The sequence below is a fragment of the Salmo salar genome, chromosome 19, assembly GCF_965601325.2.
Source record: "Salmo salar chromosome 19, fSalSal1, whole genome shotgun sequence".
Classification (NCBI taxonomy): domain Eukaryota; kingdom Metazoa; phylum Chordata; class Actinopteri; order Salmoniformes; family Salmonidae; genus Salmo; species Salmo salar.
This window is the reverse complement of record NC_138309.1, coordinates 11,401,174-11,462,121: the sequence shown is the minus strand read 5'-3', so window position 1 is coordinate 11,462,121 and position 60,948 is coordinate 11,401,174. Positions and strand designations below refer to the sequence as shown.

Here is a 60,948-nt window from a genome sequence, read left to right as displayed (position 1 = left end):
CAGGCCAAAGAGTTCAATCTTGGTTTCATCAGACCAAAGAATCTTGTTTCTCACCGAGGAGTGGCTTCCATCTGGCCATTCTACCATAAAGGCCTGATTGGTGGAGTGCTGCAGAGATAGTTGTCCTTCTGCAAGGTTCTCCCATTTCCACAGAGGAACTCTAGAGCTCTGTCATATTGACCATCGGGTTCTTGGTCACCTCCCTGACCAAGGCCCTTAGCCCCCGATTCCTCAGTTTGGCCGGGCGGCCAGGTCTAGGAAGAGTCTTGGTGGTTCCAAACTTCTTCCATTTAAGAATAATGGAGAGCACTGTGTTTTTGGGGACTTCAATGCTGCAGACATGTTTTGGTACCCTTCCCCAGATCTGTGCCTTGACACAATCCTGTCTCGGAGCTCTACGGACAATTCCTTCAACCTCATGGCTTGGTTTTTGCTCAGACATGCACTGTCAACTGTGGGACCTAATATAGACAGGTGTGTGCCTTTCCAGATCATGTCCAATCAATTTAATTTACCACATGTGGATTCACATCAAGTTGTAGAAACATCTCAAGGATGATCAATGGAAACAGGATGCACCTGAGCTCAATTTAGAGTCTCATATTAATGGGTCTGAATACTTATGTAAATAAAATTTTAAAAATGTCAAATTTACATTTTTGACATGCGTTTTTCTGGATTATTTTGTTGTTATTCTGTCTCTCACTGTTCAAATAAACCTACCATTAAAATTATAGACTGATCATTTCTTTGTCAGTGGGCAAACGAACAAAATCAGCAGGGGATCAAATACTTTTTTCCCTCACTGTAAATGTGCCAGTTCATGTCTGTAGTTGTGTAGTACCTGCATTCTCTCTCTCCAGCTCCTTCACCTCCTTCTCACTGACTGTCACTCTGCCCCCCATGGATAACAATTCAGCTACTTTGACTGGAATTAAAGGGAAACAATATGAATACGTTGATCTAACATCCACTCTCTGTTACACCACATCACTCAGCGCACCTCAGTTCGGTCCAGATGTCAGGGGCGGTGGTGGTCTCTTGACCTTCACTGTGACCCTGTCGAGTAATTATCTCTGACACCTCCACTCTCTCCCCCTTCCCTGTGACCCTGTTGAGTGATGTAATTCTCTGACACCTCCACTCTCTCCCTGAGCCCATGCTCCAGACAGACAGACCAGCAGAGCTACAGCACCACTTATTCTGAAATGATACATCTTTTAGACATGTATTCTATAGGCACAATCCCCTTCCTTATATACATACACAAGTTAGGGAGCCACCGCATGAGAATTTAACAAGAACTCGCTGTTTGAACATAAAACCGGGACAAAGATGAGGTCATAGCAGGTCTCTATTATCTGATGTTCTTTAAGACCGTGGGAGAAATGAACCTGTTCTTTGGTTGAAGGTCTCTCCTCATGTAACCCCTGTGTGTATACAATGTGCCAAGAGGACTGAGAGCCAGTCTGAATACAGGACCAGAGCACCCTCTAGTGGTTCTGATACAACACCGCTGCTTCTGATTACATGGAGTTTCCCAGTGATATTTAGCATAACCAGAATCTTTACATGGATCATGGACCCTTCATCAAATCAATGTCTCATGAAAACATGTTCTCTTTTCAAGAAAAATTACCAAACACATTTTCAAGTGACAATATGCTCTTGCTTTAATATGTGTTCTTGCTTTTTCTGTATGCAGAAATAAAGATACATGCATTGATAATCAATAGCATAAATACAGTATGATATAGCTACATGATTAAAAAAAACAGCCATTTAAAAAAAAAAAATATATATATATATATATATATATATATATATATATATATAATGGTTAAAAAGCACATTAATGCCCGATAATGAATCAAACCCCTGGCTAGCCCGACCCCGGATACTTCATATCTGAAAGGATACAGTAGAAACAATGGGCAGGGTGGAATTTTGTAATTTAAGTAAGCATTTCACTGTTAGTCTTCACCTGTTGTTTATGAAGCAAGTGACAAAAAATGGATTGGATTTGCTTACACCTGTCCTACACTCACTGCATAAGGTGCTAGGGTCAAGTTGGGATGGTTTAGGGGTCATTCTCTGTCCCTCAGACTGTTCCGCTGTCACCCTCTACTGAAGAGAGGGAATAACTAGATGTATATGATGGTGGGAAGGAAAAGCATCATGACTGAGCACTAACATACAGTAAGCCTATATGCCAAGGCTGCTCACCATTAAACATGAAACAAGGCATTTGATTAATACAACTCACATATAGCTATCTGGTTAGTCAACGTTAACATACGCAGCGAAAGCTTGACCAGCATGATTATAATCTGTGAGGGTTAACCTATATGATCCTGTATTTATTATACCACTGACATGTATAAGGCTGCATCTCAATGACAACCTATTCCCCAGGTAGAAGCCTTGGGTATTGTATTTTACCACAGATGACTTGACCTTTGGCTACACTGGAAGACACAATGGAGGACATTGGCCTCATGAGAAAAGACACCATACAAAAAGATTAGCACCTCTGGGTTATGTGATCACAATGTAACACACACACACACACACACACACACACCCACACACACACACACACACACACACACACACACACACACACACACACACACACACACACACACACACACACACACACACACACGAGACCTGAGGTCTTTGGGGATGAGTAAATATCAGTAACTTGCCCCCTGATCATTTGACCCTACACAACCAGGAATTTAAATGACCATTCTGTTTGGTTGTTTACTAATGATGCATAAAAACACTGGCCAATCCCAGCAGAGCTACTGTGAGAGTTAAGGCACACTGTTGGAGAACACGTCCTTGGACATTTTTATAATAATAAAATACAGAAATAAAAAGTCCATCTGTGTCACAGAGAAGAGAGAGGAGCTAGTCCTGTCGTTGTAACCACACACTGGCTGTATCCTTCCACTCCGAAGCACCCCTCTTCACACCATGAACTGAGTGTATCCCTCCGACGCGTACAGATTAAGTCTCCTACACCATAAAGTGGGTGTATCCCTCCGCCATGGCCATATCACGCCTTCTACACCATGAACTGAGTGTATCCCTCCGCCATTGGCCATATCGCGCCTTCTACACCATGAACTGAGTATATCCCTCGGCCCCAGTGACAATGACATCCATCCAGATCCTCATGGCCTCAGGAGAGGGGGCCACCATGTAATAGACCCTGTCATGAGTCTTCACACTGAACGTCAGACATGGGTTAGGACTCTGGAGGGGGGAGGGAAGGAGGGGGAGAGAAGAATAGGGAAAGGGATCAGATACAGCAAGGCTACAAGGATTCAGCATTTAATAAGAGAAAAACCGTGTCTAACACACACACACACACACACACAATAAAGGAGTAGGTACCTTGTGTGCGTTCTTTAAGTGGTCGTAGTAAACTTCCTCTATTGCTTGGAAGTAGATGACCCCTTTCAGCTTGGCCTCATGCTTGTCTGCAGCAGAGACAAAACACATAACAGTTAGAAACACACAAGCAGACCAGAAGACTAGGACTTAGTGGTGTGTTACTCAGAGTCCAGTCCATGGTCCCTGTCCGTTCTTTACCTGAGAAGTAGGAAAGCGTTCTTCGGTTGCGGTCAAAGACGAACCAGCGTTTTTTCCAGGTCTTGATCTTTCCCCCCATCTTGACCAGGAATCCTCGGCACGTCTTCTCCGTGAGGGACAGGTGGAAACAGGTGTCAGCACTGTGGCCCGCTGACTCTATATGGGCTTTTAGGTCAAAGTCATCCTTACGAACTGGCAGGTAGCGCGTCAGAGGACGGGACTGTGGGGACAGGGGTTAAAGGTTACTCTAGTAGTCAGCAATCTTAGTCCTGGAGAGATACTGTTTCGTATGCCTATTGTTTTACCTGTGCTCTCTGTTTCTCCCGTAGTTTCACCTCCCTGTCGATGAGTTTCTGTCGTCTGTTGGTCTCCTCCTGCAGTCGTTTCTCCAGATCCTCCCTCCTCCTCCTCTCCTCCTCCAGAGCCTGTTTGCGTGACTCCATCTCTTGCTCCTGCATCAGACACAACACACACTTTACTTTAGATGTCTGTGTGTGTGTGTGTGTGTGTGTGTGTGTGTGTGTGTGTGTGTGTGTGTGTGTGTGTGTGTGTGTGTTTATCTGTGCACATGTGTATGTTACCTTGTGTTCTATGAGGCGATTCTTCTCTGCCTGAGCCTGTCTCAGCAGACGCTCCATTTCCTCCAGTTTGGTCACGTTAGACATACTGGCACTGCAACACACAGACATTCTACAGGCTGGGAATGATGCAGCACAGGACTTATTCTTCCCATGGAACACACACAGTCATTAAGAATGGGCCCTGCTGGAACACATTAGAACCAGCCTGGACGTGTGTGTGTGTGTGTGTGTGTGTGTGTGTGTGTGTGTGTGTGTGTGTGTGTGTGTGTGTGTGTGTGTGTGTGTGTGTGTGTGTGCTCAGCACAGTCTGCTGCTTTTCATTTCCACTTCAAAAGAAACACCTGGAATAAGTCTAGCTAACTCCTCCTCTATCCATCTCTGCTTCAGCTCTACCATAATCCTTCATTCGTTCTCTCAGCCCTCTCATCTCTCTCGCTCCTCTCGACATCTCTTCGCTTACATTTGAATCATTTAGCAGACGCTTTTATCTAGGGCGACAGTAGTTAGTGCATGCATTCTCATCGTTTTTTTGTACTATGGCGTTGCAAGCACCATGCTCTACCAACGGAGCCACACGGGGATTCTCTTTCCTGTTCCTGTCACCTTTCTCAGAAAGAGGCCTCTCCCTTACATAACTAGTACACACACACACACACACACACACACACACACACACACACACACACACACACACACACACACACGTCACTCCAGTGATGGCTTTACAGAGATGCAGTATTCCATATGGTGTTCCATTCCCGAGGCTACATGGATACTCCTTTGGGAATTATCCTGATTGGAGCACTGTGTGTGTGTCTGTATGTGTGATTACAGCGCCATGCGGATCAGAGAGGTAATCCAACAGGAATGCTAGCCAGGAAATATAAGCAACCTGAAGCTCAGACTATCTCCCTCCCTCACTCCCTCCCTCTCTCTCTCTCCCTCCCGCTTACCTGCATATATGAGAGGGAATGGAGCTTATGGTCCATTCAGATGCTCCAAGCTAGTCCAGTCCAATTTAACCCAAAAAGAACCAACCAGAGCCAAGACCCACAGAATACAGAATCTGTGCCGTGAGTTTACAGAACCAATCCCGTTTTACCTTCAGTCCAATCCGAAATGAAACCACAAAACCTAATTGTGCTTTGCTGTGTCACTGAAAGCTTCACAGTGCACAGAAACAAGCAAACAGCTCCAATGTCTGGACCACAGAAACGGACTAACCCATCTAAAACCCAGGGGTGTAGAGCTGGACTGAACCCTCTCCAGACAGACAGAGAAAGAGAAAGTGAGAGAGGTACAGAGAGAGAGAGCGAGAGAGAGCGAGAGAGAGATAGAGAGATACAGAGTCAGAGAGAGCGAGAGAAAGATAGAGAGAGAAAGATACAGAGAGAAAGAGAGAAAGAGAGAAAGAGAGAGAGAAAGAGAGAGAGAGAGAGCACTACATACAGAACTCATGATTTCACCACAGTGAGGCTGAACCCCAAATCTACCTCCGCTTGATAGCTATCCCCGCTTGTAACCTGACTCCCCTAACCTCCCCCTGAGGAGGGAGCCTAAATGGCGGGAGAGCTACAGGTCCATTTGCAAACATACTTTTTACATTAGCTCTACACAAACACACACAAATGTTTCAACATGCATGAACATTCACCTCTCTCTCTCCCTCTCCATGTTTCACATTATAGAAAATGAGAAACTGATTTCATATGATCGGTATGCACATTCAGCCTCTGAACACACACACATCAATTCTCCCCCTTTTCCTTCACCTCTCCTCAACACACACACACACACACACACACACATCAATTCTCCCCCTTTTCCTTCACCTCTCCTCAACACACACACACACACACACACACACACACACACACACACACACACACACACACATCAATTCTCCCCCTTTTCCTTCACCTCTCCTCAACACACACACACACACATCAATTCTCCCCCTTTTCCTTCACCTCTCGTCTCTCCCCAACACACACACACACACACATCAATTCTCCCCCTTTTCCTTCACCTCTCCTCTCTCGCTCTCCCCAACACACACACACACACATCAATTCTCCCCCTTTTCCTTCACCTCTCCTCTCTCGCTCTCCCCAACACACACACACACACATCAATTCTCCCCCTTTTCGTTCACCTCTCGTCTCTCCCCAACACACACACAGCCACCTACCAGGAGACGTTGTCGGGGGAACAGGCAGAGATGCTGGTCTCCATTGAGTCAGAGCTGTCCACGCTCATGGTGTCGTATGCCTGGCCGTTATCACAGTAACCGTAGGAGTCCAGGTACACGTTGGACTGGGAGGCGGCCCGAGAGCTCGGCTGACCTAGACCAAAAATACAACAAGACCACACACAGTCAGACAGAAACCACAACAAAATCACACAGTCAGAAAGAGACAGACCACTACCAAAGCACACAGGGTCAGAGAGAGAGAGAGAGAGAGAGAGAACAAAGACCAGAAAGAGAGGATACAAAAATATTTTTTAAAAACAGCGTGAGAGAGAAGCTGTGCATATTTGATGTGTGTATACCATCGAGTTACCTGTCTGTACCCCTCCCTGCACTGAGCCCTGTTCTCCATGACCGCTCCCCACCTCAGGGACCACAGTCTGACCGGATGGTACAGACTGTTGGCCCTCCCTCTGATCACACTGACCAGCCACGGTTAAAACACACAGCAAACTAAAGGTGCAAAAAATTACCACAACAAAAAGGTCCAAATAACAAATGTCCAAAACCGTATAGTCCAAAAAAATAGAGCCCAGAACAAAATGAACAACCCCAACCAGTGGACCTCCAACCTGACTGTCACTACGAAGTGAGTAATGTAACACGCACTCCTACAGTAGGGTACAGCAAAGACACACACACACACACACACACACACACCGAGACACACACAGGAAGCCTGATACCATCACCCAAAGAGGGTCAGAGACACACCACACCCCTCTGATGACCCACCCCAAGGGACAGGCTTCAATCTCACCACAACACACACACACACGTTATCCATGGGTTACTAGGACCCGGATGCTTCACAACAGCAGAGAGCATTTCCTGCCTCTCCTCAAATCTCTCGACAAACAAATAAACAAACCATGCTTCTGTCCACCCATCACACACACATCTGATGATCCATCTTATAGGTTGAAACCCTTGCCTTATAAGGTAAGCTGTGTGACTAACTTGTTCCGAGGGTCACTGGTGGTGTGACAGACAACTCTCCTAGACAAACTCCTCTTCTCTCCCCTCTCACTACTTCAGTTTCGCGGTCAGTTTACACATGCGTGAGGTGTGTCCTCACCCTTGTGCAGGCGCCGTTTATCTGTGTCTCTATTGGAGGAAACAGACATGGCCCGGGGTAGAATACTGCCACAGCTAGAACTCTGGACCAGGGGCTGATGGGACTGTGGAGGACCAGAAAGAGAGAGAGATTAAAGGTGATTGTGTGTGTGTGTGTGTGTGTGTGTGAGTGGTGAGTGAGTGAGTGAGTGTACCTTGTTAGGCATGCTGCGTCCTAGTGTAGCGCAGTTGAACTGAGGGGTGACAATGGACGTGGTCTTCTTCCTGGGTAATGTGTCACTCAGGTGGGCCCCACCTTCTTTCACTAACCTCTTTCTTTCCTCCAGTGAATGGAAGTGCTGAACACACACACACACACACACACACACAAAATAGTCAGAATCATACACACACACACACCAGCACAAGACACAAACACACAGCCTTTACCTGCCTGTTGTGGCGGTGTTTTTTGACAGGCAGAGGAGGAGGAGGGGAGTCAGGGAGGGGAGAGGGGTCACGATAGGTCACCATGTCCTCCGGCCAATGAACCGAGGGGGTTTTGGTGAGAGGGGGGCGGCGGGGCAACAGGGGATGGGAGGAAGAGGAGGAAGGACAATCGACAGGAGAGGAGTGACAGAGCTTAAAGAGGAAGAGATGAACACCATCAAAGAAAGAGAGAGTATAGAGGACAAAATATAAAATCAAGAAAAATTGTAAAGCAAATGCATGTAAAACTGAGGAAGGCATACAGTGCATTGGGAAGGTTTTCAGACACCACCGTAGGGATGGTGCCAGGTTTCCTCCAGGTGAGATGCTTGGCAATCAGGCCAAATGATCCAATCTTGGTTTCATCAAACCAGAGAATCTTGTTTCTCATGGTCTGAGAATACTTTAGGTGCCTTTTGGCAAACTCCAAGCGGGCTGTCGTGCCTTTTACTGAGGAGTGGCTTCCATCTGACCACTCTACCATAAAAGCCTGATTGGTGGAGTGCTGCAGAGATGGGAGAATCTTTCAGAAGGACAACCATCTCCACAGAGGAACTCTGGAGCTCTGACAGAGTGACCATTGAGTTTCTGGTCACCTCCCTGACCAAGGCCCTTCTCCCCCGATTGCTCAGTTTGGCCGGGCAGCCAGGTCTAGGAAGAGTCATGGTGGTTCCAAACTTAATCCATTTAAGAACGATGGAGGCCACTGTGTTCTTGGGGACCTTTAATGCTGCAGAAATGTTTTGGTACCCTTCCTCAGATCTGTGCCTCAACACAATCCTGTCTTCCTACGACCTTATGGCTTGGTTTTTGCTCTAAGCTATAAAAACAAAGAGAGTCGTACACTCCATATGTATAACCTCCCAGTAATTTATTGGGTAAAACATACACTGTCAACTGTGGGACCTTATATAGAGAGGTGTGTGCCTTCCAAATCATGTCCAATCAATTGAATTTACCACAGGTGGACTCAAATCAAGTTGTAGAAACATCTCAAGGATGATCAATGGAAACAAGATGCACCTGAGCTCAATTTCGAGTCTCATAGCAAAGGGTCTGAATACTTATGTCAATAAGGTATTTTTGTTTTTTATTTTTAATAAATGTGCAAAAATTCCTACAAATCAGATTTGGCTTTGCCATTATGGGGTATTGAGGAGATTGAGGAGAGAAAAAAAATGATGTATCAATTTTAGAATAAGGCTGTAAAGTCAAAGGATCTGAATACATTCCGAATGCACTGTAAATAGTGTTATCCTCCTCCACACAAACACACCTACTGACCAACAAACACACGTGCCCCTTACACACACACCTCGTCCTCCGCTGGTTTTTGGGCGCTGTCGTCAGTGGGGGGGCTAGGCTCAGAATCAGGGGAGGGATTGGCCAGAACAGGGGCAGGGGCGGGACTAGGGTTCCCCCCCAGCTGGGAGTAAATTTCATTGATCTCACTGACTGTTACATAGCCCTGGAACATACCATGAGGGAAAAGAGGGGAGAGAAGAAGTGGCTAGAGATGAAGTGGACAGAGAGAGGGAGAAACAATGGTGAAAGAGGGAGATTAAAAGTGAGAGATTAAATAAAGAGGGGGGTTGAGAGATAGAGAGAGGGAGAGAGAGGGAGATTCAGCCATGTTAAAACTTTTTGTTAGCTTGGTCAGTTAAACTGCAGCATCAGAGACAGTTATACTGTTATGCATGTTAAACATGTTCCATTAGTTTCACATAGACAATGAATGAAGAGAGAAGGTTAAACATAAACAATATGAACATCTTTAAAGGCCAGTTTGTTACCAGTGCAATGTGTTATTATCACTGTATAAATGGAAGACAAGAGGAGGTGTTTCTAAAACGGCCTGTAAAAAGTGCTACTCAACCTCAAGATTCCTGGATCTACAAGAAACTATCCATCACACAACTCATTCCATAGTTCTCATGTTATCGTTTGACCATAACCTTTTTGATACAAGGGACCAAGATTCTAAGAAACACTAGCTTAAAGTAACTGTCCAGTGAAACTCTCACTTTTTAAATTCTGTTAACTCATACACAAATAATGTTGTTGACTCGTCCTATACTCGCATTTGTGGCCAAAGCATAAATTGGAGAAAAAAACATGTAAAAAAACCCACCTCAAACTTGTATCTCAAACAGACCGTTTAAAAAAACGCTTGCCATTTTGTCATAGAGGATGATGTCATCCTTCTGAGAAGGATGAGCTGGCCAATCAGCAGTCTACTCACATGAGTATTTTTTATGACCGGTATACGCCGGTCATGTTGTTGGGTACGCCCACATCATTCCAAAACAGAAAAGCTGTTTTTTAACATACCTAATTACCATTTCTTGGAAGGTAAACTATTTCACTCATAATTATTTGTCATTAATTATAGGTCATATTTCATAGAAATCTGGAAAGTTACTTTAAATGTCTAAGGATGATGGAAAGAGAGGTGGAGGAAGGGATGAGAGGTAGATGGAGGGAGGACATAGTACCTCAGCGCTCTTTATGGAAAGAGAAGAAAGGAGGGAGGATAGGACCAGCACGTCAGCAGGAAGGATAAGAGAAGACAGAGAGGAAGAGGCGTGGTCACAGGACTGGTCGCTAGGAGATCGACACACGTCAGCCAACGACGCCATATCCTAGGAAACAGGAAAGGAGGAAAGGAGAGGAAAAGAGGAGGAAGACAGTGAGACGAGGGGGACCATGGGTGGGAATGGAGAAGGTTGCTAGGCAATAGTCAAACATACCCCCTTGAGACTGATAGGGCTGAGAGGGAAGCCCCGCCCACCTGTGAGGTCAGCATACTTCCTTTCCACAGAAGCAAGGTTATCTTTCTCCTGCGAGAGAGAGAGAAAGAGAGAGACTTTAATATGCAATTAGAACTGAAATCAATGGACTGTTGCAAAACACACACACACTCACAAACAGACACACACACAGTGTGCGTACATACCCTCTGCAGCATCATCTGCAGGTTGGTCCTCTCCTTCAGGAAGCTGTCCTTCTCTCGCTGAGCCTGCTGGGTAATCTGTCCTGCCTGCTTATTTAGGGCCACCAGCCTCTCCTTGGAATACACACATACAATAGTTTAACAAACACACAGTTTAACACACACACACACACACACACACCACACACACACACACACACACACACACTCTAACACACACACCATACCTTGCGTGTGATGGTGCTCCGTTGGTAGTCAGCTATCTCTCTGAGGAGTTGTTGTGTGTTTTCCTCCTTCTCCTCATCATGACGACTCTCTCTCTCCAGCTGCTGAAACTCCAGGTCCTCAAAACGCTTCGTCTCAGCTTCCAGCACCTCTGAGTTCTGACACACACACACACACACACACACACACACACACACGTTTTTCTCAGATTGTGTTATAACTTTTTTGCTGTCCGCAAGTGTTCAATTACCATTTTCTGCATGAGGGAGAGAGCATTCAGTCACACACGCACAAACACACACACAACCATACCAAGGCATGCTCTCGCCAAACCTGCTGCACAACCATGCTTCCTCTCCTATCAAAAAACAGCTACTATCCCCCATGAGCAGGCTGACTGTGTGGAGCCTTCTGACGGACATGATATGACACATACTAAAACTGACAGACTGGAGGAAAGGTGAAGAGGAAGAGCGACCCTCCTGTAGATAAATGATAGGGGGAAGGAGAAGGAGGGGTGAACAGGTGGGGAAGGTGTGTCACAGGAAGTTGTTTATTTTAGCAGGAAGTGTGTGTGTGTGTGTGTACTGACCCTGGCGAGCTGCTCCTGTAGGGGCTCCTTCATGGCCTCAGGACAGCAGTGGAGCTGGGAGCGCAGCTCACACACACTCTGAGACAGCTGCTCTACCCTAGCCCTCTCAGCCTCCAGCGACACACACGCCTGGCACACACACACAGACGGATGGACGACAAGCATACAAGCACGCTCACACACACACGTGCATATGTACGCAGAGGTACAGTACACACACACACACACACACACACACACACACACACACACACACACACGGAATGACAAGCAGACACAGGACAGAGAGAGAGAGGATGGTAGCGTTAGTGGGAGTTAGGAGGCAGAGTTAGTTACTACAGTGTTACATTGGTCAGGAAAGCAGAATGGAGGACTAGAGAGCAGGGAGGAGGGAAGGACTGACACAGTGGTGGGTTGGGGATGATGAGGGTTATTATGAGACGGAAAGGGGTCTTCAACACAGACCACCAACAGTCCAAGACGTTCAAGCCGACCAGACACAGCATAAACAGGCTGACCGACCAGACACAGGAGAAACAGGCTGACCGACCAGACACAGGAGAAACAGGCTGACCGACCAGGCACAGGAGAAACAGGCTGACCGACCAGACACAGGAGAAACAGGCTGACCGACCAGACACAGGAGAAACAGGCTGACCGACCAGGCACAGGAGAAACAGGCTGACCGACCAGGCACAGGAGAAACAGGCTGACCGACCAGACACAGGAGAAACAGGCTGACCGACCAGGCACAGGAGAAACAGGCTGACCGACCAGGCACAGGAGAAACAGGCTGACCGACCAGGCACAGGAGAAACAGGCTGACCGACCAGGCACAGGAGAAACAGGCTGACCGACCAGACACAGGAGAAACAGGCTGACCGACCAGACACAGGAGAAACAGGCTGACCGACCAGACACAGGAGAAACAGGCTGACCGACCAGACACAGGAGAAACAGGCTGACCGACCAGACACAGGAGAAACAGGCTGACCGACCAGACACAGGAGAAACAGGCTGACCGACCAGACACAGGAGAAACAGGCTGACCGACCAGACACAGGAGAAACAGGCTGACCGACCAGACACAGGAGAAACAGGCTGACCGACCAGGCACAGGAGAAACAGGCTGACCGACCAGACACAGTATGTGTCAAACTAGACAACTTTATTTTTGTCTTTCTCTCAACTGCTCCTTATCCGTCTTCCTCTCATCAGATCTGTAATCACCAAAATGTGTAAGGGGAAGTCTCTCCCTGTCTCATTCTATCGCTCTCTCTCTCTCTCCATGGTATGTGGTTCCTCTCTCATGTATCTGCCAGCTGTAGGGTTAATGGAACTCTCCGGAAGCAGTCCTGAACACGACCCAGAGGAGAAGAGGGTGCCAACACACACACACACACACACACACACTTCCTCCTATCTATCCAACCCCACTTCATTCTCCTGTCATCGATCTTTTAGTAGAACCTCACTATACCCCCCGTGTGTGAGAGGCTAGGGTAGTGACCACTATACCCCCCGTGTGTGAGAGGCTAGGGTAGTGACCACTATACCCCCCCATGTGTGAGAGGCTGGGGTAGTGACCACTATACTCCCCCATGTGTGAGAGGCTGGGGTAGTGACCACTATACCCCCCCGTGTGTGAGAGGCTAGGGTAGTGACCACAATACCCCCCCGTGTGTGAGAGGCTAGGGTAGTGACCACAACACCCCCCCGTGTGTGAGAGGCTAGGGTAGTGGCCACTATACCCCCCGTGTGTGAGAGGCTAGGGTAGTGACCACTATACCCCCCCCCCCCCCCCCCGTGTGTGAGAGGCTAGGGTAGTAACCACTATACCCCCCCCCCCCCCCGTGTGTGAGAGGCTAGGGTAGTGACCACAATACCCCCCCGTGTGTGAGAGGCTAGGGTAGTGACCACAACACCCCCCCGTGTGTGAGAGGCTAGGGTAGTGGCCACTATACCCCCCGTGTGTGAGAGGCTAGGGTAGTGACCACTATACCCCCCCCCCCCCCCCCCCGTGTGTGAGAGGCTAGGGTAGTGACCACTATACCCCCCGTGTGTGAGAGGCTAGGGTAGTGACCACTATACCCCCCCCCCCCCCCGTGTGTGAGAGGCTAGGGTAGTGACCACTATACCCCCCGTGTGTGAGAGGCTAGGGTAGTGACCACTATACCCCCCCGTGTGTGAGAGGCTAGGGTAGTGACCACTATACCCCCCCCCCCCCCGTGTGTGAGAGGCTAGGGTAGTGACCACTATACCCCCCCCCCCCGTGTGTGAGAGGCTAGGGTAGTGACCACTATACCCCCCCCCCCCCGTGTGTGAGAGGCTAGGGTAGTGACCACTATACCCCCCCGTGTGTGAGAGGCTAGGGTAGTGACCACTATACCCCCCAGTGTGTGAGAGGCTAGGGTAGTGACCACTATACCCCCCCGTGTGTGAGAGGCTAGGGTAGTGACCACTATACCCCCCCGTGTGTGAGAGGCTAGGGTAGTGACCACTATACCCCCCAGTGTGTGAGAGGCTAGGGTAGTGACCACTATACCCCCCCCCCCCCCCCTGTGTGTGAGAGGCTAGGGTAGTAACCACTATACCCTGTTGTGTATTAACAGCTGTATATTTGGACCGGAGACTGCATGACAGGGATTTACACATACCAAGTCAGCTAGTCACATGTCAATCAATGTATCGCTGGGTGTGGCTCGAGAATACATACTGCAGCATGCTCATTACATACAGTGCCTTGCGAAAGTATTCGGCCCCCTTGAACTTTTCGACCTTTTGCCACATTTCAGGCTTCAAACATAAAGATATAAAACTGTAATTTTTTGTGAAGAATCAACAACAAGTGGGACACAATTATGAAGTGGAACGAAATTTAGTGGATATTTCAAACTTTTTTAACAAATAAAAAACTGAAAAATTGGCCGTGCAAAATTATTCAGCCCCCTTAAGTTAATACTTTGTAGCGCCACCTTTTGCTGCGATTACAGCTGTAAGTCGCTTGGGGTATGTCTCTATCAGTTTTGCACATCGAGAGACTGAAATTTTTGCCCATTCCTCCTTGCAAAACAGCTCGAGCTCAGTGAGGTTGGATGGAGAGCGTTTGTGAACAGCAGTTTTCAGTTCTTTCCACAGATTCTCGATTGGATTCAGGTCTGGACTTTGACTTGGCCATTCTAACACCTGGATATGTTTATTTGTGAACCATTCCATTGTAGATTTTGCTTTATGCTTTGGATCATTGTCTTGTTGGAAGACAAATCTCCGTCCCAGTCTCAGGTCTTTTGCAGACTCCATCAGGTTTTCTTCCAGAATGGTCCTGTATTTGGCTCCATCCATCTTCCCATCAATTTTAACCATCTTCCCTGCCCCTGCTGAAGAAAAGCAGGCCCAAACCATGATGCTGCCACCACCATGTTTGACAGTGGGGATAGGGTGTTCAGGGTGATGAGCTGTGTTGCTTTTACGCCAAACATAACGTTTTGCATTGTTGCCAAAAAGTTCGATTTTGGTTTCATCTGACCAGAGCACCTTCTTCCACATGTTTGGTGTGTCTCCCAGGTGGCTAGTGGCAAACTTTAAACGACAATTTTTATGGATATCTTTAAGAAATGGCTTTCTTCTTGCCACTCTTCCATAAAGGCCAGATTTGTGCAGTATACGACTGATTGTTGTCCTATGGACAGAGTCTCCCACCTCAGCTGTAGATCTCTGCAGTTCATCCAGAGTGATCATGGGCCTCTTGGTTGCATCTCTGATCAGTCTTCTCCTTGTATGAGCTGAAAGTTTAGAGGGACGGCCGGGTCTTCGTAGATTTGCAGTGGTCTGATACTCCTTCCATTTCAATATTATTGCTTGCACAGTGCTCCTTGGGATGTTTAAAGCTTGGGAAATCTTTTTGTATCCAAATCCGGCTTTAAACTTCTCTACAACAGTATCTCGGACCTGCCTGGTGTGTTCCTTGTTCTTCATGATGCTCTCTGCGCTTTAAACGGACCTCTGAGACTATCACAGAGCAGGTGCATTTATACCGAGACTTGATTACACACAGGTGGATTCTATTTATCATCATTAGTCATTTAGGTCAACATTGGATCATTCAGAGATCCTCACTGAACTTCTGGAGAGAGTTTGCTGCACTGAAAGTAAAGGGGCTGAATAATTTTGCACGCCCAATTTTTCAGTTTTTTATTTGTTAAAAAAGTTTGAAATATCCAATAAATTTCGTTCCACTTCATGATTGTGTCCCACTTGTTGTTGATTCTTCACAAAAAATTACAGTTTTATATCTTTATGTTTGAAGCCTCAAATGTGGCAAAAGGTCGAAAAGTTCAAGGGGGCCGAATACTTTCGCAAGGCACTGTACGCACACAGTGCTTATGACACCACAAATTCATAGAAACTCCATATAGCAGTACACACACAGACACACACTCTTTCTCTCTCCCTCCCTCATGTTGCGTTGACCCCAGTTGCCCCAGTGTTATCACACAGTGGTATTACCGGAGTCTTCTGGTTCTGTGCCTGTTGTTCCATGTCAGACATCTTGGTGTTGAGTGTCTCCAGAGCATCTCTCTCCTGCTGCAAGGCTGCTAGCTCCGCCTGCTGCTCTGCCTCCACCAGGGCCCGCTCCACCTCCACCTGGATGGAGAGAAAGAGGGAGTGAGTCTATCCATCTCTACCTCTATTACCTCCTTCTTCCTCCCTACATCTCTCTCCCCAATTTTTACTTCCCTCCATCCCTCTCTCTACCACATCCTTCTCCCTCCATCTCCCTCCCTGCCTTCCTCCCTCTCCCTCCATCCTTCTACCTCTCTGAGAGACTCGTCCATCTGGTTGTCCAGTTCTTTGATCTTCTGTTCTAGCTCCTCCATGTTGTTCAGCACCTGGATCCTTTCCTCCTCCACACGGGTCACTTCCTGCCTCCGCTGGCCCTCCTCCACCAGCGCCTAAAGATGACGTCACACTCTCACAATGGAATCTATGCTATGTTCTTTATTCACTGGTCCTGGAGAGCTACAGGGAGTGAATACGTTTGTTTCCAGCCAAGAACTAACAAACCTGATTCCGTTTATCTAGCTCTTGATGATTAGTTGAATCATGTGTGTTAGTGCAGGGCTGGAACAAAAGCTACAGGTTGTCCTGAATGAGGGGTGAAAAACACTACAGTTCATAGAAAAGTTCTAGGTATTAACATGATCGCTAAATCCAACCAATTAAGCTATCTGTAGAGTACCTTTCTGTTCTTCAATTACTCACCAGAAACTATGCAGCTGTTCATACGGACCACACACACACACACACACACACACACACACACACACACACACACACACACACACACACACACACACACACACACACACACACACACACACACACACACACACACACACACACACACACACACACACACACACACACACACACACACCCTTAGGTTGCTATCCTTAGCACTCTCTAATCTAATAACCAGACTGTAAATATCTCATGTGTGTGTGTGTGACCTCTCACAGCAACCAATTTTTACAGTATCCAGCACCTCCGGGTTCTCACAGTAAAATAGAAGACTAATTCACAACAACAAACAACCCTGACCTCTAAAACAATAGGTTGCTGTGGAGGTCTAAGAAGAAAATACATTTTTGAGAGTAGGGAAAATAAAAATACAGTATGTGGACCTTAAATGGTAAGGTAAGTCAGATTCCAGAGGAGTTTCCACATCAGAACTAAGGAATGTACAAGGAGGGGTTGAGCCGTGACCATGGCTAGTGTGTGTTTTCTTCTGTTTACAGTGAGAGGGGAGCTCTCTTTCTCTCTACCACTCTCCTCTCTCTCCTTTAACTCTCATTTAGTCATGAGAAGCTACATTAAGCTGCATAAAGCTTCATAGGCTGTTATTAAGCTTGATTAGGCCTGTGTAAGGATTGCCTGACCAGAGGTCTCATTAACAGGTTGCCAGGTGATAAACACTCTGCCTCCTGTCAATCATTTAACAAGGCTTAATTAAGCTTTACTCAGTGGAAGGACAGCAGTAGCACCTTATGTATCTCTGTGTGTGTGTGTGTGTGTGTGTGTGTATGTGAGAGAGAGGCAGGGAGGTTGGCTGAAAGAAGTACAGGAGAAAGGGAACAAGAGATCAAATATAAATGGGAGAAAGAGAGAGATTAAGAAAGTAAAAGCGAGAAAGTGAAAAACTCTCACCCGATTGGTCCTCGGCAGGCGCGCGGTGGGCGAGGTGGTGGAGCTTCGTAGGCTGATGGCCGGCGATTCCGCCCTGTTGTCACGGTGGCCGCTGCTCCGTCGCTGTCGGACTGGACGCTCCTCGTCGTTACCATAGTAACCGTTCTCCGAGCCGCTACCAGCCCCATTTCCGTTAACGGTTGAGTCGGAGAAGACGGATTCTGACTCATCATCGTCAGAGACCTGGAGTTTCTCTAGTTCCCGGTTGATCTTCTGAAGGTCGGCTAGACCAGCACCGGTATCGACACTGGAACCAACACCCCTCTCCCTGTCCTGCTCCGATCGACCCAGCTCTGAACACAGAGACAGAATGGTTTCCAGCCGCTGGCGTTCCTACAACACAGCACACACAGTTAAAAGCCCACAAAAATACGTACATACAGAGTTACACACACAGACACACTTAGATATATATGTACAGAGACACACACACACGGATTTTTATCTATATCCAACAGAGCCAAATACACAGATATTACCTGTGGAAGCATGGCTGCCATTAGGAGCATTTCTCCTCACAGATCTCCATAGGGCAAACAGAATTTTCTCATAGCCCTTATATTTCTCTCATAGAGAATAACGACAGCCCACAGTAACACAAACTAAACCTATAGCTAACTAACTACTAGCGCTGTGCTACTGAACTAGCTATAGAAATTCACTAAGACAGTGGGCTGCTATCTGCAATGCACTGCTGCAGGTGAGAGAAATTAGAAACCACATCGCCCCGAGAACTGAGTGACTGCTAGCAGATATAGTGAGAGAGAGAGGGGGGGGGGGGGAGAGAGGAGAGAGAGCATTCATGTGTGTGTGTGTGTGTGTGTGTGTGTGTGTGTGTGTGTGTGTGTGTGTGTGTCTGTATGTGTGAGAGAGAAGAGGCAGCAGAAGGCTTTCTTGCAAATGTTATTGGCTCGGAGTCAGACTCTCCAACCGGAAAAGCCCAACGTACTACATACGACATTGGAAATAAATCCCAAACACACACACACACATCTACACACACACACAAACATAGGCCAATAATAACAACAGTCAGTCAACAAGTAGCAGAGTAAAGCAATATTCTGTCAATTTGACACCTGACTCAGTACTAATGGAGACAAACCGCTGTAAACCTACTACACAAAAGGAGGTGAAGGAGTACAGTTAATAACAACTGGCTCTGGGTGTAACCTGATCTGATCACAAACAGCCCTGGCACCCACAGGAGAGGATATACTGATATAGAAATGCAATCCTTCCTCTTCTCTCACCATCCCTCTCTCCCGATCAACACCCTCTCACTCTTTCTCCCCCGTCTTGCTCTCCCTCCTTCTCCTATCCCCATTCACAATCTCCCCCTCTGCCCTCCTCCATTTTCTCTCTCTCCCTTCCCTGTCTCTACCCACCACTATCAATTCAATTTCAATTCCATTTAAGGGCTTTATTGGCATGGGAAATAGATAAACAAAAGTGAAATAAACAGTAAATGTTGACAGGAAACATTACACTCACAAAAGTTTGTCATCAAATAGTTACAGGGGTACACGCAAAGCCGAATAAATATTTTATTGTTTTTGTAACTTTTCTTCTTCAATTTTTTTTTCTTTTGTAACACTGTTTCACGACACATCAGTGACATGGCAGGAGACGTTTTGTAACAATTACTGCTTCGCATACAAGCCAGTGAACTATATGCATTACAGCTGGATGAGTCAACAGACGTGGCGGGCCTGGCACAGCTCCTGGTATATGTCCGCTACGTTTACGGGTGGTCAATTAAGGAAGACATCCTCTTCTGCAAACCACTGGAATCCAGGACAACATGAGAGGATATTATTAAAGTACTGGACAGCTTTGTGACATCAAATGGACTTTGGTGGTCAAGATGTGTTGGTATCTGTACTGATGGCGCAAAAGCCATGACAGGGAGACATAGTGGAGTGGTAACGCACGTGAGAACAAGAGAGCCTCATCAAAATTGCAACAAGCGGTTCTGTGAAAATGTTATTTAATCAGAAGCCACTGCCAGATTTCTGGATAGAGCTGCGCTCAGAGTTTCATGCCTTGGCAAATCACTCTGTTAAGACATTGATGCCCTTTGCAACCACGTACCTATGTGAGAGTGGATTCTCGGCCTTCACTAGCATGAAAACTAAATACAGGCACAGACCATGTGTGGAACATGATTTAAGACTGGGACTCTCTCCAATACAACCCAACATTGCAGAGTTATGTGCATCCTTTCAAGCACACCCTTCTCATTAACCTGTGGTTAATGAGTAATTCACAATTTTTGATGAACAAATAAGGTTTTATAGGGAAGATGGCTAAATAAAGAGCAAAATCATTGATTATTATTATTATTATTATTATTATTATATTACTAGTTGTGCCCTGGTCCTATAAGAGCTCTTTGTCACTTCCCACGAGCCGGGTTGTGACAAACACTCACACTCATTCTTATATTTAATAAATGTATCGTATAGTGTGTGTGGCAGGCTTACAATGATGGCAAAAAACAACATTTGAGAGTGCGCTGACCCTGGTGCTAGAGGGGGTACAGCTGGAGGTTGAATGTTTGAAGGGGTACGGGACTATAAAAAGTTTGGGAACCACTGCTCTAGGGCAACGGTGTCTAGATGGAATTTGTATTTGTGGTCCTGGCAACTGGGCCTTTTTTGGAACACCATTATTTTTTGTTTTACTGAGATCTCCCTCTCTCCCTCACCCAGCATAGGAGCGAGCAGCTGTTGGAAGAAAGATTCCCAATAGTGAAATCAGGGACAGAATAGTAGTGACGTTCTCCTGTCTCGCCTCTAGAGGGCAGAGTAGATCCACAGTTAGCATACAGAGGAGAAGCATCTCAATAGTCTACAATAGTGAAGACAAAGGAGAGGAGACTAGGAGAAGAAGCTATTTTAGACTATTGAGATAAAGCCTAATTCTGTTGAGTGATTGGTGCATAGATGTGTGTTTCTGACATGTTTGTATGTTCTCCCGTGAAGGCAGCCTTTACATCGCTGGGGAAAATACTTTGAGGAATGATCCTCTGGGAATATTCAGCCCACTTCAAAAGGCGTTCACGTTGCCCAACACTTGTATGAAAGCCACCGGCCGTAGTTGTGGCTGCACATCTTTGTTTTGGACTTAGCCCTGTTTACTTTGTGTGTGTGTGTGTGTGTGTGTGTGTGTGTGTGTGTGTGTGTGTGTGTGTGTGTGTGTGTGTGTGTGTCAGAAAAAGAGAGAGTGTGTATCCACCTGCCCTATATTTCTGCTCTCCTAATACAATCTGGTTCTAGCCCACATCTGACAGTTCTGTTATGGGTTCCTAACGATCCAAACCAACCCAACTGTGCTGAACTGCAGATGGCCCCACTTACGGAACCACACACACACACACACACACACAAAACCACAGCGGGCCCAAAAAAGCCAGTGTTTTCCTCTAAACCGGACCCAACCCAGCGGAGGAGTAAGAATAGCTAAGCATGTTAACATAGGCTAGCAGCCAGAGGCAGTACTTCCCTGAGGGAACATATGTTTGTGTGCGTATATTCATCTGTGTGTATATGCCCCAACAGTGCAGCTCCCGAAGAGTGTGTTTAGGAGGTCGAGAGGTCAGAGGGAAGATATCTGATTCCACCTCATAACTTTGCTATTTCATTCAGATCTTTTAAAAATGACACACACACTACTCACCAGTCTCTCCACCTCCTGTTCTCGTAGTCTCTCATCTCGCTGGCGATGATGGTAGTCAGTCAGTTCTTCCTTCCCACTCAGGGAGCTGATACTACCACTCCTCGCCCTGAACCCTCCCGGTGGGGTCACCCCCACCCCCAGCCCCACCCCTCCCTTTCCAAAGGACTGTCTTCTCTCCCCCAGACCAAACCCTGGTTCAAGCCCACCCTTCCCAAAGGACTGTCTCCGTTCCCCTAACCCTAGACCAGGCTCCAGACTGCCACCCCTGTGCTCCCTCTCCCCGAAAAAAAGCTCTGGTCCAGGGGAGACTCCGCAGTTGGCTGGCCACTCTGGCTCCTGGAGGCTGGATGTGGAGCTGGTGGAGGTGAGGCTGAGTTTCTTGGCCACGCGGGGACTGGAGGAGCCCCCTGATCGGAACGGGACAGTCACGTCTGGAGGGGCCTGGGTGGCAGACTTTGGGGAGGAGAGGGAGATGGATACCACCCCCTCACCTTGGTTCCCCTTGTGGTTCATGTTTTGGGCCTGGCTGTAGTTAAAGTTAGTGGTTTGGTTATGGTTGTAGTTACTGATTGTGGTGTGGTTTTGGCTATTGTTGTGAGAAGAGTTGCGTAGAGGTTCAGAGCGCCGCGAGGTTGGGGGGAGGGTAGAGAGCACCAAGGCTCCACTATCATGGGAACGTGACGACGATGACGGGCAGAGGCGGGGCAGAGAGAGGCTGTGACTTCCCATCATGCCGCCTATCGATCCTGCAGAGTACTTCCTGGTTCGGTTGCTAGGTGTCGGCTCATGGTTGCCGTGACTTCGGCGTCCCAGGCGTGGGCTGGAGGGCACGCTGGCTGCTCCACTGGTTGGAGAGAGGGATGAGCGTGGAGGAGGAGAGGAGAGGCTCTCACCACCGGCCACTGAGTTAGAGGAACCTCCCCCATTCCACATCGACAACAGGGGGGAGGAGTTTGGGTTTAGTTGGCGTCGCCCGTCGCCAGGGGAGGCCAGCAGGCTGTCCTGTGATTGATAGGATTGGTTCCGGGTTATGGAGGGTCGGGAGGAAGGGGGGTCAGAGCGCCGAGAGGGGGAGGGAGGGGCGGCGGCTTTGACGGAGAGGGGCGGGCGATCAGAGCCATAGAAACGCCTAGCCTGCTCTTGATAGGCTGACGACATCGAGGTGGGTGAGGTCACAGGCGTGGTGGGTGGAGACTGGGAGAGAGGGGAAAAGACATTAGAAGTGTCATACCATGTCCATCTAGTGCATGCCTCAGTTCTGCTGGGGTTCATTGAGAGCTACAGCTGTCATACCTGTGTCATACTGAAGTAGGAGGGGCTAGAGTCCCCATTGGCTCTCAGGCTGGTCTCCAGGGCGATCTTCTTTCGTTGTAAGGTGTCCATCAAATCACGGAGCTCTGAGGCAGAACGCATCCCTCTTGCACTGCCGGCCCCTCCCACCACCCCATGGCTGTAGTCACTACTGAACTTCAGATAGTCTGGGGAGGGAGGGAGAGAGAGGAGTTCAACTTTAAGTTGTATTAGTTGCATGTACAGGATACACATGGTATACACCATCCAACGAAATGCTTATTTGCAGGTTCCTTCTTGACAATGCAACAGTAGATACAGGAGAGGAGAAAGCAGAAAAGAATACACATAAGACATGTTATTTGAAAGTGTCTTATCTTCACCACTAAGTGAACAGTGTCCATCATCTGTTTCGTCTGTTGAAGCCTATAGGTCTGAGGGTGTTCTTATTATTCGGAGAATATCTCTGTGTAATCGTGCGTCAACGTGTGCCTTCTTCTGTGTGGTTTTGGTCTGAGAGTAAAGGAGAAAGTTATATGGTGGTCGTACCTGCAGCTAAGTCTATTCATAGCTGGACTTGGCAGGACACTCATAACCCAAACAGCAGAGAGCTGCCAGTAAACTGCCTATAACACCGAGGGCCCAAGAGCCAACACACACAGACAGAGAAAAACTCAGTTACACGCTCCCACCTATTCTCAGGTTTAAAACTAACACGCACGGTAGTTCAGGTCTCTAAAAGTAGCAGAGCAACCCACTTCCTGGGGGAAATAGAAAGCCTCTCAGTGGTCAGGAATTTCTTCAATCCCCTCTTGAAAATCCAATGGAGAGGAAACCTAGTCATTTTACTCATCAATGAGCTAAACAAAAAGCAGACAAGGAGGTTAGCCATTTCACCCTGAGTAATGGGACCCCTCTTTACACACCGTCAAGACAGTAACACACACGACCTCCAAAACACACATAGAATCACTAAACTTAGACGGACATGTGTGCCTTGCGTGTACACATGTCCGAAGTGTGTTTACCTAGAGGTGTGTGTATACACGTACTAAATGTGGGCATGACAGTATGTATACTGTGCATGTCCCGTGTGTGCACACATGAGAGTGTGTGTAGGTAAGATTGTGTGAGCGAGGGGTCCTGGTGTGTAAAGGTTTAACCTCAGCCTTGTAAGGAGGGGGATAAATGGGGCAGAAAGCAGAAGACATCTGGTCTCGAGACGCTGTCAGAAACACAAACACAATCACACTAGACTCCATTAATAGACAGATTTTCCTTTAAGGTCTGGTTAATATCAGCTCACTCTGATCTTTATAAAACTATTAACACTAAAAAAGGTCCATGGCTCCTCCCTATACAATTGAGTTGAGAGAGTGTGTGTGTGTGTGTGTGTGTGTGTGTGTGTGTGTGTGTGTGTGTGACCCCTATACAGATGTATATTTGTGTGTGTACATTCCTGCTGTCTAGCTGCCGAGACAGTGAGCGAGCAGCGATGATATATACGCAGACACACACACCATGTTCAAATGCAGAGATCAATCACTACGGTTACAGCGGAACACAGCTGCATCACCACGACGACAGCTATTGCCAGATGTGAAAAACATTCCACCCGTCTTGAGAAGTGTGTTTTAGGTGTGTGTGTGTGTGTGTGTGTGTGTGTGTTTCTAACCCTGTGACTTGTCAAAGACCCTCTGCCTCAGCAAAAGCATATCTATGAAGATATCCACATACACATTAAGGACCTAAGAATGCTTTAGTTTACATTTTTGTCATTTGGCAGATACTAAGTCTCCTCTATACAGAAGGACTTACAGTTAGTTCAGTCATCTTAAGATAGCTGGGTGAGACAACCACATATCAGAGTCAAAACAAGTACATTTTTCCTCAATAAAGTAGTTACACATGAGCGCGTCTCTATCACACACACCTGTAACTGTACCCTAACAGTGGGAGAGAGGAAGTGATATGAGAACTGTGGGACTAGGGGCTGATATGGGATCTATAGAGGGGGAACAAAGGAGAAGAGAGGACTGGGGTCAAGGGAGGTCAGAGGTGAAAGAGGGTAGGGCCGAGTGTGTGTGTGCTACCTGTGCTGTAGGCCAGAGGAGAGACAGGGCTCTTCTGGGGCAGCATGCTCTTCATACGGCTGGCCTCTTCTGGATGGTTGAAGCGGAAGAAGTAGGATTTACCCAGACACAGAGAGTAACCTGGAGAGAAAACAAAGTCAGATAAACACACACTAAATGAGAGACAGAAGAAGAATAAATAATTCAACACAGTACATGTGTTAGACCTCTAGGTTCTCTGTATAACTATCCATCTGCACCACACTCACACACACAGTCTGGGCCATTCCAGACCACAGTGTTTGGCCATCAATTAGGATCACAGAGTCAGGTATTAAACAAGACATCAGGGTCACAACCTCATATAACTCTCTCCCCCTCTCTCTCACACCCACACACACAGCAGTCATCCACAGCTGTCCAAATACCTCACAGAAAGAGGGAGAGATAAAGAACGAGGGGGGGGGGGGGCCTTATCACTCTCTTTATTTCTCTCTTGAATGCAGTGGTAAGAAGATCCCTGAGTGAAGGTCAGAAAAAGAACACCATCTTGGACATCTCTCTGCCAGCCTCAAACTGACCCTTCCACATGATCCCGATAAACAATTCAGCCACTTATCTCTGTATTAAACAATGCTGATTCGTGTAGGATTGAGATATTATCTCTGTTTTAAACCATGCTGACGCTTGTAGGTTTGATGTTTCAGTTTCAGGGATCCCTCCCAAGCAGCTTAAATATGGAGAAAAACAATGTCAAAATGACAGAACTGTTCCATCCATCTGTCTGATACCAAAGATACCTACACTCGGACAGATACCAGAGAGTAAACCAAACCGGGGAGAGGAAAGAGAGAGCGAGCGAAAGGAAAAATATAGCATGGAAAAAATGTCTGGGCTAATTTTCTCTCTCACTCTCCTCTCTGTCCCAAAACCCCAATGTTAGGAGAGGGTAATAGGGATGACGTAACTCCCTTAGAGGGCTCAGAGTCTGATCTGGTGTGTGTGTGTGTGTGGTTTTAACATGTAGCTGATGTGTGCAACTAATGTGTGAGTAATGTGTGTGTGTCTGGCCGTGTAAAGAAATATATCTGACATGCTTCCCTCATCCTGAAAAACTGCAAGTGTGTGTATTTGTTTTTAGCTGAGGGTACTTTACTGGGCTCGCTGTAGTATTTCTAGAGAATAAGCCAAGCCAAGGAAAAGATCTAAGACCAAAACTTCTCATACCACACTGCTGAGTGTGACTTATTACCCACACACACTTACCACAGGAAATAGTACTCAAGACATACATGTGAAATTCTGGTTTTGACCTTTTCCTTTCAATTGAGAATGTTTTCACACAGGACTGTTTAGTCTATGCAGCTGGACTAGGCACTACACAGTAAACAAAGTAGGATAGGACACATTGTGATGATTTGGCCCGTATCTTCACACACAAAGACTACAACATGCATCCCAAAGGTGTCCATGCATGCGACTTAATCAAAAATAAATAAACAAATATGTTGTATTGTCACATACACCGGATAGGTGTGGAAGAACTTGACTGGCCTGCACAGAGCCCTGACCTCAATCCCATCGGACACCTTTGGGATGAATTGGAACGCTGACTGCGAGTCAGGCCTAATCGCCCAACATCAGAGCCCGACCTCACTAATGCTCTGAATGGAAGCAAGTCCCCGCAGCAATGTTCCAACATATTTTTTTTCTCTCCTTTAACGAGGAAAGTCAGTTAAAAAGAAATTCTTATTTTCAATGACCTAGTGGAAAGCCTTCCCAGAAGAGTGGAGGCTGTTGTAGCAGCAAAGGGGGGGAACCAACTCCATATTAATGCCCATGATGTTGGAATGAGATGTTCGACGAGCAGGTGTCCACATACTTTTGGTCAGGTAGTGTAGAATCATAGGAAAACAACACTGTATATGCCATGTGTGACCATGGTTGTGTATAAAGACTGTTTACAGTCTCTGTTTAATCACTCACAGTACCATATGGTGTTTAGCATGACAGCAAACAGAGGAAAGGAGAGAGCGAGAGAACATCTGTGTGTGTGTGTGTGTAACAGCAGTCTTTCTTCATAAACTCAAATTCCTTGACTCAACAGTCTGCCAGTTTTATAGGACTGTTGCCCTTATTTGTTCATTACACTACATTCTAATTTCCTTTCTCCCAAAAACAACAAATAACAACCCCTCCAAACAACAAACACACACCAATCTTGTTTTTTACAGATATCCCCAGCTACAAAGATAACCTCACACACTTTGATCTCAGAGATGCCAGTGAAGAAGACATCTGGTACCAATTTCTTCTGGTTAATCTAAATTAACCTAACACAGAACCACAATGTTATGGGAGGGAAACCAGTCTATATTTAGGAATAAGAGAGTGTCTATCTAATTGCCAAATGTGGACCATTAGGTTAGAATATTAAACAATTAGACATTTATTCCACAGACTATATGTCACCCTGCCTCTCTTACATGGAGGCTGCTGGAGGGGGAGAGGAGGTGAGGTAATGACCCCTATAACTACCAAATACCATGTGTGGGACACTGGCCATGAGCACACTGACTGACACAAAAAAACAATCTTCCAATCTAGGTCATTGGATTTGGGGGGGGCTCAATCTTCTGGTCTGCTGCTTGGATGTGTTGAGTGGATCACAGCGGTTTTGCAGGGCCCTAAAAAAAAAAAAAAAAAACACTGCAAAAGTCAATGCATCATTCCTTCCTCAGTGTGATCACTGACACGATTAGTGTCCCTTTGAATAATAGGCCTACTATAGGCTGAAGTAGAATAGGAGGAAGAAAGAAAGTAAGGGAGGGAGGATGCATTTGAACAGGGGACGCAGCTGGTATACATGAGTAGCGTTGTCATGTCACCTGACAGATGCTGCCGCTTTCAATTACATGTCCTCTCTCCTTTATGAAACAAATAAAAGTAATGAGGCTAATCTTGACATCTTAAATCAAAGGCACTCTCTCAATAACCGAGTCCCAGGAAGGCAGATACAGATTTCCTTTGGCGTCACTTCAGTTCTACTTTCTATGACCGCAGGCTGTTTTTTCTTGTCAAGTGAAAACCAATCACGTCGTTGTCTGTCTGTGAACTACAACCCCTGAGGTGCGCGCGCTAATACCATTCTTCACAAAGGTGATGCGTACGGTTCCGCTTACCTTGTTGACGTCAAGGTAGCCTTTTCAAATTTGATCGTAGGTCATGAAGTTAATTTCCCCCTGCAAACGTGGACAATATAAAAGACTATCTTGAAAGCATTTAAGCAGGAGGTTCTTATCTCAATTATACAATTTATGGTTGCAACAGTAAGCGTGACGCAAATGGTTTCCTGTTGCCTACCCTTGCTATATTCCTAAAACATTTAGCCTAATCAAGAGCAGCTGACAAACAAAAATTCGCCTAACAATAAAAAGAGCTGTATCATAAAAATTAAAGTACGCTTCCTTCAAGGGGCAAGTTGCTTCATCTATTTTGGGAGTTCTGAATTAAACTCTAGAAAAATTTAACTTATTCTTAGTTTAGTTCAGCATCAGAACCCAAAATATAAGCTTGTTTCACTCCAATGTTTGTAAACGAAACAAATGTAAACAAACACTATATAGCCTCAACATGGTTAAAACTATACTTTTGATATCATGGATAGTCAGACCTTGCATCCATAGCTCGGTCTATGAATTTGAGATTGGTTGCATTTCTCCAGCCCTATCCCTCATCTTTTTACCAAAAAAAAGGGCTGGGCCCCCGCTGTGTTCTTGTTTCAACTGATTATTGCCGCTTTCTAGTCACAAAAGGCTACAAAACCAAATTGATGTACACATGCACGCGCACTCACAGGGGTCTTCCAAGTCAGGGAATTTCTGAAATTAGGCTATCTTTACTAACCTTTTTACTGAGTCCCATTCAGTGAATACAACTGCAGTATTTTCGGTTCTTTCTCTATGTCTGAACAATTACCATCGCGTTCTTATCCTCCTTCAGCCCAGTCCAAAGTTCCAGAAATGACTCGGGACTTCGGGGTACAACAGATTTCCATCCAGATGGGGTTGAGGTAAGGAGCGCACCAACTCTCCAAAAAAGGGGTTGGTGACGTCTGCTTGACGCGAATAGACTGGGGTAAAAAGCAATACCGTCCCCTAAGAAAGTTTACGAGCTCTGGATGAGATCAAAAGCAGCCTCTTGTAAAACCCAAAACGAATGTATTTGATTAAAAATGCATTTCATTTCAGCTAAAATAGCCTCGGACCCCGTTCTCTGTTGGTTGGAACACAGCGGTTTAAAAGCCAGAGGTATTTGGTTCCGCCCCCTTACTCTATTTCTTTGTCTACCTAGCCTACTTTTCCCTTCTCTGTGGAAACACCTTGAGAGGAATGTTACTATAGCCAACCTCACATCTATAGAGCTCAACAGCTAAGAGGGAGAAAATAACAACTCAAACTTAAATAGATGTGATTTCTATCAAAGCCATATTTTCCCAAATTCAGCCTAAATGTTTAATTAGATAACAACTTTGATCTGATGCATAGAAGAACAGCTTCAGAAAACTACTCAATATAGAATGGGAAGGAAAGAGAGACAGTGGACTAGAAAATAAGTGAGAGCCTTGGATAGAAGGGAATGAGGTAGAGAACTGTGATGGAGAGAGGGAGAGAGAGAGAGAGAGAGACTGCATGGTATAGGGCGGAGAGAAAAGGGGAAAAACATCCACTCTGATACTTTCAGAGTGATTCCTCACGAAACCAGGACAAAAAAAGACCATGATTTTTGGGATTTTCACGAAATTTAACTCCGGAACATTGATATGCCCGTGTAGAGTATATAGGCTATTATGTTCACGAATATATAGACAAATTTGACTAATCAAAATGTGTATATTTGTTATATTCATGTTTTTATTTTTCAATATTCATAAATTAATGTAAGACATTTTTTATTGAAATCAAAATACTACCCATATTACAGAACAAGTGGTGACACTTCATATGACAATTTCTGCTTAGTAGCACCTATAGATAAACCATTACAGTCTCTTAAAATACCACCCTGCTTACCACTGCTGGCTTGCTTCTGAAGCTAAGCAGGGTTGGTCCTGGATGGGAGACCAGATGCTGCTGGAAGTGGTGTTGGAGGGTCAGTAGGAGGCACACTTTCCTCTGGTCAAAACAAATATATCCCAGGGCAGTGATTGGGGACATTGCCCTGTGCAGGGTGCTGTCTTTTGGATGGGATGTTAAACGGGTAACCTGACTCTCTGTGGTCACTAAAAATCCCATGGCACTTATCGTAAGAGTAGGGGTGTTAACTCTGGTGTCCTGGCTAAATTCTCAATTTGTCCCTCATACCATCATTGTCACCTAATCATCCCCGGCTTACAATTGGCCCATTCATCCACTCTCCTCTCCCCTGTAACTATTCCCCGGGTTGCTGCTGTAAATGAGAACGTGTTCTCACTCAACTTACCTGGTACAATAAGGGTTCAATTTTAAAAAAGGAGGCCTGGGTAAGGCCAAAATTCCATAAATATCCCACATTTGATCAATTATTTCTCAATTATGCTTTTAGAAACAAATGTCAAATATATGTAAACAATCCTTCCTCCAAAGGGACATTCTATGGGTTAAATTTAGTCAAATTCACCAAAATCATGGTCATTTTTTGGTCCCGGTTTCGTGAGGAATCACTCTGCTCCTGGCAGACACATGTTTAGGGATAGTGTTTCTGTGTGTGTGTGTGTGTGTGTGTGTGTGTGTGTGTGTGTCTGGTGCCTCCACATCATCATATTGATATGAGTCAGCGGTATGGTTTGTAATCTCTGTTATTGGCAATACTCTGCAAACACAATATGTATTTCCAACAAAACACTCCAGTTACATCACTTTGTGTGTGTGTGTGTGTGTGTGTGTGTGTGTGTGTGTGTGTGTGTGTGTGTGTGTGTGTGTGTGTGTGTGTGTGTGTGTGTGTGTGTGTGTGTGTGTGTCTGTGTGTGTGTGTGTGTGTGTGTGTGGCTGTCTGTAGCCTGAGAGATTATCCTAGAGGATGTTTCCATTTCACGCTCTCTTTCTCTAAAACCCACAAGGTTCTCTCGCTCTCTGTTCCTTCTTCTCTGTCCTTACCATGAACTCTCCCATTCTCTCTACCTCTTGCCCTCTGCCCTGGCCTTTTTGTCTTCTTATCATCCCTCTCTTTTCACACTAACATGTTTTTCCGCCTTTTCTTTGTATCTGAAAGGTATTGCGGGTGTTGTGCCGAAAATCTCCCCCCTGTATTTTATTCTGTTATATTCCAGTAGATTCTTACTACAAAATATACGTGCGTTGACTGTGATCTTGGTAAGTGTGGCTTGTCTGTTTAATGAACAAAATAATGAACTATTGATTTCATTCATTTGGATGTAAAATGATTAAACTCAAAATATGCCATTCTGTTGTTTTGGACCTGCCTAAACAAATTCATAATGAATTCTTGTTTGATGGTGTATATTCAATGGATTTATTCAAATAGACGTCCACCCACATCTGCACATGGGCACTGGAGGTATAAAAGGCATATTTTTTTATTTAACCTTTATATGCAGGCAAGAATGTGGTAAAAATGGGCCTGTTTGAAAGGGGGGTCATGTAAACATTGACCTTTTTTTTTTTACAGGCAAAATACCGTAATTCCTATGTGAGCGCAGTATAGAGACAACGCCTTGGCCTCCAGGACGTATACATACCAAGATGTTGTCAATATTTGAGTCAGCTAGCCACAGTGAGAAAACAAACAGGTCAGTCAATATTTAACTGACAGTGGTCAGACCAGACCACGACAGAGAGCTGGGGAAGAGGTGTGGAAAGAGAGAGGGGGATTAATGGGGATAGAGGGAGGGGGGAAAAGTGAGAGAATGTAAAAATAGAGGAATGTGTTTGCGTTCTTGTTTACACCTTCCAAAAACCCAAAGAAGGAAAAAGAGAAAGGAATGTTGGGTAATGAATGGGAAGGGAAAGAATGAAAAGGAGGATGGATCAAGGATTTAAAGATGAGAAATCAGAGAAGTGAGAGTGAAAAGGACTAAAAGAGAGAGAGAGAAAGAAATGTCTAAAGAGAGACTGAAAAGGAGAAGGAGAGAGAGAGCGAAAGAGAGGAATGGAAAAGGACGAGTATGTTCTCTGCAGTTGGAAGTTGTGAGTCATTGCATTGTAAACAACAGGAGCTATCCATTCCAAACCAAGGATAATTAAACTAAAAGGCTAATGGCTCAACCACACACAAACACCACACACACAGCTTCACAACACCATGAAGAACCCGGGTCATAAACTTTACTCACACGATTCATACACATATACACTGAGTGTACAAAACATTAGGAACACCTACTCTTTCCGTCACATATACTGACCAGTTGAAATCTATGATCCCTTATTGAGGTCAGTTGTTAAATCCACTTCAATCAGTGTAGCCTTGAGACAATTGAGACATAGATTGTGTATGTGTGCCATTCAGAGGATGAAGGGGCAAGACAAAATATTTAAGTGCCTTTGAACAGGGTATGGTAGTAGGTGCCGGGCACACCGGTTTGAGTGTGTCAAGAACTGCAACGCTGCTATTTTTCATGCCTTCATGGTTTTCCAGTGCGTATCAAGAATGGTCCACCACCCAAAGGACATCCAGCCAACTTGACACAACTGTGGGAAGCATTGGAGTCAACATGGTCCAGCATCCCTGTAGAGTCCATGCCCCGACGAATAGAGGCTGTTCTGAGGGCAAAAGTGGGTGCAACTCAATAGTAGGAAGGTGTTCCTAATGTTTGTATACTCAGTGTATACAGGAGGGCAAAAGCTAACCACACGCGCACACACACACACACACACACACACACACACACACACACACACACACACACACACACACACCACACACACACACACACACACACACTCATAGGCTGAAAATATTTAGCATGGGCTCTTAGAACCTCAAAAAGTTCTACAGCTGCACCATTGAGAGCATCTTGACTGGCTGAATCACAGCTTAGTATGGCAACTGCTTGGCATCCAACCGCAAGGTGCTACTGAGGTTGTGCGTACGGCCCAGTACATCACTGGGGCCGAGCTCCCTGCCATCCATGACCTCTATACCAGGTGGTGTCAAAGGAAGGACCTACAAATTGTCAGACTTCAGCCACCCAAGTTATAGACTGTTCTCTCTGCTATCGCACACCAAGCGGTACTGATGCACCAAGTCTGGAACCAACAGGACCCTGATGAGCTTCTACCACCATAAGACTCCTAAATAGTTTGTCTCGGTAGCTAGGTAACTATTTAACTATTTGCATTGACCCTTTTGGTACTAACTTTTTGACTCATCACATACGCTGCTGTTACTGTCTATAATCTATCCTGCTGCCTAGTCACTTTATCCCTTCCTATATGTACATATCTATCTCAATTACCTCATACCCCTGCACATCGACTCAGTACTGGTACCCCTTGTATGTTATCTATGTTATCATTACTCATTGTGTATCTACAGTATTATTAGGTGTTTACTTTTCTATTATTTCTCTATATTCTTTCTCTCTACATTGTTGAGAAGGGCCTGTAAGTAAGTAAGTGAGCATTTCACTGTTAGTCCACACCTGTTGTTTACGAAGCGTGTGACGAATAACGTTTGATTTGATTTGTAACCAATGCAGGCAAGGCAAACAACACTGCATTTAAACAAGTACTACCGGTAGGTGGCGACAAAGTGTGTTTGTTTGCGGTCCTGTGTGTGCATTGCTCTGTATATCTCACCTTGTGTGAGCGGGACGGGTGATGTCACAGGGACGCCATCCAGGGAGCAGAGGTTACCACAAGGGTCGAGGATGATGACCCCTGACGTGTTGATGATTATGCAGTGTTCCGCCTCGATGCCTACACCCTGGATGGTGATGTCTTGGGGTACCGCCGCGTCCTCACGCCCGATACGGGTCACTCCTGGAAAAATTTATGTTATGTCATTGTGGGGGAAAGTTCAGTTGACTTTAGATCAGCATTTTTTGGGGTGAGTGTTGCATTGTTAGGCTAGAGAGTTATATAGTCAGCTAAGCTTAGCACATCTGTTTAAGAGAGTGTTTAAGTCTCCCTACCAGTCAGTCTGATTCTGTGTGTAGATTTCTGTTATCTCTGCTACCATCTACACCCTGTTGGCTTGTTAGCAAGATATCTGTCTGGAATACTGATGAACCAGAGACACCTGTGGTGTCAACTACTGAAAGGTCTATAAATACACTGTAATTATGTCATTATACAGTAAAAATACTGTGACTGTGTGCATGTGTGCTTGCATGTATGTGTGTGCACTTGTTACAGTGTGTGTGTGATTGCATTTGCGTGCATGCGTGTGTGTGTGTGTCTTTAGTGTTCCCTGAGGGGGGAAGTCAGCTTGGCTCCCTGTCCTGGCTCTATTGTGACCTGATTTCCTCCCAGAGTATCACACACCCCCCCCCCCCCCATCTCCCTTTCTCTCTCTCGCCATTTCTCCCTCTCTCTCGCCCAAACTCTCTTTCTCTCTCCCCCCATTTCTCCCTCTCTCTCGCCCAAACTCTCTTTCTCTCTCTCCATCTCCCCATATCTCTTTATCACCCCTCTCTCTCTCCCTCTCCCACATCTCTCTCTCCCCTTCTCCCTTTCTCTCTCTTCCCCTCTCTCCCTTTCTCTCTCTCCCTCACACCCCCTCTCCCCAGTAGCAGTCACCATGGTTACAGGGGGTTCTCGGGAAACAGATGAAAGGGACATGGCATGTATGGCCTAATCAAGTGTGTGTGTGTTTGTGTGTGTGTGTGTGTGTGTGTGTGTTACCTTCTTTAAGGGGCAGTAGGGTGATAGCCACACTCAGTCTCCCACTGCCCAGGCTGACCAGATGTGGTGTGGCTGTTTGGACCTTCAGACATTTCCCTGTGTCTCTCAGGTCCAAGGGAGACTGGGGAGAAACATCCACACATTTCATATACAGTCAAATAGTTCTTAATATTACATCTTAAAAGTATGCTTCTTTTCATGAACAACCAATTTGTATTTTAAAGTAAGGAAAAATCGAGCATGTAAACTCTAACAACTTATTTTGAAAATAAACTGAAAGCAGCTTTCTATAGTGCTGCTGGTCCAAACTATAAAGATCTTACTGTAGCAACTATTCTACTACCAGTACATTGTGATGTAGCTGAGTGAGGTATCTATTGTCACCTGTGGCTCGTCTGGACTCATCTGGTCTGACTCTGGCTGACAGAGTGTCTCTGGGTCCTACAGGAGAGAAAGGAGAGTGAGGTTAGACTCAGTCAAACACACATATACTGTAAAGACACAGAGAGGCCCAGAAAACTAAACACACACACCCCAACAGCTGTAAAACCCGGGAACCCGTGTGAGAAGCGGGAATGCCCACAGCCAGCTGATTGCATATTTAGAACAAACACAGAAACGTAAACACATGCACGCACAAAGAAAAGTGTTGATAGGGGACAGAATGCGTTCAGACCATCAAATAATTGGCATATATATTACTCTTATAGAATTTCCATGTGGGCCGAGGATATTGGAAATGTAATCAAAGCCTATTGGATGATAACTTGTTTTTAACTAGGACAGAAGAATTTATAAATGACTTTTTAGGACATAGTGAAGACATCAAAACTATGAAATAACACATATGGAATCATGTAGTAACCAAAAAAGTATCAATCAAATCAAAATATATTTTATATTTGAGAATCTTCAAATTAGCCACCCTTTGCCTTGATGACAGCTTTGCACACTCTTGGCATTCTCTCAAACAGCTTCATGAGGTAGTCACCTGGAATGCATTTCAATTAACAGGTATGCCTTGTTAAAAGTTAATTTGTGGAATTTCTTTCATTCTTGATGCGTTTGAGACAATCAATTGTGTTGTGACAAGGTAGGGGTGGTGTACAGAAGATATCCCTATTTGGTAAAAGACCAAGTCCATATTATGGCAAGAACAGCTCAAATAAGCAAAGAGAAACAACAGTCCATCATTACCTTAAGACATGGCTGTTTATTTACCACCACAGACAGATGCTGGCACTAAGACCGCACTCAGTCAGCTGTATAAGGAAATAAGCAAACAGGAAACCACTCACCCAGAGGCGGCGCTCCTAGTGGCCGGAGACTTTAATGCAGGGAAACTTAAATCAGTTCCACCAAATTTCTATCAACATGTTATATGTGCAACCAGAGGGAAATCACCTAGATCACCTGTACTCCACACACAGAGACGCGTACAAAGCTCTCCCTCGCCCTCCACTTGGTAAATCTGACCACAACTCTATCGTCCTTATTCCTGCTTACAAGCAAAATTAAAGCAGGAAGCACCAGTGACTCGGTCTATAAAAAAGTGGTCAGATGAAGCAGATGCTAAACTACAGGACTGTTTTGCTATCACAGACTGGAACATGTTCCGGGATTCATCCGATGGCATTGAGGAGTACACCACATCAGTCACTGGCTTTATCCATACGTGCATCGAGGACGTCGTTCCCCCAGTGACTGTATGTACATACCCCAACCAGAAGCCATGGATTACAGGCAACATTTGCACTGAGCTAAAAGGCAGAGCTGCAGCTTTCAAGGTGCGGGACTCTAACCCGGAAGCTTACAAGAAATCCTGCTATGCCCTGCAACGAACCATCAAACAGGCAAAGCGTCAATACAGGGCTAAGATTGAGTCATACTACACCGGCTCCGACGCTCGTCTTATTATGGCAGGGCTTGCAAACTATTACAGTCTACAAAGGGAAGCACAGCCGCGAGCTGCCCAGTGACACGAGCCTACCAGATGAGCTAAATCACTTCTATGCTCGCTTCGAGGCAAGCAACACTGAGGCATGCATGAGAGCATCAGCTGTTCCGGACGACTGTGTGATCACGCTCTTCGTAGCCGACTTGAGTAAGACCTTTAAACAAGTCAACATACACAAGGCTGCGGGGCCAGACGGATTACCAGGACGTGTGCTCTGGGCATGTGCTGACCAACTGGCAGGTGTCTTCACTGACATTTTCAACATGTCCCTGATTACCAACATGTTTCAAGCAGACCACCATAGTCCCTGTGCTCAAGAAGACAAAGGCAACCTGCCTAAATTACTACAGACCTGTAGCTCTCACATCTGTAGCCATGAAGTGCTTTGAAAGGCTGGTAATGGCTCACATCAACACCATTATCCCAGAAACCCTAGACCCACTCAAATTTGCATACCGCCCAAACAGATCCACAGATGATGCAATCTCTATTGCACTCAACACTGCCCTTTCCCACCTGGACAAAAGGAACACTTATGTGAGAATGCTATTCATTGACTACAGTTCAGCGTTCAACACCATAGTACCCTCAAAGCTCATCACTAAGCTAAGGATCCTGGGACTAAACACCTCCCTCTGCAACTGGATCCTGGACTTCCTGACGGGCCGCCCCCAGGTGGTGAGGGTAGGTAGCAACACATCTGCCACACTTATCCTCAACACTGGAGCCCTCCTGGGGTGCGTACTCAGTCCTCTCCTGTACTCCCTGTTCACCCACGACTGCATGGCCAGGCATGACTCCAACACCATCATTAAGTTTGCAGATGACACAACAGTGGTAGGCCTGATCACTGACAACGACAAGACAGCCTATAGGGAGGAGGTCAAAGACCTGGCCGGGTGGTGCCAGAATAACAACCTATCCCTCAACGTAACCAAGACTAAGGAGATGATTGTGGACTACAGGAAAAGGAGAACCGAGCACGCCCACATTCTCATCGACGGGGCTGTAGTGGAGCAGGTTGAGAGCTTCCAAGTTCCTTTGTGTCCACATCAACAACAAACTAGAATGGTCCAAACACACCAAGACAGTCGTGAAGAGGGCTCGACAAAACCTATACCCCCTCAGGAAACTAAAAAGATTTGGCATGGGTCCTGAGATCCTCAAAAGCTTCTACAGCTGCAACATCGAGAGCATCTTGACTGGTTGCATCACTGCCTGGTACGGCAATTGCTTGGCCTCTTGCTTGGCCTCTACAGAGGGTAGTGCATACGGCCCAGGACATCCCTGGGGCTAAGCTGCCTGCCATCCAGGACCTCTACACCAGGCGGTGTCAGAGGAAGGCCCTAAAAATTGTCAAAGACCCAAGTCACCCCAGTCATAGACTGTTCTCTCTACTACCGAATGGCAAGCGGTACCGGAGCGCCAAGTCTAGGACAAAAAGGCTTCTCAACAGTTTTAACTGATAATCAAATGGCTACCCGGACTATTTGCATTGTGTGCCCCCCCCCCCCCCCCCCCAACCCCTTTTTTACGCTGCTGCTACTCTCTGTTTATCATATATGCACAGTCACTTTAACTATTCATTCTTGTACATACTACCTCAATTGGCCCGACCAACCAGTGCTCCCGCACATTGGCTATCTGCATTGTGTCCCGCCACCCACCACCCGCCAACCCCTCTTTACGCCTATTGCTACTCTCTGTTCATCATATATGCAGTCACTTTAACCATATCTACATGTACATACTACCTCAATCAGCCTGACTAACCGGTGTCTTTATGTAGCCTCGCTACTTTTATAGCCTCGCTACTGTTTTTCATTGTCTTTTCACTGTTGTTTTTATCTCTTTACTTACCTATTGTTCACCTAATACCTTTTTTGTACTATTGGTTAGAGCCTGTAAGTAAGCATTTCACTGTAAGGTCTACACCTGTTGTATTCGTCGCACGTGACAAATAAACTTTGATTTGATTTGATCTGAAGGTCAGTCTATCCGGAACATTTCAAGAACTTTGAAAGTTTCTTCAAGTGCAGTCGCAAAAACCATCAAGTGTTATGATGAAACTGGCTCTCATGAGGACCGCCATAGGAAAGGAAGACACAGAGTTACCTCTGCCGCAGAGGATAAGTTCATTAGAGTTACCAGCCTCAGAAATTGCAGCCCAAATAAATGCTTTGCATGTAGATGCATGTCTGTTACATGCTTCACATGTTACAGACACATCTCAACTGTTCAGAGGAGACTGCGTGAATCAGGCCTTCATGGTAAAATTGCTGCAAAGAAACCACTACTAAAGGACACCAATAAGAAGAAGAGACTTGCTTGGGCCAAGAAACACGAGCAATGGACATTAGACCGGTGGAAATCTGTCTTTTGGTGTGATGAGTCCAAATTTAAGATTTTTGGTTCCAACCACCATGTCTTTGTGAGACGCAGAGTAGGTGATCTCAGCATGTGTGGTTCCCACCGTGAAGCGTGGAGGAGTGATGGGGTGGGGGTGCTTTACAGGTGACAATGTCAGTGATTTATTTAGAATTCAAGGCACACTTAACCAGCATGGCTACCACAGCATTCTGCAGCGATACGCCATCCCATCTGGTTTGCGCTTAGTGGGACTATCATTTGTTTTTCAACAGGACAATGACACAACACACCTCCAGGCTGTGTAAGGGCTTTTTGACGAAGAAGGAGAGTGATGGAGTGCTGCATCAGATGACCTGGCCTCCACAGTCACCCAACCTCAACCCAATTGAAATGGTTTGGGATGAGTTGGACCGCAGAGTGAAGGAAAAGCAGCCAACAAGTGCTCAGCATATGTGGAAACTCCTTCAAGATTGTTGGCATTCTGGACCATTTGCACCCTCTCTGGACTACTGACCTCTGCCTGCCGTTGAACGGTCGTTTGCCTGCCCCGTACTAGAAATAAACTTTTGTTTCTTCGACACTGTCTGCATCTGGGTCATACCTGAAACCTGATAAATGTGTGTTACTTTGAAGAATCGAAAATCGAAAATATATTTTGATTTGTTTAACACTTATTTGGTTACAATATGATTCCATGTCTGTTATTTCATAGTTGTGATGTCTTCACTATTATTCTGCAATGTAAAAATAGTAAAAATAAAGAAAAATCCTTGAATGAGTAGATTTGTCCAAACTTTTGACTTGTACTGTGTGTATATATACTCAGCAAAAAAAGAAACGTCCTCTCACTGTCAACTGCGTTTATTTTCAGCAAACTTAACACGTGCAAATGTTTGTATGAACTTAACAAGATTCAACAACTGAGACATAAACTGAACAAGTTCCTCAGACATGTGACTAACAGAAATGGAATAACGTGTCCCTGAATAAAGGGGGGGTCAAAATCAAAAGTAACAGTCAGTATCTGGTGTGGCCACCAGCTGCATTAAGTACTGCAGTGCATGTCCTCCTCGTGGACTGCACCAGATTTGCCCGTTCTTGCTGTGAGATGTTACCCCACTCTTCCACCACGGTACCTGCAAGTTCCGGACATCTCTGGGGGGAATGGCCCTAGCCCTCACCCTGCGATCCAACAGGTCCCAGACGTGCTCAATGGGATTGAGATCCGGGCTCTTCGCTGGCCATGGCAGAACACTGACATTCCTGTCTTGCAGGAAATCACGTACAGAACGAGCAGTATGGCTGGTGGCATTGTCATGCTGGAGGGTCATGTCAGGATGAGCCTGCAGGAAGGGCACCGCATGAGGGAGGAGGATGTCTTCCCTGTAACGCACAGCATTGAGATTGAGCTTGTTATCATTGCAGGCAGTCTGATGGCGCTGTGACACACTGCCCCAGACCATGATGGGCCCTCCACCTCCAAATCGATCCCGCTCCAGAGTACAGGCCTCGGTGTAACGCTCATTCCTTCAACAATAAACGCGAATCCGACCATCACCCCTTTGTGAGACATAACCGCGACTCGTCAGTGAAGAGCACTTTTTGCCAGTCCTGTCTGGTCCAGCGACGGTGGGTTTGTGCCCATAGGTGACGTTGTTGAGGACCTGCCTGACAACAGGCCTACAAGCCCTCAGTCCAGCCTTTCTCAGCCTATTGCGGACAGTCTGAGCACTAATGGAGGGATTGTGCGTTCCTGGTGTAACTCGGGCTATTGTTGTTGCCATCCTGTACCTGTCCCGCAGGTGTGATGTTCGGATGTACCGATCTTGTGCAGGTGTTGTTACACGTGGTCTGCCACTGTGAGGACGCTCAGCTGTCCGTCCTGTCTCCCTGTAACGCTGTCTTAGGCATCTCACAGTACAGACATGGCAATTTATTGCCCTGGCCACATCTGCAGTCCTCATGCCTCCTTGCAGCATGCCTAAGGCACGTTCACGCAGATGAGCAGGGACCCTGGGCATATTTCTTTTGATGTTTTTCAGAGTCAGTAGAGTTTTCATAACTGTGACCTTTTAATTGCCTAGCTGTTAGTGTCTTAGCGACCGTTCCACAGGTGCATGTTCATTAATTGTTTAAGCTTCATTGAACAAGCATGGGAAACAGTGTTTAAACCCTTTGCAATGAAGATCTGTGAAGTTATTTGGATTTTTTGAAATTATCTTTGAAAGACAGGGTCCTGAAAAAGGGACTTTTCTTTTTTTGTTGACTTTATATATACATACGTATATGGGGGTTGGAAATTATGCCGAAAATTACATTGATGGAATCTACAATCTACCTGCACTATTAAAGCTGAACTACCCCCTAACAATTGTTTTTATAAATACATAAAATACAAAAAATAACACACACACACACTCACAGAAACTCCTCTCCCGCACACACAGCTGCCACATGTGAGAGAATGTCTGTGTGAAAGTGTTCCAGAGGGAAAAAAATCACTTCAACAGGGCACAGGCTGGGAGGACACACACACACACACACACACACACACACACACACACCACACACACACACACACACACACCCCCTCCAGTGGGAGGAATGGGCTGGAATGTTCCATGCCGGCCGTTTTCCCACGAGTGTATGGGAGTGTTTGGCATGCCCATGCCCACATTGGGACACACACATACACACACAGACACGCACACACACCACAGTGGCACTCTACAACCATGACTGTGACCATGAGTGGTTGTCTCTGGTCAAACCGCCCTGAGGGACCAAGTTCCCCACAGAAGACCACGACCTTAGTTCTTGGCAGTGGTAATGACAATTCCACCCTAAAGGCCATGGAATGAGAGGGGACAGAGGTTGTGAATTTTCAACTGTTGATTGGAGTGAGGTTTATTTCACAGCTCTGTGCAAGAATTAAAACGAAGGCCAATAAATCCACATCTAGATAGTGTGGGTGTATGAGTATGTGTAAAAGTATAGTATGTATGAAGAATTGACCTTAAAGCGTTAGAAAGTGTGTGAGAGGACGGAGAGCAGTTGGCAAGGGGAGGGATTAAACACAGAGAAAATATTCATATAGATATGAATACAAACAGTAAGAGCACCAGAATGACATGGTGGGGAGGTGTGTCTATGTTTGTTGAATTTCTGGGTGGGTTGGCCTTGGCGAGTGATCGAAGTATGTTTACCCCTACCACATGCACACACACACACAGACGAGTGAAACAGCACAGCTCAGATGATTAGAGCCTTGTTAAAACCCCATCAACCGCACCTCCTTCCCTTCAATCACCCCTCCTTCCTCTCCTCCTTCCTTCCTTTCTCTCCCTCTCTCTCTTCTTCCAGCTCCTGCTCCTTACCCTCCTATCATTTCCCTCCATCCTCTTTCTCTCCTTTCCTTTGTCTCTTCTCAGCCGTCCTCTGTCCCCTCCTTTGTTTCTCCTCTCATCTTCTTTCCTCCTATTCTCTCCTCTCACCTCCCCCCTCCTCCATGTTCCTCTACTCTTTTCTCCTCTCCATGGTCCTTTCTTCTCCTCTCCTCCTCCCACCTCTTCTTTCCTTTATTCTCATCTCTCTCCTCCTCTTCTCTATCCTCCTCTCCTCCTTTCCTCTGTAGAGGAAACACAAATCACCAGCCGCGCCAGAGCACTTCCTCTAATTCAGAACTCTCTTCCTGTCTGAGCTCACTTCCTTTATGGCGCAAAAGCACCATTGCCCCTCTACAGACACATTCTCTCTCTCACACACACACACGCATGCACGCACGCACGCACGCACGCACGCACACACACACACACACACACACACACACACACACACACACACACACACACACACACACACACACACACACACACACACACACACACACACGCACACACCCAACATCTCACATCAGCTCTTGTCTTTATCACATTTGCTTCCCGACATCACACCATGAGAGAACACACACAAACACTCAAACACAATCATGTTCACACACACATCCTACTCCACGCTTCAGGGAAACGGGTGTTACCTTAATGCGGGTGTATTCCCAGCAATCGCTCACACACACTCTTACACACACCACACACACAAAGGATAATCGACAACTGATAAATTGGGTATGTATGTGTGTTTGAGAGGAGCAGATGTAGATGGAGGTCAACAGCAGTTGAAGTAGAAGTGCTCTTCATAATGACAGGAGCTGCTTTACGATCACCCTTATCCATCTTCACGCCTCCCCCTCTTACACAGCCCCCATCCCACAAACAAGGTGAGCAGGCAAGTCAGGGCAGGTGTTTGGCCTCGTTAAGCTTTAGCGGAGCACTCAGGTGTGTCGCCCCGGGATACAGAATACTGAACTACCCTCAGCAGCCACATTCTTGGGTGTGTGTGTGTGTGTGTGTGTGTGTGTGTGTGTGTGTGTGTGTGTGTGTGTGTGTGTGTGTGTGTGTGTGTGTGTGTGTGTGTGTGTGTGTGTGTGTGTGTGTGTGTGTGTGTGTGTGTGTGTGTGTGTGTGTCACATTCCTATACGTCTATAGGCTCCATATCTCTGGTGATGGGGATTGGATCCCGGTCCAAGTCGCTCCTAAAGGTCAGAGAACATCAGAGGTCAGAGAACATGTCTTGGGGTTCTAAGTTCTAACCCAGAGATTTATGCGTTTTCATAACAGAGGTCTACTACTTAAGGTAGAAATGGCAGTATAGATGTTTAAACTGCTCAACACACACATAGCATAAGAAGCACAGAGCAAAGTTATATTTCTAAGGTAGTTGCTGGGATGGTGTAAATAAAACTAGACTGAATTACACACTTCAATGGATATTCCAACACTGAGCCTTGGTCTGCTCTGATCTTACTGGTCAAACACTTGTTTGTGTGCTGCCTAACCAATGGCTGCGCTTTGTAGGCCTACAGTGGCAGTTCAGGAGGAGAATCAAAGGTTTCTTCTGATTTTTGTTGTTGTTGATTAGGCCTAGTCCAAAAAATGCACTATATTGCGCTTGGACTAACCTATAGGCTATGCTCTGTTCAGTTTGAGAAGGAGAGCACGAAGATGTGGAGGACCAGAGGTCAACTTTGATAGCTTGCTACTAAAATAATTTATTTTATTAAAAATAATGTTTCTTTCCCATGATGTAGGCTTATTTAGCAGAATTATTCCCTTCACAATAAGTCAGATTTGAGAAAATGACATTGTGGAGCTGAAACTTGAAGCAGCAGCTGTGGCCCAATCAATCGGCAATGGACATGGTTCTGAAAGTAGGCAAATTTGAGTAAGCAGCATAATTCATTTAAACCGTTTTCATTTTGAATTTACTAACAACGAGGGCTTTGTGTTGGAGCCTGTTGCTTCCTATTTAAGAAATAAGAAGTAGGCCTACCTGTTTGACAGAGGAAATTAGGCTATGGGCTGCTATATCCATAGACTTTTAGGTCAATTCCTCCACCCTCCATGCACTTTTTAAATAGCCTACTCAGTGTCAATGAAGAGCTGTTAAGTTAAAACCAAGACTCAAATTGAGGGGGTATAAGAGGCCTACTTTTTATTATAGAAAAAGCACAGGCTTTCCCCATGTTAGCTTAAGAATATTTAGGAAAATAAAATGGATCCGATTATATAGTGATCTATAACAGCGCTTTGGTCCGCGCTGTTATATGCTTGAAACAAGCTGTTTCTATGACATTCAGAGGCTGAGCTACAACCTTCTATAACCAAGGAGACAAAACATGGACTTACTTGGGAAGTAATCTAATTATGTCACTATCAACTGATTAAGCTATTCACTTTCTTTACAGTAGAATATGTTTAAACCCAGGCAGCTTTTAGGGAAACGATTGTGACCTTCTCTCGTTGGGTTAAGCCACGGAAGAAGAGTAGCCAGCAGTTAAAGCTTACATTTTTCTACTGTCTGGGGTGGAAAGGTAGGCCTAACTTTTGAAAGTACCATGCTCATATTCCTAACGACGTCTCAGATTTAATTATTTGCAAACAGGGACAGTTAAGTTGCAAACAAGACACACTGATTTGGCATTGAAGAAATATGATAAAATGAACACAGGCCTATCTCTCTGTCTATTCTTAGCCTGTAATTTCGGGAATTTGTGTGGTATTAAAATATATTTTGATAATATGTCAAATTACGTAGAATTGGATGAAATCTTTATAAAAAGGATTTTGTTTTTATGACCTGCAAAAAACGATGATAGATTCATGCAATGCTTTTACTATAAAGGAGATCTTTCCATTCCTACTCTTGTCCACGGTGGTCTGTGAACCCACAACCTTCTGGCCCGCAGCCCTGTGCACGATCAAAATTCCTGCGTTGCCATGTAATGCTTTCAGGACGAAGCACAGTTTCTAAAACGGCATATCTAAGGCTCTGGTCTGTCCAAGAAGTTGGGGTAAAGGGTAGACATGTTCTCTCCTGTCCACCTTATGTTTTAATTATAATTTTGGGTACAGGGGAGGGTCACTTGTTTTTTGTCAAGTGTTCAGTGAGGGTTTAGGTAAAATATATGTTGCTGAAGGGAGGGCCATCCATTTTCTTTTCAGAGAGGTCCCATTTTCTCCACGTAACCCTTATTATAAATAACATTCACTCCCTTAGGGGTCTGTGGTGTGTGCCTTGGGGGGTGGGGATGTAAAAAAAAGGGAAACTGTACACAAGTGCACTAATTTAATATCTCTCTCTTCCCCTCTCTCTTCTGTCTTTCTTTCTCTGGCCGGTCCCTCCCTACATTCCATGTGAGGTCTCCGTACGCTGACAAAGCTCTTATTGTGTCCCTGCTTCTGCCTAGTCCCCTCTGGGTGACACACACACACACACACACACACACACACACACACACACACACACACACACACACACACACACACACACACACACACACACACACACACACACACACACACACAGAAACACTTATACATGAGGGTCGAGTGTGGCAACCCCTCCCTCCCTCCCTGTCTCACTCTAATCACTCTCTGGCTAATCAATGGCTTAAGTTGATCAGTCAAGTACCCGGGAGAGGAGAAAGCTGTCTCCAACTCTGGAGAGAGGAACCGACACACACTTTAGAGAGTCTCACACACACACACACACACTTGGGCGAGAGTGACCTTTAGAAACAAACCCCCCTCTGTCTCTGGATTCATCCTCCGCATGGCCTTTCGAACCTGTGTGTGTGTGTGTGTGTGTGTGTGTGTGTGTGTGTGTGTGTGTGTGTGTGTGTGTGTGTGTGTGTGTGTGTGTGTGTGTGTGTGTGTGTGTGTGTGTGTGTGTGTGTGTTTTAATAAGTGTAGGAGCAGAGCTGAAGAGTTGCTTAATAAATCCTAGCCTGAACACCTCCTCAAACACATACATGTAGACCAGGAAGCTCTTGTTTTCATTGTGTTCATCACCCGTAAACAAATTAAAAATAAATTATGAATCCAAATCAACATATGACAGGATGACTAATGTTGATACAGCTGAAAGTCACTGAAGCCAATCTGATACTTAATATGAAGGTATGCATTAGGAAACCCAAGATTACCTATATAATATATGTGGTGGATCAGCTGGTGCTTTGACTTGCAGAAGGATGGATATCAGACAGATACTAAATGAGTTCTGGGTCAGCTGACCTATACGGTTTAGATGCCAAGTCACTCTGGGATAGACCAGACATTAGAGGAGGGAAAGAGTGGGAGATGAAAGAAGGAGAGGGAAATGTGAGGAGGAATGGAGCGAGATTGCAGGGTGGAGAGAGACCTTTGGGAGAGGAGGAGCACAAAAGGGAGAGTCATAAGGAGAGAGAAAATACAGACACACCAACAGACAGTCCCTCAAACAGAGAGAACGCAACAAAGCTTATAAAGCATGAAAGGGGATGGTGGTTGTTTGGATGAGAAATAGGGTAGTAAGAGGTAGTCTGCGTCCTTTTCTCATGAGGATCGATTCCCTCATATCTGACCAGACTCTGAAACTCCCCTCTGGTTCTAAGTAGAAACAGACTAGAGTGAGATACCACTCTACAATAGTATCTCCCCACTTGGCTATGCCTGTGGTTCCTAAACGGTACTCTGCTGAGACCCACCTAACACGTTCGGGGTCTATCTTCTGCACCACCAAGTAAACAAATGTTCGTCTCAAACTAGAAGAACCCAGTCTTTACCTTCAATCTGAGAAGAATCTGGAAATACTAACTATTTCAGAAAACATTGCAACACTTTCTCCACAGTCTGTGTAGAGACAAACTGCTAAATTAGGTTCCTCTTCTCTCCATCCACTGTTGTGATTGATCGCCTCATCACATGGACAATGTGCCACTGGCCTGTCTGCCCGTCTCACCTTCATGCTACGATGAGAACATGGCTAGGGTGTGTAGCTTGTCAAGCTCAGGTCAAATTCTACATTCATTCTGTCTTGAAAGGATAAGGCTGGGTCAAAGGTTATAGGGTCAGGGGGTATGGTCTGATACACACTGGGGTTATAGGGTTCTATGGAGGATTGTAAATGCTGTATGTCGTGGACCAGGTTCATGTTACATTAAACTCCACCTCCCCATGTAGACTGACCCAGTTACCTGTTGAGAGAGGGAGCTTTATCTTCTGCACATGTCACCAACACTATCAGAATACCTGGGAACCGAGAGGGCGTGGTGTACCATACAGTATACAGATCTTGGATCATTCACGTGATCATATTCTGTATACTGTCTGCAGACACAACAATCATGGTGCAGGCACAGGCTTGCCTGCGCAGGACTTGTATCCAGAGCCACAGCCAATATTGGCATGCAGGGTGCACAGCAATAGAAAATCAACAACAGTGTTCTTTGTGTGTTTAAAAATAACAAAATCTGCAATTAAACACGGATTACTGAGCTATAATCTGTCATTATTCTGCTAAATGGCTCACTCAGGAAATTAACCTCTAAAAGAACAACGGAACCGGTAGTATAGGACTAGCCTACCGGTTTAAAAAAAACATTTAGGCTAATGTAACAGAATAACATGTTATGAAAACATAGCAGGCTATAAATAACATATAGACCTTGTCACGTGTAAATAATACACCGAAATAAACGTAAAACGAATAGAATATAAAGGTTTACCGTTGTTGAAACGGGGCTGAGAAGCTCGGTCATGACGAGAGAAGATTCCAACACAAACACAAAAGTTCCCAAACTTTCTCTTTAATAAAAAATCCAAGCGGTTCTGCTGCTGTCACTTTCCTCTAAACCTTGTCCAGGACGCATCACCGGCGCATTCCACCGCTGGACCGAGAAGTTTAACGGCACTCGCGGTTCTTCAGGAGATACTTGATGCGCCGTCCTCACCCACAAACAAAATATATATACATACATACACATACACACAGAGAGGCTGGCCGTGTAGCGCACAGGAATGCACAACAGCTGGAATGGGACCTGGGAAGAACAGGGACTGGACAGGGGGCGCGCGTGCGCGTGCTCAAACTTACAGTCATAATGGGTAGGTGTTAACAGACACCTCTGCTTGACCTCTTCCAACTCCTCATCTCCTCCTCTGAGAAAGATATCTAAATTGTGACCTCTTCTTCGGATTGAGACAAATCGGAGCCAAAGTCCCTTTTACGCATGTAGCTTTAATCTAATTTATATAAATTCCCTTAGAGCTGCCCTGACTGCAACAACGTTTAGCAAACCTAATTACTTCAGGAATGTATTTCCTTGCACGGTGACTAGCCTATTTCAGGGGGAAATAAAATATAATGACAATATAGTTCCTAATGTATCCTAACTCAGTTAGAGCTATGGTTAGAAAAACATCGATCTTCTATGTAACGGATGCCTCAAGAGAGCGGTGGTAAGGGCTAATCGTTTCATCGCATACCTGCTGTCCGCAGGTGCGAGACGGAATTTGTCCTGCTAGGCACTGGAGCACGCCGACAGCACGCGAATCTCTGGTGTGTGAGTCAATAGTCTGTACAAGACCCGCTCAAGTTACGCACGCGCGTCCAGCTTCCCAGGTGGCTCGCGGTGGTGTGGCGCAAAGATTGTCTATTATATTGACAAGATATTTGAGTGACCGCTCTAACAATGGAAATATCTGTTCTCATAGATGGAAGGCAGGCGGGAGGAGGCGAGATCAGTTGGGACTATTCTAGCATATGAGTGGGCAGATACAGAGTGTGACCAACATGCCATAGGGATAGAGAACTCATCTTTGTATCTGTGCCGTTATAGCTCTGTGACAGCATGGGACAGCGCCATTGAGGCTATCTCCATTTTAAAGTAGTACATTTTCTTCTGCATTGACAGAACTCATAGGAATCCCCACCGAGTTGACTACTTTAAAATTGTGCAAGTCCTCGATGGCAATGTCCATGCTAAAATGGGCTATAGACTCATCATGGATAGCCTATCTATTTCTATGACAACAGGCACAACTCTGATATAACGTTTTTTTTCTTCTCCAAAGCTGCCGAAATGCCACGTGTCCAATTATATCAGTGTATTTGCAGCAACATAACCATTAAGAAACGTCTATTCAATCAAATAGCCTAGTGTATCAAATTAGCAATTGCATTATTTTTTGACCAGATTCGACACGCTCATTGATCTCCATACAAAAACTCCTCACTTCGTGGGCTTATACTCGTGGACTGATTTTGGGCAGGGTAAAACCTCTTGCTTCACCTCTTCCTCTCTGTGTGGAAGGAGAGGCTACCCAGGATCAGAGGGGGCTATCTGACACAGAGAGGACTCAGCATAAACAGGAAAATCCAACACGTGCCCAGCACTGTCCCGCCCAATGGCATGCATGTACATTTGTAACCAATCACTCAATAAATTAAAAGGTCATTGAATGAAAGGTCCCATCTTGTTTGTAATGGACAAATGGTTTTATTTTGGCAATGTCACAGGTCACCAAGTATCCTACTCCAACAAAATATTCTCAGTGTGAAGTGATTCTCCATGTAGGTCATGAAGCCTTTTAGAGTTCATTTCCTGCAATTCTACACATTTTACCATGGGGCGCAAAGAAGATATTGCAATTTTATAGCTAAATTCATGCAATTCAAACATTTTTGCTGTGAAAAAGGTCCAGTTTTACAGCTTATTTCCTGCAATTCTACACATGTTGGCATGACTTGTGCCATGATATCTGAGTGAGAACGACTAACGAAATTAATGGGGGCTCCCCTTGATTACTACAAGTTTAGATAGCTGGATAGACTAACTTACCAACCTATAAAATGTTAGCTGACATAGGCTAATTGAGTGAATGTCAGTGACTGACATGAGATATAAACACAGCCAATTGTCGAAATTGGACCTTGTGTATTCTACTATTCTAACACTTAACAGTAAGTTGAGACCCCAACTGAGTTCCTAAAATATATATATATTACACTGAGTACACCAAACATTAGGAACACCTTCCTAATATTGAGTTGACTCCAATGTTTCCCACAGTTGTGTCAAGTTGGCTGGATGTCCTTTCGGTGGTGGACCATTCTTGATACACACGGGAAACTGTTGAGCATGAAAAACCCAGCAACGTTGCTGTTCTTGACGCAAACTGGTGCGCCTGGCACCTACTACCATACCCTGTTTTCAAGGCACTTACATGTTTTGTCTTGCCCATTCACCCTCTGAATGGCATACATACATAATCCATGTCTCAATTGTCTCAAGGCTTAAAAATATTTCTTTAACCTGTCTCCTCCCCTTCATCTACACTGATTTGAAGTGGATTTAACAAGTGACGTCAATAAGGGATCATATCTTTCGCCTGGATTCCCTTAGTCAGTCTACGTCATTGAAAGAGCTGGTGTTCCTAATGCTTTGTATACTCAGTGAATGTGTATATATACTGTACATAACCAAAGTATGTGGACACCTGATTGTCGGACATTTCATTCCAAAATCATTGGCATTAATATGGAGTTAGTCCCCCCCTGTGCTGCTATAACAGCCTCCACTCTTCTGGGAAGGCTTTCCACTAGATGTTGGAACATTGCTGCGGGGACTTGCTTCCATTCAGCCACAAGAGTTTCGATGGGGTTGAGGTCAGGGCTCTGTGCAGGCCAGTCAAGTTTTTCCACACCGATCTCGACATCCTATTTCTGTATGGACCTTGCTTTGTGCACAGAGACATTGTTATGCTAAAACAGGAAAGGGCCTTGCAGAAACTGTTGCCACAAAGTTAGAAGCACAGAATCGTCCCCAATGTCATTGTATGTTGTAGCGTTAAGATTTCCCTTCACTGGAACTAAAAGGCCTAGCCCAAACCATGAAAAACAGCCCCAGACCATTATTCCTCCTCCACCAAACTTTACAGTTGGTACTATGCATTGGGGCAGGTAACATTCTCCTGGCATCCATAAAACCCAGATTTGTCCGTCGGACTGCCAGATGGTGAAGCGTGATTCATCCCTCCAGAGAATGCATTTCCGCTGCTCCAGAGTCCAATGGTGGCGAACTTTACACCACTCCAGCCGACAGCTGGCTTTGCGCATGGTGATCTTAGGCTTGTGTGCGGCTGCTCGGCCATGGAAACCCATTTCATGAAGCACCCCGACAAACAGTTATTGTGTTGACGTTGCTTCCAGAGGCAGTTTGGAACTCGGTAGTGAGTGTTGCAACCGAAGACAGACGTTTTGATGCGGTACGCGCTTCAGCACTCAGCGGTCCTGTTCTGTGAGCTTATGTTGCCTATCACTTCGCTGCTGAGCCGTTGTTGCTCTTAGACATTTCCACTTCACAATAACAGCAATTACAGCTCTAGCAGGGCAGAAATTTGACGAACTGACTTGTTGGAAAGGTGGCATCCTATGACGGTGCCACATTGAAAGTCACTGAGCTCTTCAGTAAGGCCATTCTACTGCCAGTGTTTGTCTATGGAGATTGAATGTCTGTGTGCTCGAATTTATACACCTGTCAGCGACAAATCCACTGATTTGAAGGGGTGTCCACATACTTGTGTGTGTGTATATATATATATATATATATATATATATATATATATATGCCCCCTATCAACCAGGGGCCCTAAGCGACCGCTTATGCCTAGAGCCAGCCCTGATGTGGGTATACTCTACCAGAAATCAACAGACTTTGCATAATCTAGTTGTCCGGCCTTAACTACCAAGCCATCCTACTTGTCATTGAACAATAAACATACAATTGAGTTCCTGTAGTCCAGGTGGCTTTTTGTTAACTGCTGCATTAAGTAAAAAAACAAATAGCTTTATAAAATTTTTTGCTTAATAATTATTGTCCATTCTTTGGTAGGTATAGCAAAGATCGGCCAATGTTTGAGTTCTCCATGGGGGCCTCCTCCCATCTGGAGGAACTAAACTTTCACAATGACATCATCGTAGAGAAACACAGACCCTGGCGGCAGAGAGATGGCCATGGAATGTTGGACAGCATTCTACAGTGAATTTCACAATTCCCAAGTGATTCCGTGGCGGGGCAGGGAGGGTGGGCACTCCACACCATAGCTGTTTTGACAGGGATGCCGCTCGGAATCAGGGGCCCTTTGCCTTGTGATTCCAGAAAAACACGTTATTCAGACAAATCTCAGTGTTTAGGTTAGGAAACACATTTCGGCTAAACATTGTTGAGTGAAGTCTGTAACAAACTGTCAGTCAAAGAGAAGCCCAATGAGAGGGCTCTGCAGTAGTTACCCTTAGGCAAAGATCTAGAATCAGTTTATCCTCTCCTAAATCCTAACTTGATCTATTAGAGGGGAAACAGTTAAAATAACCATAGATCAGTGTCTAGGGCAACTGCATACTGCTCCAGAGGGTTAGAGTGTGTACAATCCAGAGTGGTTTGGGTAGATTCTGTGTGGTTTGGTGTGGTTCCAAGCTGCATTTAACCAGTTCCATCTCAATATCTCTCCCTCCCTCCATTATCTCTTCTCTACAGACAGTCACAGCATCATACTAGGCCATTACATTTTACACCTCTCATAATGAGTTAGATAATTACTGACACACAGAGAGAGGCCTGGAGTCCCCTGATCGGGATGTGATTATCATTGCCTGCCCTGACATCCATAACCTACTACCAAGGCCCTACGTCAGAATGCTCCTGTACCCACTGAAGCGAGGGTCCCTTTGGGGTCGTGAAACTCTGACTATCCTTGGAGACCTGGGGAACTGACTGGGATCATCGGGACCAGAGAAAGAGGAAGAGAGAGAGAGGAAGAGAGAGAGGAGAGAGAGAGAGAGAAACCAGAACAAACAAATAACAGAGGAACGTGTCTGTATTTCTTCGTCTATTTGAGACGCTCCACTCCCACAAGCCTCTGTGGTATGTGTAATGACTCTACAATTAGTGTCCCTTGTGTGTTACTGTGTGTGTGTGTGTGTGTGTGTGTGTGTGTGTGTGTGTGTGTGTGTGTGTGTGTGTGTGTGTGTGTGTGTGTGTGTGTGTGTGTGTGTGTGCATTACTGAGAGCAAGAGCATCAACAATGCGGTTTGGCCTGAGAGAGACACACACACACACACACACACACACACACACACACCAGTTGAGAAAGAGGGAGGGAACATCTAGTCAAATGGCTACCCAGACTATTTGCATTGCCCCCCCTACCTCAACTAACCGGTGCCCCCGCACATTGACTCTGTACCGGCCCCCTCCTGTATATATTGTTACTTTTACTGCTGCTCTTTAATTACTTGTTACTTTTATCTCTTATTCTTGTCTTTTTTAACTGCACTGTTGGTTAGAGGCTTGTAAGTAAGCATTTCACTGTAAGGTCTACACCTGTTGTATTCGGTGCATGTGACTAATACAATTTGATTTGAATTGAGAAAAGGAGGGAGGTAAAATGAAAACATCTTTCTCAATGAGGGAGAATAAAACGAGGTCCTCACTGCCTGCAGACAGCAGCTGTGCTGATACAATCTCTCTCTATTTCTCTCTCTCTCTTTTTCTCTCACACACACATACTTTCTTTCCTCCTTAATTCTGAACAATATCTCCTGTCTCTTAGTCTTTCTTTTAGTCCCTCTCTATCGCTCTTCCCCATTCTGTCCACCCTTGTCTGGGACTCCACCTCTCTTCTCCTTCTCTCTCCCTCCCATCATTCCCCTCCAGGAGGACCACAGAAATGTACAGTTAGTCTGGGAGTTTTTCTCTGTGTCAGTGTGATAATCAGTGGACTGCCACAAGCCACACACACACACACACACACACACACACACACACACACACACACACACACACACACACACACACACACACACACACACACACACACACACACACACAGCTGTGTGTGAGTGGCTGTAGCCAGACTTTCATTGCTAGTTATAAATCAAGATGACATAGATCATAGCAATCTTGAATGTGTTATCATAATAACTGCATGTCAACACACAGCTGTAAACTGCTACCAGTGAAATACTGTTAAATCTGTGTGTGTGTGTTTAAGCAGTCTCAGCCCTTGTACGTTGCTATACTTATAAGCGCAATATGTGAATCTCTGTGGACATTTTCCTGACCATGATCAGTCAATAATGGACATGTGAGCTTTAAGTGCATGAGATAGTCACGCGATGTATGTCTGAGTGTCCCATTATCACGTGTCCCCAAGTGTCTGGTCATGTGATCAGTGATGCAGCTGCCATGATGGGTAGAACGGAACCGTGAAAAGATCCAAGTGGGTTTCTTTTCGACTCATATCCAGTCTACTCATTCTGACTCTATGGTGGCGTTGGTCAGGTTTTCCTGCGGTCCTGTTCGTTGAGCAGGAGGTTGTTGAGGTTGATGACTGTGTTGGCGAAGTCAGTCAGTTCCACAAAGTCAGAGGTGATGATGTTAATCCCGTCAACACCGGGTTTCTGGGTCTCGACCCACGTTAATATGATGGGAAGGTTCCTGAGAAGGGGAGAAGGACGGGAAGAGGGGGGAGATGATGAGGGGAGGAAGGGGGAGTGGAAGAGAGAAAAGAAGGAGTGTAAGAGCTGTTGTGTCTGAGGGAGAGGTACAGTAGTGACTGAGTCAGACTAAAGTTATTGTATCCAAAGCATTGTTTAAGTTTGGAGCTCTCACTGTTTTAGTTATGGGCGCATTTCAGCAAACACACACACACACACACACACACACACACACACACACACACACACACACACACACACACACACACACACACACACACACACACACACACACACACACACACACACACACACACACACACACACACACACACACGGCCAGGGTCGTATCAGTGATAGAGCCCTTAACCTTCCACTAAGCCCCTGCAGCCGTCAGGACAAAACCAGGAAGTGGGAATGTTTATCCTGTGATAATAAGCCATCTTGTTTCCGCGGATACGCAAAATTAGGCCATATCCTCCCAGCCTGCTGTCTCCACTAAATATCCGCTTCAGAGTCATTTCTAGACACTCATCTATGGTCAGTTTTCTGTTTTCTTCTCTTAATGGTTAATGTGAGGATTTATGGAGAGCAACCTGACCCTAGATCTGTACCTAAGGGCAACTACCTGGAGAGTCTAACTAACCATTACCCTTACAGTTTACCTTCCCCAAGTCCTACCTTTAAGCATTAGGGGGAGACGCCAAACTGACCTTAGATCAGTCAGTGTTTAGGGTCTTCACCCTACTGGGAGTCTGACCTACTGATAAACTGACAAAACTGACTGTGTATACTGCCCTCTGCTGGCTGCTATCAGAATACATACTATATGCTCAGTAACACTAATAACACACACCTCTCGACTAGGTAGTTGCGTAGCCCCTTGACCAGGCCCTTGACAATGGTCTTGACTCTGGGGGTGAGGATGGCCTGAGTCACGTGGAAGGACCCCATCTTAGCCCTCTCACCTAGTGTTGTCTCCAGGAACTAGAATTATAATGGTAATCATTATCAACATCAGTTGGATTAATATATGAGATTTATCATCTTATCTCATCCACTAAGAAATACACACACACACACACACACACACACACACACACACACACACACACACACACACACACACACACACACACACACACACACACACACACACACACACACACACACACACACACACACACACACACACACACACACACACACACACACACACACACACACACCTGAAAGAGTTTGGTGGTGTCTGTAGTGTTAGCCCAAGGAGCTGGACACTTGTTGCCCGGCCATATCAATGGACAGCTCTCAGCTGACGGGTGGTGGTAGAATACTATGACCTGGGACACACAAGACTCAGACTCACTCTCAGAACATTTTGTTTTCACACCTTAACCCTTAATCTGTCTATCTGCTAATTCATAATTATGACTCACCTATTGTGCCGGTCTCGTCGCCTGTCTGATTACTACACATCTGTCACCTGCCAGGTAATCTGGCTCTAGAATCGAGATTAGGATCACAGAACATAGAAACTCACCTGACCACATCTCTAAATGAGAGACATTTCTGATAAACATGCGCACACACACAAATACACACACACACACACACACACACACACACACACACACACACACACACAAGAACAAAGGCGGAGGGTTCTGCTTTATGACCAATAACAAGTGGTGCGATGGGGAAACGTATAGGAACTTACAAGCTTTTGCTCACCCAACTTGGAATACTTGGTCATCAAATGTTGCCCTTTTTACCTTCCGAGAGAGTTCTTAGGGATTATCACCACAGCTGTATACATCCCGCCCCAAGCCGACACACGGCTGTGTACATCCCGCCCCAAGCCGACACACGGCTGTGTACATCCCGCCCCAAGCCGACACACGGCTGTGTACATCCCGCCCCAAGCCGACACACGGCTGTGTACATCCCGCCCCAAGCCGACACACGGCTGTATACATCCCGCTCCAAGCCGACACACGGCTGTGTACATCCCGCCCCAAGCCGACACACGGCTGTATACATCCCGCTCCAAGCCGACACACGGCTGTGTACATCCCGCCCCAAGCCGACACACGGCTGTATACATCCCGCCCCAAGCCGACACACGGCTGTGTACATCCCGCCCCAAGCCGACACACGGCTGTATACATCCCGCCCCAAGCCGACACACGGCTGTATACATCCCGCCCCAAGCCGACACACGGCTGTGTACATCCCGCCCCAAGCCGACACACGGCTGTGTACATCCCGCCCCAAGCCGACACCAAAAATCCACTCAAAGATCTTCATTGGACCCTGGACAAGTTGGAGACCGCGTACCTGCAGCGTTCATTGTTGCAGGGGACTTTAGCAAAAGTAATTTGAGAACCATGCTACCAAATTAATATAAACACATTGACTGTCCAACTCATGGAGATTCAACGCTGGACCACTGCTACAAGCCTTTTCGACACGGGTATAAGGCCGTCCTCCTTTCGGAAAATCTGACCATGACTCCATTTTGCTCCTTCCCGCCTGTAAACAAAGACTCAAGGAAAGTTCTGGTGGTCAGGTCTGTACAACGCTGGTCTGACCCATCAGAATCCAGGGTCCGACTGTTTTGATCACGTGGACTGGAATATGTTCTGGGTTATTTCTGGCGATAACATCAATGAATAAGCAGCCTCAGTCACCGGATTCATAAAATGATGTGATATCCTTTCCACCCCCTCAACAGACACCTACCCTGGCCCCACCCCAATGGAAATGTGTGACCGATTGGCTCAATTCGGTCTTATGTAGCAAAATGTGTGTTTTTAACATTGGATATCATACACTATCATTGTATATCATACACTACAGTTGAGGAACAATGGGATAGTAATTATTTTGAGAAAATGGCCCTTGAATGTTTTGGTACACCTACTGAAGAGCTCTTCTTTGTCTACATCCATTCAGCATCGTTGTGAGGTGTGTGCGTACTGGTAGCAAAGTCAGGTGCAGGAGAGCAGAGGCGCACACTTTGTTGAGGCAAAAGTGCAAAACGCGCAAAACAGTCACAAGAATTATGTTTAACAATAAACATCTTCGTGAAATACCACGGAAAAAACCGAACCAGTCTGGCGCGTCAACAACAAACACGTAACACAAGCAATCTTACACAAAGACATGATGGGGAACAGAGGAATAAATACATGGAATGAAAACCAGGTGTGCAGGGAACAAGACAAAACAAATGGATACATGAAAAATGGAGCGGCGATGGCTAGAAAGCCCGTGATGTCGATCGCCAAACGCCGCCCGAACAAGGAAAGGAGCCGACTTCGGCGGAAGTCATGACAATCGTTCACACCCTCTTAAGCTTAGCCCCACCCATCTCTTTAAGGATTCACATGTGAGGCCATGTGCTAAACAGTGAGTATGCTAGTGTATTAAACAACCCAAGACTAAAGGCTGGTTTATACTACGTCTATCGACATGTCTGTATACAGTTGTCGCAGTGACATCATGAACATTCTATTGTCATCCAACATCAAACTTGTCGTTGTTGTTATGAACAATTATAAACCCAAAAACGACAGCAGCCTGGTGGTCCAAAATAGCATAACTGGTGTATTTTAACAGCAATAAACCCATCCGTTTAAAAATATGTCAATCAGGCAAACCAGGCAACTAAAAGCAAATTTCTAAACAATGTTTTGGTTAGTTTCTAGCTTGTTAGCTAGCTAGCTAATGTTAAGTTACCTGGCCAGCCAGTTCAAATAATGCCCATATCATATAGCTGACAACTCCTTAACTTTAGCTAATTTGTATTCATTATTACAGGAAAATAAACTTACAACAAGATCATTATTTACAAGTTAATGGAAAGCTAATTACAGAAAATAGCTTACGGTTGTGAGTGTGACGAAATAAAAGCAGGGCAATCTACCGGAGAATTATATAAACACAAAATGTAAAGAGCTGCAATAAAAGATCCCAGAAATGTTCCGTACTCACAAAAAGCCTATTTCTCTAAAATGTTGTGCACAAATTTGATTACATCACCATTAGTGAACATTTTATCCTTTGTCAAGATAATCCATCCACCTGACAGATGTGGCATATCAAGAAGCTGATTAAACAGCATGATTATTATACAGGTGCACCTTGTGATGGGGACAGTAAAAGGCCACTCTAAAATGTGCCGTTTTGTCACGCAACACAATGCCACAGATGTCTCAAGTTTTGAGGGAGCGTGCAATTGGCATGCTGACTGCAGGAATGTCCACCAGAGCTGGTACCAGATAATTTAATGTTAATTTCTTGACCATAAGCCACCTCCAACATCGTTTTAGAGAATTTGGCAGTACGTCCAACCGCAGACCGCGCCAGCTCAGGACCTCCACATCTTGCTTCTTCACCTGCGGGATCGTCAGAGGGGGGTAAGCGGGGTGCTGAGGAGTATTGCTGTTTTCCCTTTTGTGGGGAAAACTCATTCTGATTGGCTGGGCCTGGCTCTACAGTGAGTAAACCATGGCTGCACCCCTCCCCAGTCATGAGGCGTGCTGGCGGTCTCGAGCGCAGGACTGGATGCCCACTTTCCCCTGGCACATGCGGGGCGCTGGTACTGCGCATACCGGCCTGAAAATACCCGGCCTTGCCACAGCACCCATCACCCCAAAGCACGGGACCTGTCCAGTATGTCTCTGCCCAAAAGGGGTACGGGGAGCTGGCTTGGGGCTCCATCCACGCCCAGCCAAACTACCCTTGTGCCCCCCCCCAAAAAAAATATTGGGCCTGCTTCTCAGACTCCCTTAACTCCTCCATAGCCCTGGAAATGCTTATCCTTAGTTCTGTCCATGTCTCACGATAGTCCATCCGTTGCTCCCTCCTCCGCTGCTTGGTCCATTTTTGGTGGGTAGTTCTGTCACAGCTGTCGTGGAAGATAGAATGGGACCAAGGCGCAGCGGGTTGCGTGCTCAACATATTTATTATAACAATGAGAACACCACGAAAAAACAATCAACAAACTAACGACAGGAACAGAGTAGCAGGCTCAACAAAAAGCAGTGCTAACAAATAACTACCCACAAGTGACAAACAAAACACACACCTATTTATAGGACTCCCAATCAGAGGCAACTAGAAACACCTGCCTCCAATTGAGAGTCCAGCACCCAACCTACACATAGAAAAACTACCCTAGAACATACACATAGAAATACAAACATAGACCAGTGACCAAAAAAAACCCGTAATACATAAATAAACTACCCTCTGCCACGTCCTGACCAAACTACAATAACAAAATATCCTCTATACTGGTCAGGGCGTGGCAATAATATTACTACATAGATCATACACTTAACGTTAGCTAGCAAGCCAGCCAGCTAATGTTAGCTAGCTAGCTAAAAGTACACTTTAACTTGCTATGAAAACAACTTTCTGACAAAATAAACGTATAATATCTGAAAATGTAGCTAGCTAGACTCTTACCCGGATACATGGATGAATGCTTCTCCCTCTCTGTCAAGATGCCGTGGTTGCCCTTGTTTTATATATCAGCCTTATTTGTTATTTTCTCAACTCCCTTCTCATTTGCAATCACGCCTGAATTTTCTCAGTCTCCTTGGCTATCATACTCGGCTTCCACTGGGCATTCCACTAACTTCAAAACTCGATTCTCCAGAAAGTGGAGAGCCTTAGCAACACTTTTGCAGTTCTTTGTGGTATCTTTCAAAACGCCACGTTAGAAAGGATTACCTACACGTACTGCAGCTCATGTTGTAGACAAAAGCGTGCTACATGGCAGACTAATCCGAACTCCTCTCTCGGCATGTCCAGCCCATCCATTATCTCAGCCAATCATGGCTAGCGGG

The 60,948-nt window shown here is 45.7% G+C and overlaps 2 protein-coding genes across 15 annotated transcripts in view; both read right to left on the bottom strand.

Annotated features, from left to right (window-relative positions):
* Positions 1 to 1,647: 1,647 nt before the first annotated feature.
* On the bottom strand, positions 1,648 to 48,771 carry phldb2b (pleckstrin homology-like domain, family B, member 2b). 14 transcript variants are annotated; one of them, XM_082965611.1, is made up of 23 exons: positions 48,321 to 48,771; positions 35,272 to 35,328; positions 34,888 to 35,008; positions 33,841 to 34,023; positions 25,064 to 25,183; positions 22,974 to 23,158; positions 21,681 to 22,874; positions 17,961 to 18,332; positions 16,568 to 16,705; positions 16,260 to 16,397; positions 11,754 to 11,882; positions 11,164 to 11,319; positions 10,940 to 11,050; positions 10,734 to 10,823; positions 9,299 to 9,493; positions 7,710 to 7,853; positions 7,517 to 7,619; positions 6,379 to 6,532; positions 4,188 to 4,278; positions 3,912 to 4,058; positions 3,607 to 3,826; positions 3,409 to 3,494; positions 1,648 to 3,267 (listed from the first exon to the last, which is right to left on the bottom strand). In XM_082965611.1, the coding sequence occupies exons 1-23, from the start codon at positions 48,351 to 48,353 to the stop codon at positions 3,127 to 3,129; spliced, it is 4,308 nt and encodes a 1,435-aa protein (XP_082821737.1). In that variant the 5' UTR covers positions 48,354 to 48,771; the 3' UTR covers positions 1,648 to 3,126. The 14 variants fall into 14 exon arrangements, with proteins under 14 accessions (XP_082821737.1, XP_045558041.1, XP_082821738.1 ...); XM_045702085.2 differs by having other exon boundaries at positions 9,299 to 9,451; positions 48,321 to 48,770; XM_082965612.1 differs by lacking the exon at positions 11,754 to 11,882 and having other exon boundaries at positions 48,321 to 48,768.
* A 3,447-nt stretch (positions 48,772 to 52,218) lies between these two features.
* Positions 52,219 to 60,948, bottom strand: part of plcxd2 (phosphatidylinositol-specific phospholipase C, X domain containing 2) — a 12,154-nt gene continuing 3,424 nt past the window's right edge. Inside the window, exons 5-7 of the mRNA XM_014157238.3 lie at positions 56,320 to 56,430; positions 55,947 to 56,077; positions 52,219 to 55,091 (exon numbers count right to left, since the gene is read on the bottom strand). Of these exons, the coding sequence (XP_014012713.1) occupies positions 54,932 to 55,091; positions 55,947 to 56,077; positions 56,320 to 56,430 (402 nt within the window). The 3' untranslated portion in view covers positions 52,219 to 54,931. The remainder of the gene's footprint in view (positions 55,092 to 55,946; positions 56,078 to 56,319; positions 56,431 to 60,948) is intronic.

Coding starts and splice junctions, on each gene's coding strand:
- phldb2b (XM_082965611.1), bottom strand. CDS start 48,353: ATGACCGAGCTTCTCAGCCCCGTTTCAACAACG. Junction 11,883..16,259: donor CACAGAACCAGAAGACTCCG/GTAATACCACTG, acceptor TGTGTGTGCCAG/GCGTGTGTGTCGCTGGAGGC. Junction 7,854..9,298: donor AAAAACCAGCGGAGGACGAG/GTGTGTGTGTAA, acceptor GTGTGTGTTCAG/CACTTCCATTCACTGGAGGA.